At 36.1% G+C, this 72,089-nt stretch overlaps 2 protein-coding genes across 2 annotated transcripts; both read left to right on the top strand.

Moving 5' to 3' along the window:
* The first annotated feature begins 37,177 nt into the window (after positions 1-37,177).
* LOC127159000 (lens fiber major intrinsic protein) lies at positions 37,178-46,734 on the top strand. Its single transcript, XM_051101958.1, is given in 11 exon segments — positions 37,178-37,226; positions 41,452-41,538; positions 41,698-41,737; positions 41,868-41,974; positions 42,078-42,382; positions 42,724-42,804; positions 43,745-43,801; positions 43,804-43,836; positions 43,932-44,093; positions 44,496-44,576; positions 46,147-46,734. Coding segments are annotated over 11 exon segments (1,173 nt in total). The 3' UTR covers positions 46,318-46,734.
* Positions 46,735-47,979: 1,245 nt separating this feature from the next.
* On the top strand, positions 47,980-71,385 carry itga2b (integrin, alpha 2b). The gene is made up of 30 exons (XM_051097745.1): positions 47,980-48,207; positions 49,354-49,484; positions 49,596-49,693; positions 52,797-52,956; positions 53,087-53,136; positions 53,332-53,377; positions 53,584-53,706; positions 53,830-53,874; positions 53,968-54,011; positions 54,129-54,191; positions 55,217-55,269; positions 55,371-55,582; positions 57,238-57,423; positions 59,057-59,102; positions 59,467-59,574; positions 59,897-59,952; positions 62,072-62,223; positions 62,547-62,651; positions 62,738-62,805; positions 62,880-63,027; positions 65,649-65,741; positions 65,841-65,920; positions 66,097-66,177; positions 67,557-67,662; positions 67,752-67,904; positions 68,497-68,601; positions 69,921-70,037; positions 70,137-70,238; positions 70,315-70,437; positions 70,589-71,385. The coding sequence occupies exons 1-30, from the start codon at positions 48,032-48,034 to the stop codon at positions 70,688-70,690; spliced, it is 3,132 nt and encodes a 1,043-aa protein (XP_050953702.1). The 5' UTR covers positions 47,980-48,031; the 3' UTR covers positions 70,691-71,385.
* Positions 71,386-72,089: the final 704 nt, after the last annotated feature.

Raw genomic sequence — 72,089 nt, 5'->3', positions numbered from 1 at the left:
CTGAAACACAGAGCACATACAGTATATTTCATTAATTGAATCGCAATTTAATAATCACAATTTTGGTTTCATTTATTTCAATTAATGTGGTAAAAGCTACTCGTGACCCTACATGCACTGTGGTATAAAGCTTCACAAAGGCAAGCACTTGGAAGCCACCCTGAACATTTTCTTCAGACAGTGTTTAAAATCTAGTTACTCAGTACATCTCTATGTAGAGCAGGGGTAGACACTTATGAACTAATGAATATTAATGCATCAGAGTAGAGGTTTCTCATTAGCATGTAGTCAAGAGAAGGCGCACTCATAAAGGTAATGTAAGGTTATCGAGTTAATTCATCAAGTGCAGTCTTGTACTTCGAGTCGACACTGTCATTTACATTATCCTCATAACAATGGAGAAGACAGAGAGGCTTCAGCTTCCTTTATTTTAGCTTGGGGCTTCCTGCAGGTTGGTCACACAGCTACACAAACTACCTGAACAAAATGAGCTCAAGGCTTACATGGTGGTAATGTTTTACAGTTCTTTACAGCTAAAATTGATCTTGCAGCTTTTTTTTAACCCTCTGATATTCTAATACTAATCTGTTTATATTCTCAAATGCATAGTAGCTCACAGTAGCCATACTAAATACAATTTTTAGCAAGCATTTTGAACCTGTTTGCAAATGTTGGTTTCCAATGTCTGCTGCAAGGATTTCTAATACAGGGCGTTCAGTTACATAGCATTTATGGACATTGAGATAAATTGGAATGCTAACTGATATTTCTCTCCTGGTATTAGACTTCATTAACCCATACTAAGGTCCATTACCCCTCTGAACCCATGTTGAATTTCTTTTAGCGGTTTCTTTTTTACTGTGTACTTTGAAGCAGATTAACCAAAGCCGTGCTCTTTACTAATGGCAAGCACAAGTGGTGTGGGCTATTGAACCTCTGGGCTTGTCATGCAAAATTGATACAAATTACACCTGAAACGCCCAAATAACAAAACTAATGTGCTTCACGCAAAGCTAACCAAATAGTAACCTTCAGGGATGTTTTTAGTTTCTTAAAGGGAGTTATGACATATTAGGGTAATTACAGCAAAGCAGTTACCCATAATGCATTACTGGCATACTTAAATGAGAGTGTGCTGCTTAATATTTACAGCCTAAAATATCAAAATCCTGACATTAGTTATGCAAAACATTACATAATTTAATGCAGAGAATATTATTATATACTAGAATTTCATCATCAATGTGTCCAGTTTACATCTGTTCTGCTATGAGGTTTAAAATTAAAATGAAAATTAAACTGAATTATTTATCAGTTTATCAGTAATGAAAAGCATATTATTTCTCTATAAAATGAAGTGTTTTCTTCTACTGCAACATAATATTGTTCATGTTACAAGTATGCTATTCAACCAAAGGGTCATGGCCCCAAAATGGGCAGCAGGTCTGTTATAATAGGGTCGTGGACAGCAGGGGGAAAACAATGCTAAATGGAGACTGAATTGTTTTGGAGGGCTTTTAAAAGCGTGAAATTTATATTTTTTTCCATGTTTGTTGCCTGTCATGTCACAGCTCAGAACAGGCGCTAGCGAAGGGCTTGGGACTGTGCATGTTCTTATGCAGACATCAGCCTATGAGTGCTGTCAATAAAAAATGAAAAACAAATGTGTCTAGAGCTGAGCTGAGATGCTAAATATGAATTTGTACATTCTGATGGGAAAAATATTATACACTATGATTCAAAAGTTTGGGGTCAGTAACATGCATATACTGTACAACAAAATTATTTTAAATTTTCCCTTTGAATTTTTTTATTCGGTGAATTTTGAAAAAAAAAAAAAATGTATCACAATTTTCACAAAAAAATGGGTAGTACACCCAAAAATGAAAATTACCCCATGATTTACTCTCCCTCAAGCCATCCTAAGTGTATATGACTTTCTTCTTTCAGACAAATGCAATCAGAGTTGAAAAAATGTCCTGGCTCTTCCAAGCTTTATAATGGCAGTGTCACACAGTAGAAAGGACGCTCAAAGTAGAAGATGAACATCCACACAGAAGGTAATCCACAGAAGGTAGGCAGCTAACACACGCAACACAACGCAATGTTAATTTTAACTTTAACACTGGACGACAAGCAAAGGACAGACTACACTTTAAATACTGAAACACATGAAGATAATTAATACGACAAACTTAGACAAAATGATACAATCAACGGAGATAGAAACGTGGTCACAGTGAACACATGGGTAATGAAAACACAACAAACTGTCCTGGGGTGTGACAGTTTCTCCCCTCCTGGAAGTTCGACCTCACGCTGCAGACACAAAGAGTGGGAGGAAGGGGAACTTAGGAGGAGGACAAAAGAGTGAATGTCGGATGGCGACAGGGGACAGCGAAGGGCTTGCAGGAAGGCAGATGGACAACCGAGGTGGAGGTTCAGGCGTATGACAGACTCCTAGGAGGAGGACAACGAACAGAGTGCAGGGTTGCGATAAGGATCCAAGGAGGAAACAGGAGAAGACAGGGTGGATCAGACAGAGGGAGGAGCCAGGGAGAAGACAGGAGGGAGCCAGACGGGACCCAGTCCGCAGCCGTGATGGCGACCTATGGTGGAACTGAAAGAAGGAGGAGCCTGACAGAACATAAGGGATGGAGGGACGAGGTGTAGCCAGAGGAGTGGAGTCCAGGTACAGTGGATGGTTGATGACTGACCTAGGCAGAGCCGGAGGGACAAGGGAGCCCGGTGGAGACGCAGGGTCGACGGGCCGAGGCAGAGTCCAGGAGGCGTAGACAGAGACAAGGAATCCTCCAGCCATGATGCAGATGGAGACTAGTAGACCCGTGGCGATCCCACCGCACAGATGGTGGGCTGAGGATGAGCACAGGGGCTGCCAGGAGACAGCGGTGGTGATCGTGAGGACTGGCACACAGGTGGTGGGAAAGGGAGACTGGGTGGGAGTTCAAGATGGCTTAGGAACTGTGTGTGTTGCCCACACACTACAAGGCTACTCCCAGCATCGGGAGCAGCAGCGATAGTGGAATGACCTCCGTGGTCATTTCAGGACAGGCAGACAGTTCAGGGCAGACAGATAGTTCACAAATGGCCTCCATGGCCGAAACAGGACTGACAGAGAGTTCAGGGCAGACAGACAGTTTAGGGCAGGCAGATGATGACAGGAGAATTGCAGGTAATGCACAGTCCGCTGAGCTTAGCTCACCCTCAGCCATGGTGCAGTAGGCAGAGCCTTCCTCCGCACCCTTGCTGCCCATAGCACTCTTCCCCGTGGCAAGCACTGTAGCCTGGTCTGATGTCACTGGCTCTGGGGAAATCCTCAGCTCTGTTGCTCTGTTAGGCAATAGCTCAGGCTCTTGTTCTGAGCAGCAGGGTGATGGTGGGCTGGTTGCATCCAGATCAGGGTAGGACGCTCTCCAGACCCTGAAATATGGCCTCCCTCCAGTTCATTCCAGTGGTGTCTGGGAGTTCCTGGGGTGCTGGGGTTCTCACATCTTGCCATTATGTATCCACACAATGAGGAGACCATGAAGTCCCTGTTCCAGTTCAGGGCTAATTACAAATTAAACACACGAAGAAGATGAAGATCAAGTCAAATAGTCTTTAATAAATCCACAAGAGGGTAATTGCACAACAGAAGAGCATAAGACACACGCAGCGACGTAGTAGACTGGACAGAGAACAGTGAACTGAACACAACTTAAATACATTGGCAAATAAAGATAATTAACCAGACACACCTATACCAACAGACACAATCAGACAAAGACGGAAACTAGGTCCCACTGAGCACATGGGGAATGAAAACACAAAACAGTTCATGGGTGTGACTGGCAGTGAATGGTGGAATCATAAAAAGTGTTCCACATAACTCCAGGGGGGTTAATAAAGACCTTCTGAAGTCAATCAAAGCGTTTGTGTAAAAAAAAATATCCAGAGTCAAAAAATGTTAAACCATAATCTCTAGCTTCCATTAACTGTAGTATGCACGTATGACGTAAGACGTCTCACAAGAACCAAGTTTTGTTTACATGCATTTGTCACTTTGTTTGCTGTAAACAAATGACGTAGCATATGACATAGGATGTACGCATAGCATAAGCTCCGCTGAGAAGTCCCTGGTGAAAAAAATAGCATATGCTGGTAGGTATGTTTTGATGCTGAGATGCTTGTACAACAGTTATTGGAAACTAGAGATTATAGTTAAAAAAGTTTTAAATATGGATATATATATTTTTTTTTATATACGAACACATAGTTTCACATCAGAAGCACGGTGGATGGATGGAAGCACTTTACTTTGCCTAAAAATCTCGACCACAATTCACTGTATATATATATATATATATATATATATATATATATATATATATATATATATATATAAACTCAGACTGTATTTGTCTGAAAGAAGAAAATCATACACACCTAGGATAGCTTGAGGGTGAGTAATTTTAATATTTGTGTGAAGTATCCCTTTAAGTTATTTTCAACTGTTTTGTGACACTGAAGACTGGAGTAATGATGTTGATAATTCAGCTTTGCATCACAGGAATACATTACATTTACATAAAATATATTCAAATAGAAAACACATATATTGTTTAATATTTTTAAAAACCTCATTGAGGCCAAACTTTTGATAGTATAGAATAGAATAGAATAGAATAGAATAGAATAGAATAGAATAGAATAGAATAGAGACCACTATATGAGAAACACAGCACCATTATGTAAGAAATCTAAAATTGAGATAGCAATTTTGACATATGGAAGCGCCTCTTTTATAAATGAGACTGAAAAATAATGGAGTAAAATTAGTGCTTTTGGTCATTTAGTACCATTTGGCAGGAATACAATCTCTTTTACACTTGAGCATTAAAAGTCAAATTGCTTCAGCTACTTTCTGCTAATTATCAACGACAAACGAGTCTAGATAAGCCTCAGTTATCACGAACCGTCCATTCCACCTCATTTTGTCAACATTATGAAATTTACAAGTCAGCAACATTTATGACATTCTCGGGCCCCAAAATGCAATCTGGCGCAATGAACGACACTAAAAAAGGCTTTAAATGTTGAATCGAGTGAAGATCATGCATCATAACTCTGCTGACAACACAAGGCTTTATTTGGCACAGCTAAGCAAAACAAGTCTGAAGCAGGTGTTTGGACGCAGCAATTGTCGAGAGCTCTCTAATCCCAGCCGAACACACGCAAGCTGCGGAGTAAACAATTATCTCTGTGCAGTTACGCTCCACTTCATGCTGAGGAGCATTTCATGAGACTCAAGCTAAATGTTACGTCTGACACTTCGTCTGACCTGTAGGAAAACAACCACTTAGCGCAGGTTTATCATGATTCAATCTGTGTCAGTCTTTATTTATTGTAAAAGCCTCTATGAACCTTTGTAAGCTGTGTGAATCATAAGTGACTGAGGCATGCAGTGGCATTCAGCTGTAAATAAGTACATGGTGGAATTCAAGAACCAAATGGCCCATCTGCCCTCTGGTGTACTGAGCCACTATTCGAATAACGATCATCAGAATAAGCATTCTAAGTTTAGCCTAGGCTCACTGCTAAACTTTTAGGGATACTGTATGCAAACCTTAGCAGTCATAGCTGATGCTAATACATGTAAATATGTGATGATTATGTGCATGATTATGGTAATTATATAGCTGGCATATACTAACACCCATTTAGCTATAAAAGTAAGAACAGAAAATTCAGAGTAAATTCATGCTAATGACATGTTGGATTTGTAAGTCTAGTCTGCACTGCGTAAGCCATTTAAAAATTCAAAAATATGCCTGGACCTTTTTTGTTTTTTTGTTTTGTGTTGTTTTTTTCCCTGATGGATAGGCTATACATTTAAAGGGTCATGAAACTCACCCATATCACCAGTTTCAACGGGTAAAAAAAAGTATGGGGGACAGCTGCAAAGTGGAGTGATGAGTTTTGAATTAATGGAGTGTACCAAAAGTTTGCCAAAAATGAACCTTTCATGTCTTTACACAATTTTTACGCAATTTACTATATCTCAGTTTGGGGTCTTTTCTTTAACAGAAATTAAATTTATTTAGCAAGCATGCACTAAATTGATCAAAAGTGACAGTAAAGTCATTTATAATGTTACAAAGAGTTCTATTTCAAAGAAATGCTATTCTTCTGAACTTTCTATTCACAAAAGAATTCTGAACAACTCTCTGTTGTATGTAGTAAATCACTGACAAACACAAATAAATTTCAAGCTAGGGGACTGAATGTCTATCATAAGCCATTTTCCCTGTGAAAGTTCTTTTAGAATTATTCAGCCTTTAAGAACAAGCAGGGGACATTGCTGATTCTTTCGGTAGTAAATAGTAAATACGTTTAAGTGAACACAGACAACTTGATTAATGTTCATTAACCCAGCAGCTCATCAGACCCTAATGTGTTTTATATATATATATATATATATATATATATTATTATTATTATTATTATTATTATTATTATAAGTGGAATTAGTAGTGTTTCATAAGGTATTATTTTATTTTAATTAAGCATTTAAAAAAAAAAAATTAAATAAACACTAAATGAACAATGTAAAAAAAAAAGCTGTACGATTTTACTAAGATAAAACCAAATCATATACTATACAGTTTATAGATCATCTGGTAAGTAAACTAAAACAAATTACTAGCCAATGATGATTCTATTTCCAAGGTGTTAAAACAAAATGCATTATTGTTTCCATGAAAATATTTCTGTCATGACAACTCTCAAAGGGTTTAGCATGGTAACATACATGGCAATGTGTTTGGTCTTGACGAAATAGATCTGCAATGCTGCTGCTGCAAGACTTCAACAGAAACACTGCTGTGAACATATAAGAAATACTGCTGCTGCACATTTAACATATATCAAATAACCCCCATATATATAATAAATAAAATCATATCTATGTAGGTGGAGCTGGGGAAGGTGAAGGATTTCTTAAGCGCACTGCAACTGCTACAGCAAGCACTAGCTGAGTATTTGAATGTTAAGGGGCAAACTCGCTGGCTGCCGATACAAAAAGAAACCAGTCAGCTGTACCATGTGAATGATGTCATTGGGCCCTATTTTAGCAATCTAAGCGCATGGTCTAAAGTGCACGGCGCAGGTGCACTTGGGGCGTGTCCAAATCCACTTTTGCTTTTAAAGGAAAGGAAAAAACGGTCTGCGTGCCCGGCGCATGGTCTAAAAGAGTTGTCCCTATTCTCTTAATGAGTTGTGGGTGTATTTTAGGTGTAACCTGCATTAAACCAATCAGAGCCTCATCTCCCATTCCCTTTAAGAGCCAGCTGCACTCGCGCCATGGCGGATTAACTATTTGCACAGTGGAATTTGTGAGAACAAAGGAACTGACTATGCATTATGACATGCAGGCATGTTTATATATATGTACACAATAATAATATTTTACATTTTAATCCTTTCATTTTTAATCTTTGGCATGTTTGTGTCCTGCTGCGCGTCCCTGGGTGTGTAATAAGCAGAGTGTATGTGCCCCTGCCTATAGGCGCATATTACTAACATGCTCTTTAAATAACAAGAAAAATATTGACTTTAGACCAGGTTTTAGTTAGTCAATGGTGCAGTCTGTTTTAGTTGCCTCAAAATAGCAACACGCCAACAGTGTGCCTGAACACACCTTGTTTTCAGAGCAGCACACCCATGGGCGCAGAAATGGGTGCAAATGCATTTGCTATTTAAACAATGTGGCGCAGAATGTGAAAATGATGAAATGAAATGCGTCGGGCTGAAACTAGCAAAAATCAATTGCGTCACGCCTGGTGCCGCATTGTGCCGGGTGTATGATAGGGCCCTTCATGTCAGATTGAGTTAGAATCGGACTGCGCCATCTAGAGTGTCATAATAGAACTTTGGATTAAGCTGCACAAATTTTGAAGACTGCTAATAATAAGAAGAAATATTTCTTGATCAACAAATCAGCATATTAGAATGATTTCTGAAGGATCATGTGACACTGAAGACTGGAGTAATAAAGCTTTTATACAACAAAAATTCAGCTTTGAAACCACAGGAATAAATTACATTGTAAAATATATCCAAAAGGAAAACATTTTTAAATTGTGATACAATTTTACAATATTCATGCAAGTAATGCTTGCTAGTATGTCCACAAACAGTGACTTTTAACATTTGGAACTGATATGTTTAAATGGATTACTATTATCATTGCATTCTTACCGTCAGATAGTAGTCAAACTTCCTGATTATTTTGTTTGAAAGAATCCAGAATACAGTCCAGCAATTATTTGGGTCATGCTGCACAGAATGTACAAGAAAGGTAATAATCTCAGTCATTAAACTGAATATACAGTGTCCCCCGCAAGTTGCAAATTGATAGTCCCTTATTTTATTATTTTATTTGCTGCTAAGCATCAGTGAATTTGCAAACAAATCATGAGTTCTTATTTCCCTGTTAGTTGTAGAAATGTGCCACATAAATGTTGAACAGCCTCAGAGAGGTGACACATCATGCCATCAGTGTACAATGTGCAATGCTGTGCAATGCTGTGTGCAACACATCTAGATATTTCATTAACTGAGAGAATCAGAATTGTAATCCAGGTCATAGTTCATGAAATGATCCAGAATGTTAATTGAGATTGTTTATATGTTGCTATGCTGTTGCTGGACCAAGTCAAAAGAACACCAAATTTCTGTTATTCTGGTCTCAAACTATTAGTTCAAAGACTTTTTGTGAAAAGTGAAAATTACCACACTACTGTGCAACAAGCTGCACACTGGATATTACAATTCAGTTTTGATAAACTGACCAAAATTTAAGTCACCTTGCATTTTAGGGATGCATAGAAATTAAAAATGTGTTATATTTGTGTTATAACGGCAAATTATACACTAAATGTTGTACTATATCAATGTATAATGCAATGTAAAGTTAAAATGTTACTGTTTTAAAACTTTAAATACAAGTGCCTTTTTTGGCAGGGGCAGGGAGGTGCGTTTTGTGATTTTTAGCTAACAGGACAGTGAAAGTTGACAGGAAAGTGTTGGGTGGAGAGGGGAGAGTGGGACTGGCAAAGTGTCTATGACTTCATGCATTACGTAGTACAATATTCCAAGTTGAAAGGAACAAATTACAACATACTGGAAAAATTCCGATGTATAATACAGATAATGCCATATAATACGTCTATAATTCATATAAATAGATAAGTGGGGAGAAACCACATTTGTGGCAAATTGAGTTAAAACTGAAATTCTCTTTGGAGGCTCTTTCTTACACTCCATATCAAATCCAAACCCACTAAGGAAAATATACTCTGAGCTTTACAACACATCACTGGAGCATGACAAAACACAACAGTCTGAGCTACAAATGAGTCCCGTTTCCGTTGCTATGAGCTATTTTAGAAGTCTTTCTGTGAATAATCTTTAGAAAGTCACACAACGTGGATGAAAGGAATGTGACCATTCAGCCTGATAATCATTAGTGTCAGAGAAATGACTGAGGTGCTACCCCTTTTCTTCCACATATACATTATACCAGCCTTTTGTGTTTTCTCTTCCTAAATCACGGCCATGCATTTCCATTAGACACAGAACCACTCAAGGTTTCCCATCTTCCACTAAGACAACAACTCATTCAGCCTTAATCTGGATATGGGCTAGTCAAGTCAGGTTTGCCATTTCCCTATATAGAGCTGTATCTAGGACACACCGTAAAAGCTTTTTATGAATTAGGTTAATGGCTATTCTGTCTCAACACAGAGTGCAGTGTGCATTTTTCTGGTCTATAATTGCTGTAGGTAGTGGTAGCAGCTACAAAGTCTATAATTGTCTACAAGCTTATAATTGCTGTAGGCTGTTAGTGGTAATATAACAAATGACCACTCATATTTAGTGACTACCTCTGTAGGCCAGTCTGCAGTACAAGACTGATAAAGGAAATATGTCTGCTATTCCAATTTAGAGTTGATGGGGAAACAAGTGGGTGAAGTGGAGCAAACATTTTATTTGGAACATTGCTGATATGAAAATGCATACGCATTATTCAACTGTGTCTGAACCAATGTAAATATACATATCAAAAAAAGTTTTTTTTTTTCCTTTATCTGATATTTTGGTTTCAGCTTCAGCAGCATCATATCAGGCAGTCCCTCCCGCTATGAAAGGGCATCTATTATCCCCCTTTTTTATAAGATGTAATATAAATCTCAGGTGTCCCCAGAATGTGTCTGTGAAGTTCTCTTTCATGTCTTATTGCACTTAAACTGTCAAAAATACAAGTTACAAAAACATGGTCGGTTATGTCTGTGAAGATAAACAGCTGGGAGAGAAATATGCAGTACCTACTACTGTCTACACAATTAATATGACCCAAACAACTAAAAAAAAAAAAATAGAGACTGAATAACATCTATAGCTAATGCGGCAGTGTTCATCAACAGTCTTTGGGGCGGGGCTTGTAAAATGTGACATCACATTTTACAGATTCTGTGGACGGCTTGTCCAGAGACACGGCTTATGATTTATGGGGATTAAAAGAGGAGCGGGTGGATTTTTATAATTTTAAGGAGGTTGTGTACATACATTGCCAACACACATTTATGTTCAAACAACATGTAAAAGTAAATTTCTGAATAATAGGTGCCCTTAAAGTTTCAAAATTCAAAAATTGTGCCAAGAATATCCTTGTATTAAATATCAAATATTGTGAATAACTAGCAAAAATGTTCACTTGGAAGAAGGAACTTGATTAGGGCATCTGTTAACTTTGTTACAGCTTCCAATTTTGTTGTTGTTGTTTGTTGTTATTAGTGTCTAGGGATGTAGGGAGTCAACACAAAGAAAAAATTAATAAAGAAAAAATAAATATGCTATTAGAATCGGGGGAGTCGTTTGTTACTAATGAAATGAGGTGTGTGGAGTGATGCATCAATCAGGAACTGGAAATGAGTATCGGCAAATTTTTAATAAAGACTATTTGTCAACCAAAACAAAACACTCAATGGCCCTTTAAATTTACAGTGACAATCAAAGCTTCAAAACCTAAAGAAGACAACATTTACAAATTATATCCAAACATTGATATTAAACTCTGTCTGAGACATGAGCGGAGCAAAAAACAAAGAAAACAAAAACAATTATTCGGCATAAAATTCCAACACTGTAAAAAATAACCATGATTTTAATCGTAAAAGACTGTAAAAGTTCTGTAAGTGAAAAAGAATGTATAATTCCGCGTGGTATGTTACATCTAATGTTATTTAAATAATGTGCATTGCATTTATTGCATGTGACTTTGTCATCACCACCTGCTTTTGGTAGTTATCAGTGTACTACAAAGGTACTAAACAGATTTCAGTACTTCAATAGGTTGGAATATTAACATTATATCAGTTAATAAAATCATGGTATTTAAATATAAATTTAAGTTAAATCTGTAAAACCTAAATTGTTGCTACCCTTTTTTTTACGGTAAAATTCTGGCAACCACAACTGCAAGTGTATTTACCATAATTTTTACTTTTTTTACGGTGAGCTAACAAAACATAAATACAAATATTCCTAAACTGGTGTTTTTATACAAGCTTTAATCTACATGTTGCTTTGTGTAGGTCACGCGATATACTAACCTTGTCTCAGCACTATGAGTCAAGAGATAAATCCAGCAATCAACTCCTGAAGAGAGAGTGGGAATCAAATCAAAGCACAGTCAGACAAATAGCCGAAATTAAATCACAGTACAATCAGGCAAAACAACACGAAGAGAAAATGGAGCAATTGGAAATAACTCAATTAACAAACTATTAACTCATAATTGCTACAGAAACTCGAGGACAGCGTAACGAACAAACGAGAGCTTCTGTCTTGCGTCATTTCCGAGTCCTTATAGTAGGGTTGTGGCTAGAAGGGAAACAGCTGCTGACAGAAACTAACAATAAATTCAGTTTTCTATCTATTAGATTGTGTTTTATTAAGGTGCCTGATTGGTTCCGAAAGGGGAATTGCCATCATGGTGACAGGGAAGATCGCCCAGGCTTATGTCCAATCACCGGCCCTAATGTCAAAATTATCCACATGCTGTCCAAAGCAAAAAAAAATCAGCTGAAGTAGATTCTGGAAATAGTTTGGAAATCTAAATGAGTTGTTTGACTCCAAAATAACTGACCTTTAACACCTGACCTTGCCTTCAAGAACAAGAGCTGATGCTTAAGTAATTTCATACGATTTACAGATTACTAAAAAATCTTTGGCAAGTGATAATTTAGGGTTTATAATGAGACATTATGCACTTGAGTACAGCACAAACGAAACCTGACAGCAAACAAAATGTCACCTCGTATGAGTCACTTTCTCTAGGATTTACTTTGTTCAGGGCACACGGTGCGTATTTTACTGCTATGAGACATGAAATGCTCTGCCATTAACTATAATGAGACTAATATCCTAGAGGGCAAAGTGACCCCTCACACATCATACTTTCTAATTGCCTGTAATTCTACGCCCTAATAATGTCTGTACATTATCAGCCTATAATTTTCAGCCAGGACATTTCCTGCTCGAAAAGGTCGCTTGAAGACTACCAGTCCTGGCATATATGCAGCTCATAATCAGAGGACAAATGTATATGCGGCCTGGAAAAGTTTCTTTTTTATTTTAACAAAGATGCAATGCATTAAACGCAAAGCTATTTAGATGAAGTGATATGAATTAACCAACATCCTCGCACAGAAAATCATAGAAGCAGCAAATTGACCACATTTTACAATTACCCAGATCTAGCTAATTAGCTACACCAGCTCTCAGTCAGGCACTAAACTCAACTTTATTAAAATTCTTTATATTGATACGGCTGCGCAAATTAATCATCATTCCTGGTGATTATTCTAGTTAAGCATAATGCCACAGCTTGATAAAAATCACAATTAACTGAAGCTAATTATATTCACTTTATATTTGTTCACATCCCATGCCTGATTTAGACTGCTATAGAGAGAACTGTTAGTTTGAGGCTTAACGCCCTGCCATCTGAAATAGGAAAATTTAAAGAAGTAATGGTTGCTGGCAAATTCAGCTTTGCCATCAGAGAGATAAATTACTTAAAAAAAATACAGAACAGTTAAATAAACAATTGTAATAATATTTCAATTTTTAATTTTTCAATACTATTGTTTTTACTGGATTTTTGATCAAATAAATGGGTGCCCAGACCAGATGTCTTTCAGAAATATTTTAGAAACCTTACAGACTCCTAACAATACATTTTACATTCTTTGTCTGTCTTACATTTACTGAATCCTTCTTGTCTTTTACTAAAAATATAAAATGTAAGACTTTTTTGAGGTCAGTGTAAGTCTCTCCTTCACACTAGGTCTGTTTTTTTTCAGTCAGCCAGTGAACTTGAATGCCACTCAAATTGTGGTTAGTGTACCACTGGTGGTCTGTGAATGATTTTAAGGACCACTGCTTTATAACAAATCAAACCTCTCACTCACTGATTTAATCTCCCCTGTTCCCTGTAACACATACACATTACACAATCACTTTCATTCTGTCTGTTTCTCTGTTATTTATCCTTCCGCTCCCTCTTGCACTTCTTGCTCGCAAGCGTGAGCGCTCTCCTGCTTGTTCCTCTCTTGAGAAAGGCATATTTTTGGAGTAATCCAAAAGTTTCACTTTCACAGCTGAATACTTTAGCCTCAGAAAGAACAAAAGTTTGACTGTGCTTTTAAATTGAGATGTTCTGTGTTGAAACTATATATATGGTGTGCAGTGGTGTTCTCAAATGAGGAGGCAAAGTCCTCACTTTTTTTAATTAAATGTAAATTCATATAAAAATATATATTGTATTATAATAGTTGTATTTTTACATTAACAATGTAATTAATAGACTTTAATAAAACCAAGTATAAATGTAATCTGTTTAGTGTTTTTAAGCATGTTTTATTTATGATATATGTATGTACAGTCATGGCCAAAATTATCGGCACCCTTGTAATTCTGTCAGAAAATGCAACACTTCTCTTAGAAAATTGTTGCAGTTGCAAAAGTTTTGGTACTCACATGTTTATTTGTTTATTTATTTATTTATTTATTGCATTGGAACAACAACAACAACAAAAACTGAGAAGAAAAGTAAAATCTGATACAATTCCACACAGAACCCAAAAAATGCACTGGACAAAATTATTGGCAACCTTAACTTAATATTTGGTAGCACCCCCTTTGGAAAAACATAACTGAAATCAATCACTTGTCTACTGGGATTTTGGATCACTCTTCTTTTGCAGACTGCTCCAGGTCATTCAGATTTGAAGGATGCTGTTTTGAGATCTCTCCACAGGTGTTCTATGGGATTCTGATCTGGACTCATTGCTGGCCATTTCAGGACTCTCCAGAGCTTGGTTTGTAACCAATTATGAGTGCTTTTTGAAGTGTGTTTCGGGTCATTGTCCTGCTGGAAGACCCATGACCTCTGGTGGAGACGCAGCTTTCTGACACTGGCCACTATGTTGCGCCCCAAAATTCTTTGGTAATCATCAGATTTCATGATACTGTTCACACAGTCAAGGCATCCAGTGCCAGAAGCAGCAAAGCAACCCCAAAACATCTTTGAACCTCCACCATGTTTGACTGTAGGGACTGTCCCTGGTGAAAAAAAACAGCATATGCTGGTAAGTATGTTTTGATGCTGGTTTAAGCTGGTCCTTTGCTGGTTTATGCTGGTCCTTGACAACATGCAACAGCAACATGACTAGCATAAACCAGCAAAGGACCAGCATAAACCAGCATAGACCAGCTAAGGACCATCTTAAACCAGCATCAAAACATACCTAACCAGCATCCCAGCATCAAAACATACCTACCAGCATATGCTGTTTTTTTCACCAGGGGTGTACTTTTCTTTGAAGGCCTCATTGCTTTTTCTGTAAACAGTGCCATGAGGTCCTTTACCAAAAAAGCTCTACTTTTGTCTTATCTGTCCACAGTACGTTCTCCCACAAGGACTGTGGGCAAAGTTTTGGCAAACTCTAGTCTTGCTTTTTTATGCCTTTGTGTCAGCAGTGGTGTCCTCTGCTATCCACCATTTGAACAATCCTTCGTTGTAATTTTATTCCGTCCATGTCCAGGGAGGTTAGCTACAGTGCCATGGGCTGTAAACCTCTTGATGATAATGCGCACAGTGGACACAGGAACATTAAGGAGATGGACTTGTAGTCTTGAGAATGTCCATGTTTTTCCACACTTTTTTTCTCTCAAATCCACAGACAACACTTCTTTCTTTTCTCCATGCTCAGTGTGACACACAACACAAAAGTTCAGTCAACTTTTCTCCATTTTAACTGGCTGCGAGTATGATTACTATATTTCCCACACCTGCTACATGCCACAGGTGTGTCTAAATACAAATTACAGGAGCATCACATGCTTGAAAAGCAATTATTTCTTACAATTTTGACAAGGTGCTAATAATTTAGAATGTTTGAGTTCTGTGTGAAATGTTATCAAGTTTGACTTGTCTTCTCTATTTTTTTCAGTGCAAACAAAAACAATAAGAACGTGAACACCAAAACATTTGTTGCTTTTTCTGACAGAATTGCAATGGTGTCAATATTTTTGGCCATGATATATATATATATATATATGTGTGTGTATAAATATATATATATGTGTGTGTGTGTGTGTGTGTGTGTGTGCACCTGGTATTTATCACGTTATGGGGACCAAATGTCCCCACAAGGATAGTAGTACCAGTACATTTTGACCTTGTGGGGACATTTGTGAGGTCCCCATGAGGAAACAGGCTTATAAATCATGCAGAATGAGTTTTTTTGAGAAAATAAAAGTGTGCATAGTCTCCTGTGAGGGCTAGGTTTAGGTGTAGGGCAATAGAAAATAGGGTTTGTACAGTATAAAAACCATTACGCCTATGGAATGTCCCCATAAAACATGTAAACACAACATGTGTGCGTGTGTGTGTGTGTGTGTGTGTGTGTGAGTTGTTTACTTCATTTTTTTTAATTGTTCTTCATCCAATTTTTTTGAGGAGAAACAAAACAAAACGTGGTTGCTTTACCTGTCAGTCATATGGGCCTTTGGGCAGTCCATTCAAAGCGGCCAAGATTCCCAGGCCTTCTACCGTCAGTCTGGAGGACTGGCTACGCAAGACTAGCTTTGGGCTTTTTGCACATTTTGCGATACTTTCAAAATTACATGTTCAGGCTCAAAAGCTCTTTCTTTTTTTGGCAACATTTTTAATTGGTTAGTTGCTGTATGTACTGCTCAAAATGAATTGTCTGGTGAGTGGCCCTAATGAGTTAATGCTCTATTGCTTTTAAAATAAATAATGCACCTCCTGTTACAAACAGGGGATAAAAATGTAGGTAGAGGCACTTTTTTTCCAATGAGCCTATGTTGTAATGTAAAAAAAAAAATATATATATATATATATATATATATATATATATATATATAATAAAAAAAATTGCTTCCTAGAAAAGAATCAATGCAGATTAAGAATACAACACATCAAAGGAGCAAACCTCCTGAGGACAAAATGCAGATCACAACAAGGCTGCCCAAAAAAAGAAAGTAGGCCACTAAATAATACCTTGAGCCTCACATAGGGTGTATGTGTGAATAGTATCAGTCAAAGAATGGTGCTAAACCCCTTCAATTGTAGCAGAGTATTTGCTTATCCATGAACAATAAAATAACCCTCTCCGAACATGAATGTTTGAGGACAGACTTTACCACAAATGACTGATGGATTCAGGTTGCAGGCCTGGCACTTGCTGGCCACAGTATACTGACCTGTCAACAAGACCTCCATCTATAGCTTTAGAATGAACTATTGCTAGAGGAATTCTGAATGAATGTTCCAGGGTCCTCACTGCCAGCCTACAGGCTATTTCAGTGGTGTGTCATGTCCCAAAAATTAGCCACATTAGTCTGTTCTGAGAAACAAAACAATGCAGAATGCAAATAATAAAATGCAACTAACTGTATAATCATGCATAGTTATAACAGCAAAATAAAAGGGCTTAAAATAAAGGAGAAAAACCCTTCCCGAATCTTCTGTTATTGACATCAAATGCCAATCAAACTCTACAGAATTTTGTGTAAATTCATCAAATTCTTCACTTGCTTGAAGACAAATTATTGCTGCGTCTAAGCAGTTCATGGTAATATTCTATGGAAGCCTGTTTCTGCCAATTTTTAAAAAGATAATCACAACTGTTTATCTGACTTTCTTCTTGCAATTGTAAGTTTACATCATGCAAGTTTGTCTGTTTTCTCAGAATTGTGTGATACAAACTTGCAAATCTGAGAAATGAAGTCAGAATTTCGTGATATAAACTTGCAAATCTTTTATTTTTTGTTTTTCTCAGAATTGCATGATATACATATATATACATATACATATATACAGATATACAAAGTTATAAAGTCTAAAAGTTTATATATTATATATATATATTTATACATTCACAATTATGAGAAAAAAGTTAGAGTTGTGTGAAAAAGTCAGAATTGCAAGATAGAAACTTTATAACTTGAAATCTTTAGGTTTATATATTACAATTCTGAGAAAAATATCTGAATTGCAAGTTTGTATCACACAATTCTGAGAGAAAAAGTCAGATTTGTGAGTTTATATCTCGCAATTCTGAGAAAAAAGTCAGAAGTGTTAGAAACTCACATTTCCGAGAACAAAGTCAGAATTGTGAGCTTATATCACTCAATTCTGAGAGAACTGCAAGTTTGTATCATACAATTTTGAGGAAAAGAAAGTCAGAATTGTGAGATAAAAAGTTGCAATAATTTTTTTCTCTCATACAGTGGTGGAAATGGGCTTCCATATATTCACATTAATAAATGTAAAGAATTTTCACAATCCTTGAATATTTGTAACTAAATAAATTAATTACAGTACATAGACTAAAGCTTTAATGAATACTATACTATTGAAGGCAATGGCTACCATCAAATGTTTGGTTACCCGCATTCTTCAAAATATCTTCTTTTTGCTCAACTCAAAAACAAAACTTATACAGGTTAGAAATAAGTAAATGACAGAATTTTCATTTTTGGGTGAACTGTTTCATGTAAAGAAACAAGCAGTGAGAATTAAACCATTTCTACTCCAGAAGTCAGACAACCATTTAGTATATAACCAAATTAAATGAATGGACTTACAGAAAAAAGTATGAATAAAATCTATATTCCAAACATTTGAACAAAAAAATCCTGCAGCACTGACTAGAATGCTTTGTGCGATACCAGAGGTAGGCTGATCACATCAGCATTTGTCTCGCAACCGCTCTGAATTCATATTTAGCAGCGCTAAACTGAAGGTCCCTAGTAACCCTGGCAGCCTGCTGACTGAGATGCTTTGTACGACTCGCATTGAGCTTTCATAAGAAGCTATAATCTGTCATGAAAAAGACAGAGCGGAGGTGGAAGAGAACGTGCGTAAGCAAGTGAGCAGATGAGGACCTTAAAAAATGATTTTGCTTTTAAGTTATGCAGCGTGCGAATGTAGACTGTGTAGGTGTGTGACAGTGAATGAGACACAGAGAAGTGCTATACTGTAGTAAAGCAGTGTTGCTGGCTCTCAAAAGAGCTGTTACATTTGCTTTTTATAAGAGCACGAGTCGGAAAAGAAGCAGCATTCAGCTGCAGCAAAAACCACACAAAGATAGTTTTTGAAGCAAGAGCAAAAGCACCAGGGAATATGTATTACCCTAAACTTTAGTTCAACTTTAGTATCCTTTTCACAAAAACCTAAACTTGGTTTTAAATCTTGCTTGGTTGAGGCGATTTTTACTGACACAACTTTTCATCTACCAGACACAACACAATATAAAACCACACTGCTGTATCTGAATTAGCATACTTATACTAGAAAGTACTTATTTACTCATAAAGTCAAAGCAAATACTTATGCTCTGAAAATATGCCAGAATTATGGAAGCCACAATTCCGCCAATTAACAATTTTTTTGAGGTGTTATCCTGACTTTTAATCTCACAATTTTGTCATTATTTCCTAGGATTGTTAGATACAATCTCACAGTTGCGAATTATAAAGTCAGAATTGCAAGATAAAAACTCACAATTCAGACTTTTTTTTAAAATCAGAATTGCGTGATATAAACTCACAATTGCGATAAATAAAGTCAGTAACCACGCTAAAAGACGCACTAAGCATGAGGCTCTTGACACAGACTAGTCCAATTCTGAGGGAAAAAAAGACTGATAAAAATTGCAAACTAAAAACGAAAAATAAAACTAAAAACAAATCAGATTTTAAATGCTACAAGTGAATTTATGCATCACGGCATTATAATGTGGAGTTTGACAAATTAATATTTATTGAGAGATTTACTAAAGATTAGACTGGCAAATCTCTACATTTCCGTTATTAAATAATGTTTAAAAATTAACTACTGCATAAGTGAGTATTATCCCAGTGGGAACCAATTAACATCAAATATTAAACAAGACCTGATCAAGATGTAACATCATTTTAAATTCAGTATGGACTGTAATTTCTTCCAGTGGTAATTGTGTGAAAACAGGAAATTTAATGTATATGTATGTGTTTGACGTTCAATTACATCAAATCAACGTCATGTCAAGTTTTTGACATTAGTATGATTTGCATATTTGACCTGTTTTTTGACGTCAAACTGATGTCTTTTCAACATCACTTTCCCACTGGCTGGCAAATGTAATGTATATGTAAACATAGAGGAAATAAGCATCAGCAAACACAAATAATTTAAAAAAGAAATTGTAATTTTGCCTGATATTGTACTGATATGCACATCCCTACTGACAAAACTGTAGGGCCAATATGGAAGTCAGTTTGAGACGATCATCTTAATTCCATTTGGTGGCGCCAGAGAGTATAAATTACGCAATTCAACTTTAACATCTTTAATCAGCTGAGCATGCTGTCCAACATCCTATATTTTTTTAAATTAATAAAAATTTGATTTAGGATGGTACAAGGGCTCATGCATTTCTGATATTTTATAATGTCAGATTGTTGTTCTATTTAATCCATCTTCCACAGAGGATGCCAACATTGCATCATAGGGTAATATTACATCAAGGCACTAAAACGGCTTCCTTCCATGTTGTTTATCTTCTGTAATAAATTACACAGTTCCAAACCAAGTTCAAGGCCTGTAAACAAATAAAACCGTATGCATGCGATGTACTGCTCCCTGGGTTACTCTCTGTAAATCAACAGGAGTTTTGAATATGTCCCAAAATGTAGTAGTATAGCAATGCATCACGTTATCCCGAACGAATGCTTCTGTTTTCCTTTATTGCTAAAGAAAGTTACACAGTATAAATCTTGCACGCTGTTTTTCTGTCTCTCAGATTGTTTTACCTCAGCAGTTAAACTGTTTTTCTAACATGTGTAAAAGTCAATGTTTTTGACTTCTTGAAGTGCATTAAAAACCAGAGACTCCTTTTTTCGGGAATGAAATGCAAACACCAGACGCGAGCACAGCGCATGCCTTCCACCTTAAACAGGGCTCTACTTCCAAATGCAATAATGGTTTAGAAACAAGATTCTTTCCCAGTCTGAAGCAACAGTTTTTCTCCTTGTGCCTACGGCTCTCCAGGAAGTAATGAAAGTATTTCAAAAGGATTTCGGTTTAACTTCGAGGTATGCAGACTTGTGAACCAACTCAGACATATGCTTTCAGGACGAGACTTTCCATATTAATATGCACAATGTTCCATCAGCAAAACATTTAATTTTATAGACCCCCAGTAAGTCTGAACAAAAAAAAAAAAATGCATTTTAAAAAAAATGCTTTTAACCAAAAGGCTATGCTTAAATGCTTTATAGACAAATATAAATAAAATATCAAATTTGATTTATTTGACTTGTTGAACATAACCCAAACCCTAACTTCTGATATCAAAATATCTGGAATGTTAGTATTATTTACAGTGTATATCGTATTAGCATTTCATATTTACACAATATCTCTCCAAAACACATGATATTCCCATTGTTTGATATAGTAAAATCTGGCCTAGTGTCTTCCATTCTATGAGCCTTCTGCCCTTCTGCTCTGCCTTTACACTGTCAATATATCATTATCTCCTTTGATTACAGGGGGATTACGGACTAATTTAATGTGGTATTTATTGAATTGTCCCACAATAGCTACTAACAGAAGCAGAGGGGCTTCGAATATCCTGAAATAAGAGCGATTACATATTTCTACAGTGAAATTCTATAATAAATAAATGAGATCAGGAAAGAAAAAAACTAGTTCTGTCATGACAACTCTCTGAAGATTTTAGCATGGTAATGGATATGACAATGTTAATGTATTTGGTCTTGGTGGAATAATAATCTGCTACACTGCTGAACTGCAGCTGTTGGTTATTGCTGTTGGTGTAGATTATTGCTGCTGAAAAACAAGTACAGGAACTTGTTACTGCCAGTGTATACGTCGATATGGTGCTGTGAGTATTTAAGACCAAAATAGCATATATAATAACCCTTAGCAGATCTATACAGGTGGAGCTGGGGAGGTGGAAGGTAACAGAGAAACTCTGAAAGTGTGCTGCGAAAGGCTCTAGCGAATGCTAACCAGCTGTTTAAATGTAAAGCAGTAAGCTAAGTGGATGCGTATGCAACATGAACCAATCAGCTTGAGGCAAGCAGTTTAACGCTGTGAATACCATCAATATCAACTGACCCTGTTCAAAAGTTTACATACGCTTGATTCTTAATACTGTGTTGTTACCTGAATGATCCACAGCTGTGGGTTTTTGTTAGTGATAGTTGTTCATGAGTCACTTGTTTGTCTTGAACAGTTAAACTGCCTTCTATTCTTCAGAAAAATCCTTCAGATCCCACAAATTCTTTGGTTTTTAGCATTTTTGTGTATTTGAACCCTTGACTGTATGATTTTGAGATCTATCTTTTTAGACTGAGGACAACTGAGGGACTCATACGTAACTATTACTGAAGGTTCAAACACTCACTGATGCTTCAGAAGGAAACACAATGCATAAAGAGCCAGGGGTGTAAACTTTTGAACACAATGAAGATGTGTACATTTTTCTTATTTTGCCTAAAGGTATATGATAAACGTTTCCCAGAAGACAAAAGTTAAATTTACCCAGATCTTCAAAAAGTTTGAGTTGCATGTGAGTCTCTCAGTGTCCGCAGTGAACAACATCACAAAAAAAAAAAAAAACAACACCTGTGGGTCATTCAGGTGACACAGTATTGAGAATCTAGTGCTTTTTAACGGGGTTTTTATAAATTCAAGTATTATTTTCTCTTGTGGACTACATGTAAACATCTTTTATGTAAAATATCTTATTCAGCTTAGTGCTTAATTAAAAAATAACCTGCATTTTCTATGATCCCTCTTATTTTGGTAAAATACTTAACATTTTGCAGATTCTGCAAGGTGTATGTAAACTTTTGACCTCAGCTGTATTATTTAAAGATGGAATAATGTCCAATGTTAGGTTTATCTATTACTCTCTACAGTTATCTTCATAAAAGCAATCCAATGAAACTGAAAAATGTCACTAAGCTTCACTAAAATTCTGTCATTGTTTACTCACCCTCAAGTCATGAAGCTTTCATGCTTCAAAAACACCATACAAGTTATAATTATATATATTAAAAAATGTCCATACTAGCTTTTGGGCATATGGCCAAAAATGCTATATGACATGGATATGTATCACAATATTAATTAGCAAGGAATGCGCAAGGAAATGCATTCCACATGTTTGTTGAATCTTGAGAATAAATGTAAACATAACTTGCTTGTTGTGTTTAAAAGTTATGGAAAGCATTTCCTGGCTTATTATTGGTAAATAAATATCATGATAAATATCACCATGATACGATGACGAAAAAATACTGTGATAATATTTTTGGCCATATCGCCCAAGCCTGACTCATTGTAATTTAGTGTAAAATCATGTATTAGAGGCTGCAATATTTACCATCTCTTGCATATTTATCTTTAAAATAACTCATTTAAAAATGCTAACTTGATAATATTTTACAGTTAACAAAGAACAAATAAATATCCTTTCTGATCAGGTCTATGAATAAAAAGAATGAATACAAAACTTTCCTTTATAGTTTTATTATTTAGGAAGCCATTTCACTAGAGAAGCCAGAGACATCACTGGGTTGGATTGTTACGGATTATGGCAGATCATTTGTCTAGTCAGGCTTAAGGCCGGATTTACTAAGAGAAAGGGCAATGCATGATGGGCAGTCTGATTGTAGAAGAGATTACAGGAAATGAGACTTTTCTGTTTACATATTTAAAATGACAATCAGGTCATGGCAAAAATTTAGTGGATTATCTGAACTCTCCAAAGCATCCCAAAATGGTACACAGCTTTTCATGTGATTTCAAGAGATTACAGGAAACACTTTTGAGACAGCTTGGGGAAAACGCAGAGTACTCTAATACAAATGAGTTTTCACAATGGAATGACATGGCATGCTTTGGCTCCACATCGCTGCATTATAAATGGAGTGTCAGACCGTATGATTATTACTTAAAAAATCTAATGCTTCAGCAGAGTTTGGTGCTGAATATTAAACTGAGATGAAATCCCAATAGATTTCTGCTGAAGACGTGAACCAGTACAGCTAACAAACCTGCTGACTCCTCAGGCAGGACAGGAGTGAATCGTGCGAAAGCAGGTTAATAATAAAAGAAGCATCTTTGTTGCAATTATCTTCAGTTCCAGAAAAGGTTAACTGTACGTGTTAACTCGTGTTCTACTCTAATTCCATTAGAGCTCACCTCAATCAAAAGCTGAGAGGTTAAATTGAGGACAACCATACTGAAGAAAGAGGTTTTGGACTTGTTTTGAATTCCAGCTCGTATCCACATGGACAGCGATCAAAACTGACAAGCCACTAAAACGCTGTACGTATTGGCCAGAGCCATTTCTGGAATTCCTATTAAATATCCAACACCCTGTACATCATCGCACGAGAGCCTGTGAAAGCGCATGTGACATAAAACTGTTAAGAGGCCTGCCTCATGAGTGCTGTTTGTTTTATATAGCTTAACTTGGAGCACAAAGCCATTCCATTATGTCAGTGGGCAATGAAGCGTCTGTTTGCGGTTGCTGCTGAGCCTTCAGTAATGAAATGCAATGGGATCTGCTTGACTAAGGAGACAGCATCCCATGTCACAAGCCTTATTAATGAGCATGTGGAGAGAAAAAATGTACGCATGCCCAGCACCAAGTCTGAGACTAAACCAAAATAGGACTGCAGAGTTTCAGCTAGCAGTAATTGGAAACCTTTTGGTTTTGTCTCTCATCATATCCCAACATGCCAAACTCAAGGAACCTGCCTGTCAATTTAGCAGATACTAAGTCTGTCTTGTAGAATGAGCACTGCTTGAAGGAATACAATAAGGATAAATAAAAGCATATTGTCTGTTTTTGTTTTTTGTTGCTATACATACAGTGGGGAATGTCTGAGAGCATGCCTAGAATGCGAAATCTAAATATATTTAATGCTGATGTTAACAAGCAAAATACAGACATACCAAATACTAAGAAATGCAGTTTTTCACTTAAATTATGCTGATAATATACTGCTGTTCAAAGGTTTTGGTTCAGTAAGATTTTATGTCTTTGAAAGAAGTATTTAATGCTCACCAAGGGTGCATTTATTTGATTAAAAAAAAATGTAAAACTTTAAAAATAACTTTTTTCTATATTAATATATGTTAAAATGTAATTTATTCCTGCAGCCTCCATGTTAAATAATCCTTTAGATTGTAATTGCTGATCTGGTGCTGTAGAAACATTTTTATCACTGTTGAAAACTATGGAAGCATTTCCGCCATTAAATAAAACCTAAACCTTCTTCTTCTTTTCTTTTCTTTTTTTTTCACAATTGCGAGTTTACATCTCGCAATTCTGACTTTTTTTCTCAGAACTATGAGACATAAACTCATAATTGTGAGTTATGAAGTCAGAATTGTGAGACATGAACCAGCAATTCTGAGAAATGAAGTTGCAATTCTGAGAAATAGTCAGAATTGTGTCACATCACAATTTTGATTTTTTTGAGAATTGCGAGTTCATATCTCACAATTGTAATTTTTTTCCTCAGAATTTCAAGTTTATATTTCACAATTCTGACTTAATAACTCGTAATTGTGTGTTTAAAAGTTGAAATTGTGATTTATCTTACAGTTTTGACTTTATTTCTCAGAATTAAAACTTTATTTTAAGTTTATATCTCACATTTTGAGTATTTCGAGTTTCTATATTATTGCAAATGTATATCTCACAATTCTGACTTTATAACACGCAATTGAGAGTTATTAAGTCAGAATTGTGAGATATAAACTCGCAATTCGGAGAACATATTGCTCTTTTTCCCCTCTTAAAATTGGACTTAAATAAAAAAGCCAGATTTGCCAAAAAATAGTCAGAAGATTTTTGATCTCAGCATTTTTTAATGTATTTTTCTGTAACATTATAAATGTCTTTACTGTCACTTTTGATCAATTTAATGAATCCTTGCTGATTAAAAGTAATTTAAAAATATTTTGAACGGTCGTGTTATTTATAATGAAAATGCAAACACAAGCATTATTGGTTTTTTACTTTTGGACCCCATGGTGTAGTAAGACTAACTAAATTTGAGGTTTAAAATGAATCTGTTCTAAAAGATCTTAAATAAACCCATAGCATTGCCTTTTTCATTGTGGGGGGCTTCAAACCTGAATCCAAATATCTTTAAAGATCTGTACCATCTGGTTATGATGGATCAAGTTGTTCTCTGAAGGAAAACTCTAAGCTTTCATTTGATGCATCATAGAGTTTTCATGTGTATTAGATTATGGATAACTAACTCAATATGTACTTAAAACTGTTCTGTGTTCTCCAAAAAATTCCAATAAAGCCATTTCAGTCTTTTGGAAACAAAAATCTAAGCGCTGAAGACACCCTTAGATAAAGTTTGTTTTAGATAAATCCATGGATACTGTATGTTTCCCATCAGACTGAAATCATAATGTTTATTTATTTAAAATTACATTCATTAAAAAACAGTAGCAGCTTCTTTTTTAAATGTCAAAGCACATTGTTGCACACATTTAGAATTGCCAACTTAGGTGCTAAGGTATATTTAGGTCTTTTAAAGTAAATATTTAAACTTCAGACTCACATATACAGAACGAATGTCAAACTAACTAATATAAAAGCTTATAATAGCTATGGTTGTAAGAGTGGAAAGCTGGTGCTTGATCAGTTGAACTGTTACCCAAAGTCTGACTCTGATTCACTTTTCCGCTCAGTTTTCTATTTCCCACAGTGCCTCACTTATTCCCGGTGCCTTTTGGGATTGCATGAAAAACACTGAAGGACCTCCTGTGTGACAGATCTGGAGAGACAGATCTCCTGGGATGAACTTCCAAGATAAACTCACTAGCAGTACACTGCACACAAAAACAACAATTCAGTCTCCAGGATCAACACGGACCCCTTCCTTCTGCGGGACTGAAGATTCTGCAGAATTTTCTGCTGGTTTGATAACCAAAAATATGTGGTTTACTAATATAAATGCACATAAATTTGTATGAAAGAGCATACCATGGCTTCTTGACACATAGCTCACATAACTTAAAAAAAATTCTGTGTGTGTTTTCTGGCCTCTTTAAAGCACAGAATGCATACATACTAAAGCTGTCTATTCGATGGGATTTAACAAGAATTTCTTTTTCAATAAAATGCCAATTAATGTTATGCCACTGGACTAAAACATACTGACTTTGCTCATATAAACTTCCTTAAAAACTGGATAATTGTGCTGTTTAAAAGAGAAGTTCACTTCCAGAACAAAAATTTACAGATAATTTATTCACTCCCTTGTTGATGTCTTTCTTCAGTCATAAAGAAATTATGTTTTTTTGAGGAAAACATTTCAGGATTTTTCTCCAGATAGTGGACTTCAATGGTGCCCCCAAGTTTGAACGTCCAAAATGCAGTTTAAATGCAGCTTCGAAGGGCTCTAAACAATCCCAGCCGAGGAATAAGAGTCTTATCTAATGAAACCATCAGTTATTTTTTAAAAAAAAAAAAAAAAAACTGACAATTTATATACTTTTTAAACTCAAATGCTCATCCTGTCTAGCTCTGTGTGAACTCTGTGTATTCCGGTTCAATACAGCTAGAGTACGTGGAAAAACTCCCATCTCATTTTCTCCTCCAATTTCAAAATCATCCTAAATCGCTGCAGTACCAACCCAGTGTTTATGAAGTGAACGCGCAAGCAGCGTCAAACACCCTTTACAAAAAAGGTAAAACAGTGATGTAGGGCAATTTTGAAGTTGGAGGAGAAAATGAAAAGGGAGTTTTTCAACATACCCTATGAACCGGAATGCACAAAAAGTTTACGCAGAGCTAGACAAGATGAGCATTCGAGGTTAAAAAGTATATAAATTGTATTCGTTTTGCTAGATAAGACATTTCTTCCTCAGCTGGGATTGTTTAGAGCCCTCTGAAGCTGCGTTTAAACTGAATTTTGGAAGTTCAAACTCGCAGGCAACATTGAAGTCCACTATATGGAGATAATTCCTGAACTTTTTTCCTCAAAAAACATTATTTATGACTGGAGAAAGTAAGACATGAAGATCTTGGATGATAAGGGGGTGAGTACATTATCTGTAAACTTTTGTTCTGGAAGTGAACTTCTCTTCTAAAGATTGTTTTTCCACCTTGTTACTCAAAAAATTGCTATTTTATTACCAAAAATTGGATTTCATCTTCTATCGACCTGTTTTCTTTCAGTTAGCACAGGTTTTTGTATTTCTTTTTGGAGATGATTGATCATAGGCCTCACTGATCGAAGCTTATGCTTAGTTTTTGAGTAAACATTGCCAAATTATGCCCAAATAATGTTTTTTTCACTCAAAAAAAGTTTAGATCAATGAGGTCTACAATCATTCAGTTCTAAAAAAGAAATACAAAACCTGAGCTAACTGAAAGAAAGTTGGCAGAAAGATTGAATCCAAGACTTGATGATAAAATACCATAAGATAATAAGAGAATTACAAGCAATTTTTAAAAGGCCAGTCATTTTTGAACAGGGAAAACTAATTTGGTAAAGGATTTTCAGCACAGCACAAGCAGCATTAGAGCAATTCAACTTAGTACCATCGAACTTCAAAGCCATTGCTGGGTAAAATGTACCATATTAGCAACTTTTAATACATAAGTCAGTATGATTCACATGACCTTTTAATGGAAGTCATTCAGAAACAGACTTCAGAATTACAGGCTGGAATTGCTTCAGTCTCAAATTATGCTCATGCGTTTTTGTTAGTGAAGACAAATATATGTAGCACGCTGCAATGCATTCATGCATTCATGAAACCACCCAAGTCATTTAACTTTATTATTATTATTGTAAGTCATTCTTAATATGACACAGACATATTAATCTAACAACCAGAGTTGTAAATCCACAGCTTTGTTGACTTGCTTTCGTTCTTTGGAAACGCAGACTAAAAGAGTGAGAGTTCATTGACTTTTTATTTATTTATTTTGACTGAAATTGTCTACAGTGATGTCACACAGCATATGGACTACAACAGAAGGCGAGACAGTACCGGCGCTATTCTACAGATGTCCCGTCGTCTGTGTGTGGCTTTTTTGTTTAGCTATTCCATCGAAAGGTTGATGAACCCTGTGTTCATATAAGCCAGCAATTTTGGAGCTCTCAGCTAAAACTCTCAGCTTGTGTTTAGGGTTGCCAAGTCCAGAATCCAACAGAAGGAAACGAGAGACAAACTTAGTATCTTTTTGGGGAAAATAAAAGATACTCTGAATTCTTTTATGCCACATATGCCATATCAGATCTATGCAAATTGTCAGATTTGACCACACTGTAACTGAAAAAATACTTAATTATATCCGCTCATTCAGCCAAGACCACTTACGTCAAATTAACAGAATTGCTTTAGATTGTCAATTATGATAAGAACTGTGGTTCTGTTCTAGGCAAAAACGTCCTACCCATCCATGCAGCCATGCCTGGACAAAACTGCAAAACAATATCAATGCCAAACACCCTCTAACCAACTGAAGCTGACCACTTATGCATCACTACAACAGCCAGCTGAAAAATGATGGTGCAGTCTGATAAGTCTAGCTCAGTCTGACCTGACAACATCGTCACATGGCAGCTGATTAGTTCTCTCCCGTATTGGTAGCCAATGAGCTTACTGCTCAATATTCATATACCTGGCTTTTGTTTGCTGTAGCAGTTTGCAGCGCACTTCAGAAACCCTCCACCTTCCCCAGCTCCACCTGTATAGATCTGCTACGGGGTGATTCATGTATGCTATATGGAGGTTATTCATATTTGTTATATGTGGAGCACCAGTATTTCTTACATGTTTACCGCAGCATTTTGTGGATGCACTGGCAGTAGCAAGTCTTAGTACTTGCTCTGTTGCAGCAGCAGCATAGCAGATCTATTCTGCCAAGACCAAACACATGAACATTGTCATGTACATTATCATGCCAATCCCTCCAAGAGTTGTCATGACAGAACTAGTACTACTACAGCTACTACTAAAAAAAAAACCTCGCAATTGCGAGAAATTAAGTCAGAAATGTAGACTTTATTCTCAGAATTGTGAGGTATAAACTTAGAATTCTGACTTTATTTCTAGCAAACGCAAATTTATATCTCGCAATTCTGACTTCTTTTCTCGCAATTGCAAGTTTATATCATGCAATTCTGAGAAAAAAAGTCACAACTGACCCTTCTCAAAAACCCACCCGCCGTTGCTGTTGCTATGTCCAACAAACAACACTGCTCACGATGCTCATAATGTTCTCACACAGTGAAAAAAAACACCGCGAAGCAAAGAGGAAACTGACAACACGCCAACAGACAAGACAGAGCAGGTTACTTCTGGTATGCAATAAGGTCTCAGCTTTAAAATGTTGTCATTTTTTAAGAAATTCAAACATTAAATACTGTTTTGTGGCTCTTTAATGTGTCGTAACAGATTGCCTTATTAGATCAATTAGACGTGAACCGATCGTCTTTTCTTTTTTACTTAGAGCGCAAAAAAACATGAATGAACATCAGAATGTATTTTATTTCAACTGTGAAAAGATGTCAAAACACACAACAAAGTCCACCGAAGTTAATCTAACTCTCCTGTCAGATTTTGTCACACAAATGGCGGAGTCAACGTTATGATTGGTCAGATCACCTGCCAATCAAGCTGCAAGATATAAACTTGCAGTTCGGAGGAAAAAAAGTCAGAAATGTGAGATTTAATCTCGCAATTGCTAGGAAAAAAGTCGCAAATACCTTTTTAACTTAGTGGCAGAAATGGGCTTCCACAGGTATCTTAACTCAAATCCGTTTGCAAAATCTATGTGAGAAAATTTGTTATCGCTTGGATTTCTATTAAAATGACTGGAACATTGGAATAAAAATTTAAATAATCAGGATAACTGCCAAAATTTTGCTAAAAAGATTTATGAAACCAATCACTTCATCAGACAGGAATGCCGACAGGACGTAAGTGGCGTGATAGTTTGCCGCCTGGGAAAGAACTACATCATGGATGATTAGGGTGAGTAGTATGACATGGAAATAAGATTTCCATATAAGATTTTCCTTGCAGTAGCAAAGGATGATTTAAATAAAACTGCCCTTGGGTGCGTTTCCCGAAAGCAACTACTTGCAAGTTCTGTCGTTACAAGTAGAGTTCAAAGGGACTTACGACCATAGTTAGCTGACAATGTTTTTGGGAAACGCACCCCAGATTCGTAAATAATGTATTGGATGACATCATAAATCAGTTGATTTATGCTTGACCTACTTGAACTACTGATTATAGTCAAGCAGATATGCTCTTGTTTGAGTGTTTATTGAATTTGGTATGCTTTTGTGTCACATTTGTTCGTTCAGCCTTTTCTTTTTGTTGTATTTCCATCTTAATGTGCTGTTTAATACAGTAGCTGACTAAATGGATAAGACAGTTGAGGTTCCCAGGAAAAAATCTCATGACTTTATTCAAATAAACTGCAAGAGAAAGAGGCCATGGGGATATTTACTTGATGTGCCTATCAACATTGCAATATTTGGCCTTGTCTAATTACAAATAAACATGCACTTCAATCCAGAAAATACTAAATTAAAAGCCTAATGAAGACAAATAAGCATTGATAACTGTGAATACAGACAAAATTTTGTTTATATAAACCTGTCCAGCAAGTATGCATAATCTCACAATTGTAATTTCTAAACTCCTAAAAGTAGGAACTACCCGGGACTTGAATACAGCATGAAGTGATACTTGATAGAAATAACATGGAATGCTACAGCATGTCATTATTTGAAAGTGTTTATTTTAAGGAATCACCATGAAATTGTCACAAAAACTGTGGAAAATACTGGGCATAAGGTTTTGTTTTGTCAGCCAGGGTCATTTTAGTTCTGTTTTGGCATGTGTCTGCTTGGCCACTGGAAAACACTTGACTTGAAAGAAGAGATATGTGTGCTAAACCTTTGCTGATTAGCCATTGTATGACGTTTGTGCTGACCTGTACTTTTTAAACAAATGTACGAACAGATTTTTTCAACCACATAGCTGTGACCTATAATTTGTAGGTTTGAAAAACAGTGATTACATGATATTTGATAATAGAGTTTTGTCAGGTTAATGTGCAACCCAGTTCCATTTGTCTTTCAATGTAATGTTTAATTTTTTGATGGTAAAATACTTTCTCCTGTGCCAGCGTAACCCTCACACACCCACTGTGGACACTTGTTTAAGGCAATTGTTCTAAATAATACCTATTCCACAAAATATGAGCTACACCATTTTGAAATGTATCATAGCAACAGGTTTGGCAGAAAAATATTAAAAATTTGAACTTCCCAGCATGCCAAAGTCACACAGCATGCCCATTGCCTATTGACACCATTGCTGACAAATTTATCAATTTTATAAGAATTTGACCTGTAATATGTTTCATTTCACAGTCTGTTTAGTGACAGAAAAATGTCAATGCTCCCAATTAAATGGTGAGTATGAAATGGAAATAAGTTTTTTTGTGTGTGTGTGTGTGTGTGTGTCAGTGGTGTGCAGTGGTGTTCTGAAATGAGAAGGCAAAATTTTATTTATTTATTTATTTTTTTTTAATCTAATGAAAATTCATGCCCCCAGTCACATTTTATTGGTTAAATAAACAATACTTACACTATCAGGAAAAGAAAAACCCTTTTTTATATATTTTTACATTACTAATGTATTCAATATTCTGCTTATCAATGCCATGTATGAATCTAATCAATTTAGTGGTTTTAAGCATTTTACATTTATTAAAATAATAACACAAGGAAGTAACATTTTAAACTCCAAAAGGAGTTGAAGTTACAAAACTTGGTGTAATATAATTACTTTAAGTCTTTATCATGTAATTTAGAGAGCAATTTAATGGTGTGTGATTGTTTTTAATGTGTTACTTTTTGTTTTTGTAATGTTTGTTGTAACTGTGTTTTATGTAAAATTGTCTGCCTATCTTGGCCAGGACACTCCTGGAAAAGAGATTTTAATCTCAGTGAGTTTATTTCCTTGTTAAATAAAGGTAAAAAAAAAAAAAAAAAAAAAAAGAGTTGTTTACTTTTTTTTAATTCGTCTTCTCATAATCGGCATTATATTGTTTATTCAGACTAATTCGTGAACGCACACAAACACAAGAGGCTGGATTTATCGCATGAAGCAATCACAGCTGAACATAACCAGTAATATCCAAACATATAGACCAATCTGGAGCAGACGTTACAGTTACGTCACTTCCAGTTGCGCGTGCATAGTGGTGGCAGAAAAACATCGGTAACAATTGGAGGGAAATGGGTAAAATCCATGGAATAAGAGAAAAAAAATTGTGCCTTTTGATGCCAGAATTCGGAGCGCAAATCATTTTTAAAGAATATTGTCATCAAAGACGCCATTTGAAGTTAAACGCAGACATTTAAACAGAACTTTGATGAATGAAAACTGCTATGATTACTCTACTTTTAAAGCATAAATTTGATTTAAACAATAGGTTTACATAATATTCACATTTGTAGGGGACGTATTATATTAGCAGTCATACTACAGTTACAGCATGGCATAATATTATTTATCCCACAGTTCTGACTTTTTTCTCACAAATGCAAGTTTATATCTCTTGGTTTAGACTTTCTAATTTGATTTAACTCAACAATAGTGAGTTTGTCAATTCTCAGGGGAAAAAGGCCAGAGCTGAGGGGAAAAGAGAGAATGGCAAATTTTTATTCTTATCAGAACTGTTAGATTTAATCTCGGAATTGCAAGAATAAAGTCAGAATTTTGAAATATAAACTCAAAATGACCTTTTTTATTATTTTATTCCATAGACTGCTTGAAAAGATCCTTATGTGCAACCAGATAAGCTCCACCCACAAAAACATCATCACTGTTTGCAAACACTGAATTGGTCTATTGCACACTTAGGCGAGAGAGACTCGGACTCCCGCTGTAATTTTATCTGGTGTCTCTACTGGACAGTTTTTCTGTTAAAAAACAAGTGATTTATAAGCTTTTTTCTTATTCAATATTTTTTTTAGGAGACACTGTCTCTCTTGCCTTTGGAGGGAACGCCCCCTATAGCCTATAAGTATACGTAGAAAATTCCTTTCTGAGTCTTTGACAGTATTACTGCAGGAGGATTTGAGAAACCTGTTTAATAAATCATTATTTTGCAGTTTTGTTTGGTGACGCTAGTGCTGCAGAAATTACTCTTTAATTTGTTTTGTTTGTTTGTAATAAGATTTTGAAGCTTTAATTCTGAAGACTTTTATCTCATGGTCAGAAGTGTAAAATAGTTATGCCTATGGGTTTACAGCTGTCTGAGAGCAGAGCTGGCAGTACTCCCAGACCTTAGTCCTTTCAAGCGGTTATCACCCAGTAAACATCAGGGCTTGCTGAACGTCAAGAGCACAGAACTTGAATTTTATTCGCAGGGTGCTGTGAATCTGCCCGTATGAAACCAATTGAATCTCTCACTATGTCAGACCAAATGCCTTTTGTTTTGGTGTTTACTTCCTTGCACTGCCTTTCGTGTAAGTTACAAAGAAATACATAAATGAGTTAGCACGTAATGAACCCTGATAAGAGATGCTAGCAAATATTTTGTATCTCCCTGGTATATCAGATTAGTGTCACGCTGATTTTCATTAGGCTCAACACAAAATGACATAAATGTTGCCATGGTATTTGAAATATCAGCTTTCCTGCTACATGGAAATGTGCTCTTTCGAGTGTGCTGGCGGAGGAGGAGCACTCTAAACCTCGGTGTGCTATATCGTTCACAGCCAAAACAGATAAATGAGAGTGTGTAAAATAACTGACAAGTGTCGCAGAATGGCCTGCCCACATTACTCCTCTACCCTGCCATTAATATCATGTTCGTGCAATTCATGAATTATATCGCTGGAGGGTTAAAATATTTTTAATACATCTGACATGCTAGCATTACTGGGTAAATGAGGGATTTGGAACTGCTGTCTAATTGCAGTAGAGAGCAAGTAATGTTATATAGTGATGTTGCCATCTAGTGAGAGAATGCTAAAAAGGCATAGAGGTGCTGAACATGGTTTCAATGAAAAGAAGCTGAAGTGTTCAGATACCAGAATGCTTTGTGGTTTTTGAAGTTTGCATTTCACAGTAAAACTTCCAATCAATAACTTTAATCTTTTGTCTTTTCTACCACATGAAAAGTAATTTTCAGTGTGCCCTTGAGTCTTACTTTGTGTGGCTGTCATTTTATGATTGAAAACATCTTACACTTTGCCAATCTCTACAGTTCTGCATAGTGGCTATCAAGGACAAATGACAGCAAAGCGCCTTCAGAAGAACTAAACAAATCTCAATATATCTCAGGTGTTCAACGCTATTTAGGTTTTTGCTCTGAAATGGCTTAAAATCTTTTTACATGTAAGTATGTGTATGTGTACAGTGTGTACGTATGTACAGGGTACATCGGTAAGATTTAATTTAAAAAATAATAATAATTTGGAAAGTCTCTTATATTCACCAAGGCTTTAAAACAACTGGTTTTTATTTTAAAGGGGTCATCGGATGCAAAAGTCATGTTTACATGTTGTTAGAACATAAATGTATGTTGACAGTGTGTGTACACAACCACCCTATTATGATACATATCCACCCAGTGATATTTTTTAAATCTTTATAAGTAATATTCCCCTTTTTCAAATCAGGCCATTCTTAGTTTCCAACCAAGGCCGCTCCCACATTAGTTGATTGACATGACCGTCTTACATTAGACCCGCCCTAAATGAGTTTAGTAAGTCAAGTGAGCTGTAAACAGTCTGGCTGCCGTCGTGTTGACTCTGGTGCAGGGGAAGACAAGAATGTCTCTGACTGAGCGATTGAGGTGTTTTGTTGTTGGATGTAATAATGAACACAGCCGTCGTCATTTATTTCTGACATCTGAGCTGTGAAGATGCAGAGGATTAATGTTACTTTACGGTGATCTAAAAATGCGTCTATATTCAAGCTAATCAGTCGTTATGTGGCTAAAGTAAACATTGCGGCTCATCACCCCTACAGAAGAGAGGAGTGGGTGAGCAGAGCTCATTTAGCATTTAAAGGCAAATGCAACAAAACGGCTCGCTCTAAAAAGAACTGTTTTTGACGAGGTAAAAAGTGTGTTTTTTACACTACCACTGAGAAATTTTAACCAAAGTATGTTATAGACTTTTCATTAAGATCCTAAAGAATCATATCAACTTGTGGAAAACAGACATCCGATGACCCCTTTAACATATTTCAAAAATATATTTTATTCCTTTAATGACAGTCAGTAACAGATGACAGAGTAAGTGCACAGATCCAATACGAAAAAAAAGGCCTGATTGATTTATCAGCTTGATTTTAGATATCATTCTAATATGCCGATTTGGTGCTCATGAATTTTTTATCATCAAAGTTGAAAGCTTAACATTTTTTTAGAAACAGTGATACATTTGTTTCTTTGGTGAATGGGTTGTTGCATTTAACTGAAATATAAACAACATGCCTGTACTGTCACTTTTGATCAAATTAATGCATCCTTGATGAATAAAGTCTTAATTTCTTTAAAACAAAAATCTTACTGACCCTTTAATGATATTAGGGCTGGGCAATTTTTCTGATTGTATTGATTAATTCAAATTTGATTTTATTTTTTAGAAATCGAGGAATCACAATTTTGAATAGAAATATTACCAAACGTTTTTACATAACATTTATAGTTAATAATAGTCTACTGGTGTTGTACCTTCAGTCATTTTGAATTTGAATTACCTTGACGTTTGAGATTTTTTTAAAGCATTTATTATTTCTGAACATATAATATGTATAAGGCAAGTTTGTACAATATGTAGTTGTAGTTCATGCATCTTTTCTGCAAAGATACTTAAGCGATTTGTGAACATTAACTTCATGTTGATAATGTGTGGTGCACTTGGAATAGAATTTTCTTTAACTAGAGGGTTAATACAGAAGAAGGTTACTTGAATCATGTTGTAGTTACATTTTCAAGTCGACTAGATAAAAATTGTAAAACAAATTGAAAATCTGAGATATATATATCGAGATTTTAATTTGTGCCATATCGCCCAGCCCTAAATGGTATTGTTTATACATATACATTTTTAATTGATTCACTTAACTGTATTAACATACAAACTTTGACAATCTGGTAACATTTTAATTAAAGGACCAATTCTCATTATCAACTAGTTGCTTATTAGCATACCTTACTAACTATTAATGAGCAGTAAATTAGTTTATTGAGGGAAAACTCTTAGTTAACAGTGAATATGTGTTCCATATTCTAATGTGTTACCAACAATCTTTAGGAAATGTAATGACTGGCCCAAAAGTCCAAAAATATAACTGTTATATATATATAGTATCTCAGCCAGGCCTAATTTAAAGTTTGGTTGCCAGTGTTACAATGACTCAAGGTCAGCTAGCAGTCAGCAGACCACAGTTATCAGCTGGATGATCATGACACACAGCTTCACCCTCACTGGTGAGATGCAGGCTGGAAGACAGGGCGTGAAAATGAATGTGTCATCGCCTTCGATTATAGGGAGTTAGAGATGTGTGCGGGGAGACGCTTTGCCCGGTGTAACCTGACCTCTGTGGGGTCCTCAATGTACAGATGATGAATGAAACTCTTGAGTGAAGGACAGGTCTATAGGCTAAGTGTGTGTATGAGTGTGTGCTTGTTAGTGTGTTATGTGATGCAGGTGGTCCAGCTTGAGCTGTATTTTTTTATTGTTTTTTTGGAGTTAACTGATTTAAAGAGATGGTCAGTTCTTATTTCTTTTTAGACACTGTTATTAAAAATTCTAAAAAAAAAAAAAAAAAAAAAAAAAAAAAACATTATTCAGTTAATCATATTCGATCTTTTACCACAACATATTCGATTTTACTACAACACAACTCGTAAAATAAAATAATGATACGATGACCACAGCTACTTAAAGAGCTTACAGGTGGCAATGGATATAAGTGTAGGCTTAAACCAAAGGTCGTACCATCATTTTCCCCCGGCAAAGAGTCTAAACACCTCAGATATTGTGTGAAATCTGTGCTGAGAAACTCTTTCAGTGGCCACAGTTTCAAGACAAGTGTCGGCATGTTTACATCCTGCCAGAATGGCATCTAGCATCTCTTGTCTCTGCCGTTTGTAAGCTCTCTCAGTAGCTGTGGTCTACTAAAAGCCTCAAAGGCATCAGGGCTAAAGTGGAGAGAACAAAGATGTGGGTCTTTAGGAAGTTTTATTCGTCCAAAGGGATCTTACCATTTTCTCCTCTTCTTATCACAAGGAAAGATTTACATCGCTTCTCTTGTTGCCCATCGACTGAAATTTAACAGTCGGCATCGGATCAGTATTTTATTTTCCGAGTTGTGTTGTGGTTAAAATAGCAACAGGATGTGCCAGTAGCCCAACGAGTGCAACCATTTTACATCATAGAAGTAATGGCGCCCCCCCCCATAGTCCAAAATATGTATATAACGATGTGGATTTTTGAAATAATGTAAATCTTTCATGGATTTTCTACTACATGTTTCAGAAAAAGACATCATTTACATTATATTAAACCGTAAGTCTAAATACCTGGGGTTCCCTTAAAGAAATTTGGTCTAATAATCAAATATGATTAAATGCTGAATAATGTTTGTTTTAAAAAATATTAGGCTATAAAAGTTTTTTTTTTTTTTTTTGCCACAATTGTAACTGAACAATAATGACTGTTTTCATACAGGTTTCCCACTAACATCCAACAATATTTTCACTTTCCTATGAATAAAAGTGTCTAAAATGAAATAAGAACTGACCATCAAATGACTGCGCCAACTTCATTCATTAAAAATGAGTATTGAGTCAGAAAACTATGTGAAACACATTCCTCCTTTAGGGCTTAAATCACCTACGTTTTCACCTTATCAAAAATCTGACAGTTTTAGTCTTATTAGATTTTTATCATTAATAATACATAAAGACCGCTGAAGTAGCAGGCAATTATAGCGGATGTCATTTGAAGACAGACCTGGCTGGAGGTTCTGTATTTATCTTCCAGTGGACAAAACTGCCTCAAAACTTTTTTATTCATTCACTAAATTCTTCTGATTTATTCACAAAAGTGATGGTTAAGGGCCTTTAGCAAAGTGAGTCACAATTTCTTTCTTTTTAATATTTGATTTGCTTTTTGGTATGAATTGCACCGCAGCTGCTGACATGATGTGCAAGTCAGCTGAAAAACGCAGAGGAGTTTGACTTCTTCTGCCGGAGAAATTTCACTAAAAGAACAGTCACTGATGTTAAACCCCTAAGGCCTGAGTGTATTCCAAGAATCCTCCAGTGGAATCCAATCTGAGACGATACCCTTGTGCACTTCTTAGATGACAAAGCCCATGTGCTGGTGGGGTGACCAAATGTAATCTTCAAATGCAGGAGGGGTGGCTTGATTAGATTTAGTACCTGGTTCTGTGGCTCTGCAGAAGCTCAGAAAATGATTTACAGATAGCCACAGGTTGAGGATGGACAATGAATATAAACCCAACCCTGTCCAGAAGAGAGACTGAACAAAATGAACATAAATCTGGGAGCCGGCTAAAACCGCAGACTTGGCTTGTAAGATAAGACACCATCAACTGACTGAGACAAGAATATTGAACTGGAATCTTAATACCGCTTTGACCTTAGCAAGACCTAGACAGCCTCTTTTCTTTTTTTTTGGACATCTAAAAATATTTTGAGCCATTGGTCTCATTTGTGTATGTTATTTCTCTTTCCAATGTCAGATATTTGCTTGAATTTCACGGAAAGGGCGGGTTTCTGTAATATCTATGATATATCCTGGAACACAGTGTATAAGTCAAGGGTTTCAGAATGTCCACAAATAATTTGAGAGATCAAACATGGTTCAAACGTAAAGTTGACCAAAATAATGGCATGGAGATCTTGAAAATGTATAGCTGGCTTTACATTTTAATAAAGGATCTACCACACAAAGATCATCATATTTCAGTCCTAGGCATCAAACAGTTTGAAAGCCCCTGGTTTAGGTCACCCTGGAACAAAGTCTACACTGATAGATTTTATCTTACTTCTTGTTTTCCAAATATTAGCCAAGAGTTTCACGTTTCTGGACCCTTCACAGAAGTGGGTCAACCATTCTAACCTACTTGTAAAGTACAAATCAAAGGGCATCTTCCCTGCTTCAGAAGTTTTGTGGTATGCTTTCATCTCATTCCCACAGAATCTCATATAGCGTCTGTACAAACATAAACAATGTCATTTTGTAATGTCTGTATTAGGGCTGTCACTAATGATTATTTTGTTAATCGAGTAATCGGTTGATTATTCTGATGATGACTTGAGTAATCGGATAATTTTTTGTGGTAATAAAAATATACCTAAGTGAACAATAGACTTCAAAATTACATAATACATATATAATAGCAATGAATTGTTTCAATTAAAATATCAACAGCAAGTAATTATATGGTTTTATTGAACAAAACTGTTAAAATATGTAATAAAAGAACAAACACAACTTATGTAGGTTACATTACAAAATATTAGGCTGTATCGAATGCCTGCATAGGGCGCCAACGGCCTGACAATTGTTTTTACACTTTACAGCACGATCTAATCCTTGTATAATACTGACTAAGTAACATTAAATTAAATGTTCACCTAATCTTTAATGTTTGGGTAATTCTTTGTCATAGTAATGCTACAGCCGCTGTAATATCTTGAACAAGAACACTGACATCAAAACATGCAAACTCAGAGTGACGGTTTAAACTTTTATTTTGAAGTCGCAGAAAATAGTAGCGTATTTAGAAAAATAATGAATAAATCGCAGCCTTTGTGCATTCACAATGCTTTAATATGAGTTTTAAATAGTTTTAATATTCATGCAGCCACAGAAAACTGTCTAAAAATGCTTTGCATGGATTTTCATCTATGGAATACGCCACATCCGGCCAGTTAATAGACAGAGGCAAAATTATTCAGTATGCAAATTTAATGGAGGAATCCTGACAGCCCTAGTCTGTATTAAGAATTGATAACAAGGAAATAGTTTATCTGTTATTAGTATTAGTTCATGACAGATCATTTATCTCATTTCAAACTCACACACTACACAAACTAACCTTTTTCATCTTTTTCACGCAGGAAGGCTTTATGAAATGATCCGGTTGCTTCCTCTTTCCATACATCGTCCTCCAAATGTCCTTCTGTCAAAATCCTTGTCATATACAGAAGGCTTAGCTATTTTCCCCTAAAAAGGTAACCTTATAGTTCCTATTTGTGCTTCACTCACATCAACCTTATCCTGATTAGACCTACATTCATACTATGACCTCTATAGAATGTCACAGAGGCTCAGTCTCAAACTGTGCAGCCATTGTTGGGGTCGTCCATGTTATCGCTAGAGTTTTCTTTTCCACTCTTTCTTCTCAGTCACTTTGAGTGAGCTTGCCGAAAGGCGTGAGCACGTATAGAAATGGACCACGTTTTAGAACAGCAATCATAGTTATTTGAAATTGTGCGATTTGAAATTGAGTTTTATGTATATTTGGGTTTGTCCAGCTCTGGATGAAAGCACAAAAGTCTGCTTTCTTTGCTGTATCTTCACAATATGCCTTGGCTCCTCTCTGATTTTTATCGCCTACTAAGATCTAATCTGTCTTCGTCTTAACACTTGCTGGGTACTTAGTGAAACGTTGGATATTTGACACGTCTTAATCCCTTTCAGTTGTGACTACCTCAGAGGAATACATGAGAGCCGTTTTGATAAAGAGACTGAATCAAGTCAGACCCTTAAGCTTAGCCCCTCTGGCAGGTGAAACCCCAGAGGGAAGACTGCTGGTTTTTGATAAGGTAATCCAATCGGTGCTGTAAAGGAGACGTTTAGCATACAGAGAGAGTCTGAATGTAGTGCCTGGTTCTTTTTGATTCTTCGCTTAACACCTGATGAAACTGCAAGCCTTTTCTATAACAGTGTTCAGGAAAGATCAGGCCAGTGGACAAAAGAAGGTAGGGTGAAAGCTGAGCTTGTTACATTCGAAGACGTCACAGGGTCCCATGCTGATGGCCAAATATAAGAATGCCGTAGCTTGATTTGGAGCAGCCACTCTCATGCTGTTGATTTCTCTCCAAGATATGCTTTAGAATCTAGACTGCTAATTCAAAATTATTTGCGAACTGAGTTGTAGAAGACAAGCTGAAGAAGAAGCACCATGAAACCCTCGTCCACATTCAGTTTGATCCTGAGGGACGTATGGTCAGGCTTGTTTTTACGTGGCATGTTCTGTGAGTTCTTGGGAACTCTTCTTTTCCTCTTCATCAGCCTCTCTTCTGTCTTGCTGTGGCCACACGCAGAGCCTTTGTCATGGGATTCCATCGCAGATGAACCCCTCCCGACGTTGGACTCTACTTTTGCATGTTCCCCCGATCCGCTGCACGTTTCTTTAGCCTTCGGAGTATCGCTAACCCTGGCCTGTGTCTGCCTGGGTGAGGTGCACCTCAACCCGGTGGTTACCCTGACATTGGTTGCAGGCTTGAGGATAAGCCCCTGGCGGGCTGTCCTCTTGGTGGGGGCCCAGCTGCTTGGTGCCCTCAGTGCATGTGCTCTCCTATTAGGCATTACGCCGACTGCTCTAAAGAGCAACCTGGGGGTTAATGAGGTGAGATTTTTCAGATCCTTTCTCTTAGGTTAATCTGGCTATAGCAGGGGTTCTCAACTTTAGCCCACAAGGTACAATTTCCTGCCGAGTTTAACTTCAAGTAATCCTGAAAATGTTGATTAGCTTGTTCAAGAGTGGTTGATGAGGGTTGAAGTAATCTCTGCAGGAATGTGGACCTCAAGGGCCAGAGCTGGGAATCCCTGGTCTATAAGGTTCCCTAAAATCTATGCTTTGTATATTCTGATGTCTGTCTTCTCGATCTTCTGATCTCTGCACTCTTGATCATCTGATTTCTGTGCTCTGCATCTTCTGATCTCTTCTGATTACTCTTCTGTTCTTAGAGGCACCCAATCACTACACATTTTCAAAGTCTTCCTAATCAACCACACCTGGATCAGAGTTTCCAAGACCTGAATGGATGGGTCAGACAAAGCAGACATCTGTTGGGATGCCTCTGTGTTCTGGATCATCTGATTTCCATACCTTCTGATGTCTTTGTTCTGGATTTCATATATCTGTGCTCTTGATTTTCTGTTTTGTAAATCCTCTGATTTCTGTGCTCTGGATCCTCTCATTTGCATTCGGTTATCTGTGTGGGCAACTTTGTCAGGAACAGGATTAAATGTAGTTTAATGTGTTGAATGTAGTTTAATGACCATTTGATTTCTCTTGAGACCTGTGAAAATCGTATTTAAAAGAGACCATTTAAATTTATCTAAAACATTTCTGTGTCTGTAGTTAACGTGAATGTGCTTGCTCAATAAAATCAAGGCTTTTATTCACCATTATTATGTTAACGCCAGGTAATTACCAAACGATAAAACCATTCTCATTTATTCCACAATGTAATTTAATGATGTCTTGCAAATTATTCCTAATTTCATCGTGACATGCAAAGTGTTTTTCTTTTAATTCTCTAATTAGCCAATTCTGCTTGTTTAATTTTGATTTACTGTTGATGGTTGATAGTTAACCAAATGCATAATGTGGAAATTGGATAGTAAGGGTAGAAATGTAAGAAACCATATTATATTCTGTATTATTCCTGCTCAGCATGAAATGACATCTCAGTGCACCTGTCAAAAGTGGAACACTGCATTTTATTCTGTATTCTCCTTATTATGTTCTTTTTGGTACAATACAGATCTGCCAAAGGTTTGTAATAGTAAACAGAAATACAGAGCCATTGTGGTAGAAAGATTGAACGTTCAAAAACAGCTAATCTTTGAAAAATCAGAACGAGAAACAAGTCTAGGGAAGGAGCAGGTAGAGGAGAAGGAAACAGTAGGAGAGTGTCAAAATAAGAATGAGCAAGAGAAATATAAAGTTTGATGGCAAATGTGTTCTCTGTGTGTGTGCTAGAAAAAGTGGGGAAACAGCAAGATGAGCATTGATGGATGGAGGGAGATATAGAGTAAGAGAGAGAGAGAAAGGACGAGAAAATAGCTTGCCAGGTAATTGGAGTGAATGAGGAAAGAAGATAGAGGCGGTCGGAAAAGAAAGATAGTGTCCAACAATAACAGATAACACTCCACTTACCCTCCTTCAGGTGGCCCCGGGGGTATATCTGTATCAGGCTCTGTTAGTGGAGATGGCTGTTACGTTCCAGCTAGTGCTGTGTGTCCAGGCTGTCACTCATTCCAAATCAGCATTTTCCTCCGTGGCCCCTGCCGTCATCGGTCTGTCTGTCATGCTTGGTCATCTTGTGGCGGTAAGGACGGCTGATGAGATTTCTATGAGTTTTGAATAAAATTGTTCATAATACAAACATTTAAGTAAACTGAATGCTCATGGATTTTGTAAGGGTTAAGTGGTGGTAATTTTGACATTTGTTTTGTTTTGTCATAATTTTTGTCTTTTGATCAAAGTGTTTTTTTTTTTTTTTTAATTTAGTCAATATTCTGTTCTGTTACATTAATTAATTTAAGTAATTTTTTCTCTGACTCAAATGGCATGTAATTCAAGTCCATGAAGAGCTGAAAACTTCTGCTGCATCTTCTTTTCTGAAACATAAATTAACTGCTTGTTTGCCACAAATAAACAGGGGGAGATTTGGCAAGAAGTTTGAATTTGGCAGGAGACTCATAGTTGCCCTGTGGTGTTTGGTCTGCAGATTGGCTTCACAGGCTGTGGAATGAATCCTGCCAGGTCATTTGGTCCAGCTGTGCTAACTATGAACTACCACAATCATTGGGTGAGTAAACAAACCTCATGTGGTAGATATATATATATATATATATATATATATATATATAATTCAAATATATATATATATATATATATATATATATATATATATATATTTAAAGTGATAGTTCACCCAAAAAAATGAAAATTCTGTCGATAATTACTCACCCTCATATTTTTCCAAACCTGTAAGACCTTTATTCATCTCCAGAACACAAATGAAGATATTTTTTATGAAATCTGAGAGCTTTCTGACCCTGCATAGACAGCAATGCAACTACCATGTGTAAGGCCCAGAAAGGTAAGGGCACTGATAAAACAGTCCATGTGACATAAAAAAAAATTCACTTCTTTTTCTCTTCTCTTTGTGTTCCAAAGATGAACGAAGGTCTTACAGGTTTGGAACGACATGAGGTTGAGTACTTAATGACAGAATGTTCTTTCTTTTCTTTTCTTGTTTTTTTTTTTTTTTTTTTTTGGTATATATACACACACACACACACACACACACATACATAGATTAAAGTATTTCACTTCCAGAACAAAAATGTACAGATAATGTACTCACCCCATTGTCATCCAAGATGTCAATGTTTTTTTTACTTCAGTTGTAAAGAAATTATGTTTTTTGAGGGAAACATTTCAGGAATTATCTCCAATGGACTTCTTCGGTGCCCGCGAGTTTGAACTTCCAAAATGTAGTTTAAATACAGCTTCAAAGAGCTTTAAACGATCCCAGCCGAGGAATAAGGGTTTTATCTAGCAAAACGATTGGTCATTCTATTAAAAACTAAGAAAAATGTATACACGTTTAACCTCAAATGTTTGTCTTGTCTTGCTCTGCGTGTACTCCATGTGTTCCGGTTCAATACAGTTAGGGTATGTCAAAAATCATCCTACATCACTGCAGAAGTACCGGCCCAGTGTTTACAAAGTGAATGTGCAAAGAAGGTCAAACGCACGAACAAAAAGAAAAGGTAAAACAGCGATGTAGGACTATTTTGAAGTTGGAGGAGAAAATGAGATGGGAATCTTCCGACATACCCTAACTGTCGCATGGCAGAGCTAGACATAACAAGCATTTGAGGTTAAAAAGTTTTTAGCAAATGACCGATCGTTTCACTGGATAATATCCTTATTCCTAGGCTGGGATCGTTTAGAGCCCTTTGAAGCTGCATTTAAACTGCATTTTGGAAGTTCAAACTCACAGGGACCTTAGAAGTCTGGAGACCTTAGATATCTGGAGATATTTCCTGAAATGTTTTCCTCAAAAAAAACATTATTTATTTACAGCCGAAGAAAGAAAGACATGAACATCTTGGATGATGACAGAGTGAGTGCAGTATCTGTACATTTTTGTTCTGGAAGTGAACTTCTCCTTTAAAATATAACAAAATTTATATTAATTATGAAATAATAAAACATATTAACTAAATTAACGTTCTATAAATTACTGTAATGTATTCATTTTGCAAGAACAAACTTGCTTGCAAAATGACTTGTACGCTGTGCGTAACTTTATGTAACAATTTTATGAAAATGAAGGATTATGCTGATGTTTCACCTGCCTCTTACAGGTGTATTGGGTGGGGCCTTGTGCTGGCTCTCTCCTTGCCTGGCTACTGCATGACCTGGTGCTCCATCCTCGTTGGAGCTGCTTTGGTGACTGGATGACAGAATGTAAAGAGACGCTCCTGAAAAATCTTTCCAAGCAGTCCAGAGGTCCTGAAAACCATATGGAGGCATAATCATTCAAATACACCTTGCATCTCCATGCATTATTGTTTAAGGCATCATTGTTTGATCGTCCAATTTGTTTAAGTCTTTACTATCAAAAGCAAGTTACATATGTAGACCATCTATTACTTACAGAGTTTGGTGGATTGCAGGTATGTCATTCTGAGCTCATATCCTTATGAAACCATGTACTCAGGACCCAAACAGCACCTGATCCAGCATGTAATCTCTCGCTCCACTGGCGCGACACATGGACCTATAGCCAAGCAATCTGTGTGTGTTTTTGCATCAGTGTGCTCAGCTAAAATAAGCTTGCTTTTTTATTAGTTTAGTTGCTATTCTGTGCTGCTCTGTTTTTTGTTTTTTTCTGTTTCCTATCTTCCCCTTGGGTTTTTTATCTTTGTCAAATAAATTCAGTGCAGCACAGAATTTACCAGTGTCAGAAAATGAGATAAAATTCACTCTGGGCTTATAACTGTTTAACACATCATTTTGTTGTAAACAGATTGTTTTGGGTTTTGGGACTTAATAGAGATGTATATAACTCTAAACAAACAATAAAAGAATTATGCTTATTGCGTATTCATGCACTCCTTTGAAATTAATGACTTTTCATGTCAAGTCACCTTTATTTCTATAGTCAAAAGCATCTCTAAAAGACAACAGTGTCATTATTTAGCTCAAGTCAGTTCATTGTTTAGTTCAGATCAATAACAGTGTGAAGTTCATCAGTCTGAAATGAGTTCAATTCAGCAGTTTTACAATAAGCAGTGTTATTATTCAACTCAAGTAATTTCAATGTTAATTTAATTCAGTTCAATACAAGTGTTGATGTTGAAAGATGTGATTGAGCTGATTTTTTAGATATAGTTAATTATTCTTGTTTGTCAAAATAAAACTAATGTAGTTAATAAAATATATATATATATATATATACATACATACATATATATATATATTTTTTTTTTTTTCATTTGACCTGAAAGGCACAGAAATAAAGTTGCATTTGCAAAATACCCAAACATACTATATGTGCATGTCCCCTAGGGGTAAAATGCAATAAACAGAGATTCGCCAGACCTACATAGATAAACAACTAATACATTTACTGGAAGGCATGTTCAACAGCAGGTCAATTTTTCATACTTAAAAAGCTGAATTGCTTCAGGGTGCACCCAGACCCAAATCTGCAACAAATCTAAAAAGGAAACTAAAAAAATGTAATAAAGTTTTTGTGATTAGATGAGTAGCTATAAGTGCGTAATCTCTTAGGGTGAGACTTCCTGAGCTTGGCCTCTGTTACACAATTCTGTCACTTTTGAGCTAAACTCTGCCACCCTTTTTGTCTATTTTGAGCCGTTCAGCTCTTGTTACTTTTCGAAAATAGTAATATTAGTATTTTTGCTTTCTCTACTATAATATGAATGTATTGGTGTAGTTGGGTGTTCATATTCTGGCTTCTAATAACACAAAATTAATTGAAGTTAATTTAAACACAGCAAATTTCTAATAATAAATGCCACAATATGCTCATTGAACGTCAAGGAAATCCATGACATGTCTATCTGAAGGAAGCACATCGGAAAGAGACACCCACAAGTGTCAACTTCAGTAACCACAGAGTAGTACAACAAGTGGCCTCTCCCAAAGGAACAAAAGAACATAACGTTCTTACTAGTGGCAGAGAGGATTCTTTGGGTGCCTATAACAAGCGTCTCAGAGAAAATGGAGAAGAGGCTGAAAGTCAGTCTGACGTTTTTTATTGTGTTTTTGTCCATGCTCATTTATTCCAGTCACATCAATGGCTTTAACCTGGATCTCACCAACTACACAGTCTTCTCTGGCCCCGAGGACAGCTACTTTGGTTTCTCATTAGACTTTTATCAGTCAGGCAGCAAAAGGTGAGTGGTGGCATCCACAGCATAAGCTCTGCATATGGATTAGCTGGGTGACTGCCTCAAAACCTGTTAAAACCTTCACTACAATTGCCCACACTAATTATTAACTATTACACAGTACCATTTAAAAGTTTAGGGGTTGTAAGATTTTTCAATGTTTTTAAAAGAAATTTCGAATGCTCTACCTTGCATAATCTGCAAAATGTTAAATATTTTACCAAAATAAAAGGGATCATTCAAAATGCATGTTATTTTTTATTTAGTACTGACCTGAAGATATTTCACATGAAAGATGCTTACATCTAGTCATCAAGAGAAAATTGTATTTGAATTTATAAAAAATGGCCCTGTTCAGAAGTTTAGATACGCTTGATTCTTAATGCTGTGTTGTTACCTGTTTCTTATTGTTTTGGGGCTTTTTAGTGATAGTGATGAGTCCCTTGTTTGTCCTGAACAGTTAAATTGCCTGCTGAAATATCCTTCAGGTCCCTTTGGTTTTTCAGCATTTTTTTTGTGTATTTGAACCCTTTCCAACAATGATTGTGTGATTTTGAGATCCATCTTTTGACACTGAGGACAAATGAGGAACTCATATGCAACTATTACAGAAGGTTTGAACTCTCACTGATGCTCCAGAAGGAAACATGGTGCATTAAGAGCGGGTTGGGTGAAAACTTGAATTTGAATTTGAAAATTCAGGGTAAATTTAACTTATTTTGTCTTCTGGGAAACATGTAAGTACCTTCTGTAGCTTCTGAAGGGCAGTACTAAATAAATTTAAAAATGTATGCATGTTCATTCTGTTTAAAAGTTTTCACCCCTGGCTCTTAATGCTTCATTTTTCCTTCTGGAGCATCAGTGAGCGTTTGAACCTTCTGTAATAGTTGCATATGAGTAGAAAGCTTAAAATAACAGCATTTTTTTGTAAAAAGAAATCTTGTAACATTATAAATGTTGTTACTGTCTATTTTTATCAGTTTAATTAATCCTTGTTAAATAAAAACGTATTGATTTTTTTATAAATCAACCTTTGAGCTATAGTGTGTGCTTGTGAATATGCTGTAAAAATTATGAATGTGCATTACTCATGTAGATTCTTTTGTCAATCTAAAATAGTCAATTCTAACCTGTATATTACACTGTATGCAGTATAAGTGTGGTAGTTGGAGCACCCAGAGCAAACACCAGCCAGCCTGGGGTCTCTCGTGGTGGCTCTGTCTTCATGTGTCCTTGGAAATCAAAAGGAGAATCGTGTCAAGCTTTAAACTTTGACCAAAAAGGTGAGTAGCATCCTGCAGTATATAAAAATGCAGTATGTAATATTTGATATCACAGAGAAAAAATGCCATAAAGGTAAATGCTACAATGTTTTTCCTCTCTGTGTTTCAAAGGTGATGAAACCATCACATTTGGTCAAATGCTCCTAATGGCTCACAAGTCAAACCAGTGGTTGGGCGCTTCGGTTCGAACCTACAAAAACTACATCTTGGTGAGTTACTGCAGTTCCCAAACAACTCTCACAAAAGAGTTAATACAACTGTTTTAAACATGTTGTTTCTGCAGATGCAAAGATGCAAATTTTTTCAGCGATGGTTTATAGGAATTTGTGTCAGTAGTTTTAGGTTTGTAGTATTTTTCTGCCTTAAACACATTCAACTTCAGGTTGTTTTAAACAACACAATAGTAAATCTAGTGGGGAATAATTCAAGTATTTACATTTTTTTTTTACTGTCAACGTACTGTCCCATAACAAATGGTTGCGAATGGTTGCAGTGGCAATGTCCTCACTCTAACATTTGCAAATGTTCATTAAAATAATATATTTAATATTTGTAACCCTGGACCGCAAAACCAGTCAAAAAGTCATTTTTTTTAAATTGAGATTTATACATCATCTGAAAGCTGATAAATAAGCTTTCCATTGATGTACAGTTTGTTAGGATAGGACAATGTTTGGCCGAGATACAAATCTGGAATTTGAGGGTGCAAAAAAAAGAGAAATATTAAGAAAATCGCCTTTCTTAGCAATGCATATTACTAAACAAAAATTAAGTTTTGATATATTTATGGTACCAAATTTACAAAATATCTTCATGGAATGTGATCTTTATTTAATATCCTAATGATTTTTGGCATAAAAGAAAAATCAATAATTTTGACCCACACAATGTATTGTTGGCTTTTGCTACAAATATACCTGTGCTACTTATGACTTATGTTTTTTTTTCTCAGATTTTTCCTAAACTGCCAAGTAGATGCGTTAAAGGGATAGTTCACCTATAAATGAAAATTAGTCCATGATTTACTCACCCTAAAGCCATCCTAGGTGTATATGACTTCTTTCAGACGAATACAATCGGAGTTATATTAAAAAAAATGTCCTGGCTCTTCCAAGCTTTATAATGAGGGTTAAGATATTGAAGCCAAAAAAAGTGCTTCCATTCATCATAAAAAGCACTCCACACGGCAGTGGAGTGCTCGATGCATTTGTGTAAGAAAAATATTCATATCTAAAACTTTATGAGCCATACTCTCTAGCTTCCGCTGTTGTACGCATGTTTATGATAGTGCCGTTCCAGTGGATGACGTAGGATGACGTCTCCACTTAGCTTCTATCGAAATCCACTTTCTTTACAAATCCTTGTTCCCCTTCGGGAACTCGAGCTGCGTCGAAACGCTAAAAGCTTTGAAAGCACATGCAGTGAGCACAGCCGGCAGCTTCTGTCTTTCAGTCGCGCTCTATGTGTGTCTTGTGGTTACGCTGTTTTTCAGTGCCAGTTTGCACTACTTTTATTTGAGTGTGACCATGTCTTCTTCTTCTGCTCAAGACAAAGAGAAGAATCAGTTCAAGGGTGTAAGCAAGCAATGTTTTAGGATGTGTGCTTCTCCCTGCCCTCGTTACATCACGGGTGGGGATACACACAACCTATGCGCTGTTTGCTTGGGAGCGGCAGCAAGGCAGCAAGTTCCAGAGGTTTCTTCCTCACCGCTCTCGCACATCTGTCTCTTGCTCGGATCGAGTCGATCCTCACTTCGGTCAAGAGAGTCAAAGTAGGCCAATCACTCACTGTGAAACAGTTCCAGAAACTGTTGGGTCTTATGGCATCTCTGTCCAACGTAATACCTTTTGGCCTGCTGTACATGAGACCCCTGCAGTGGTGCCTCAGGACCAAGGGGTTCTCCCCGAGGGGTGGAGTTCATCTGGACGCAGTTTGGTCAAGCTCAAGTGGATCTGTTTGCGACATAGGAGACTTTGCAATGTCCCCTTTGGTTCTCTCTGACTCATCCAGCTCCACTGGGACTGGATGCCATGGTACAGTAGCCCTGTTCTGGCCAGGCCAAGTATGGTTCTCGGAACTGATTTCTCCCCTCGTCCAGCCTCGAGCTGCCCTGTGGAGGAAGACGGACAAATTGTTTGTGTGTTTTGGTCCCTCTAACAAGGGTCGTCCTGCCTCTAAGCAGATCCTAAGTCGATGGATCACGGATGATATCTTTCTCGCCTACGAGTCCTCTGGTCTCCCCTCGCCTTTGAGAGTCAAGGCTCATTCGACCTGTGGTATAGTGGCCTCCAAGGCCTTCTTTTCAGGTGTTTCCTTGCAGAACATCTGCAACGCTGCGGGCTGGTCCACGCCTCTTACCTTTGTAAGGTTCTACGGGTTAGACCTCCCTGCCACTCCAGACTCCGGGCTCCTCTGCCCTCTCCTCTTGACCTGCACACACAGTAGGGCTTTGAAATCCTGGCGGCATGGGCATATCGTTCCCCTAGCGTTTCGATGCAGCTCAAGTTCTGCTGTGTCTCTGAGCCATACTTTTGGCATCCCTGCACCACTCCTAGTGGCAGAAGCTGCAGGCTGCATTCACAGCACATGCTTTTAAAACTTCCTGGCTCTCTACGTCACCTGGCCCGTGCCGTCTCACTTCACTATTGGACTGATTGCACACGTGTTCAGAGCACGGTTACGCTGGAAGGCGTTCCCCTAGCATTTTGACGCAGTGTCTCGTTCCCTCAAGGAACTAGGGTTACATACATAACCCGGGATGTTTTGTACTTCTAATTCATGACCGGTGTTTCGTTTTGTTCTCTCCTCTGCACTTCCGTGTTTGTCACTTCTCACCAGAGCTTATGCTATGCCTACACTACGTCATACCCTTTAACACCACTCTCTTGTGAATGTGCATGCAACAGTTAGCTTTTTTTGGATTTCTAATGGATTATTGAATATCAACAGCCATTCACTGCCATTATAAAACTTGGAAGAGCCAGGACATTTTTTTATATAACTCAGATTATGTTCGTCTGAAAGAAAAAAGTCATATACGCCTAGGATGGCTTGAGGGTGAGTAAATCATGGGGTAATTTGTTAATTTAATGTTTTCAGTTTTTTCTCCATTTCTTTCTCAGTTACTTACTGTAGCAGACAGAAGTCATACAATTCAGCTACCGTTCAAATAGAGCTAGGCTTAAACCCTGGGAATTATCATTTTCAAGCCTCTGTAAAACTTCCAATGGGTTTTAGATAAGTAATGAGTAATAGTTTTTAATTTATAAAATGTCCCTGGTTGGTACATACTATGCATTTCCTGTTCGGCAGGCCTGTGCTCCCATGTTCCACTGGAACGTGCTCATGGGAAAGGAGGAAGCTATGAATACACCTGTTGGGAACTGCCAGCTTTTGAACATGCAAACAGGAGAGGTGGCAAACTACGCCCCCTGCAGGGAACTTTATGTAGAGTCGATTTACACCAGAGGCTGTAAGATGCTTCATTTACATTTATAACCTCTATGATTACAGTTCAGCTTATAAATATGGAATACAAATACACTGTGGTTACTCTTCAGTGTCTAACTTTTCAAGCACTTTGACCAAATCCCTATGTGCAGATCCTGACAGGCGTTACTGTGAAGCTGGATTTACCACAGACATCACAGAGGTTCCTTGCTTCTCTTATAATAGCAGTGGAGTAATTTGCATATTTTAATGAATTTGCATATTCATATTCACCTATATAAAGTCAGAGTCCTTAAATGAATTCATTACCAATATTATTATATACAGTAGGTACAACATCATACAAATATTCATTAAATGGTTTCATTCCTGTATGTAAAAACGCTGGTTGTGACAGAATGGCAGAGCGGTCCTTGGTGCACCAGGAGGCTATTATTTTCAAGGTAAAGTATGTTAGCAAAGCTACAGTATGTATCTTCCAAAGAATATCACCACTAGAGCAAGGCTGTTTTCACTTCTGTGATTCAAACATTTGAAAAGGTGTTATTGTTTTAAATGTGAATAGACAGAGTTCAGGGGGTTTATATGAGTTTGTGAAGTGTGCTTTGAATACAGCGGCACTGTCACGCAGCTCTTCTCTTGACTTCAGGTCAGATCATCACTGCGTCTCTTGCAAGCATCATGAGCAGTGGCAGTGCATTCTCTCCCATGCACTCTGTGAGTGGTGAGACCAAAACACAACAAAGAAGTGACTACTATGACCTGTATCTGGGTAAGATGTGACGTCTGACATTAGAGACAAATATAAGTGTTTTTTTTTGTTTGTTTTTTTAATATTAAAATAATAAATATGATGATAAACATATTCATGTTTTGTCATTGTTCTGCATTACAGGATACTCTGTTGCTGCTGGGCATTTTAATGAAGACAACATCCCAGGTGATAACCATAAGTGACAAGCCATCTTAATTTCCTATGCATTCAGTTTAAACAGCAGCCTTCACATCTTTCTTTATTTGACAATGATTGCAGATTATGTTGTTGGCATCCCAAACGATTTACACACTGCAGGCTCTGTAAGCACTCTTACACTGATACATGGATGATTACGCACTTCAATTATCCTCTTGTACAGTTACACAATTGATTACGGGCTTAATCTGGGTTTGTTGTTGTACTGTGCTTGTTTTTAGGTCAAAATAATAAATGGAGCAACTGTGCCCCTGCAAATCATGAAGACGATTGGTGGCATCCAGGTTATTTGATTTGCTTTGTAATACAGGATATGAACTAGTAAAATTTTGTTTAATTCGTTCTCAGTAGTTTATTATTTTTAAGCTATTACAGTACTGTTCAAAGGCTTGGGGTCAGTAATTTTTAAAAAAAATAATTTTCTTCAGCTAGTTCACATTAGATTGCTCAAAAGTGACAGCAAAGACATTTTAAATGTTATAAAAGATTTCTAATTCAAATAAATGTATGATAGAATCCTGAAAAAATTACATGTATTACGGTTTCCAAAAGCAGCACAATTGTTGATGTTAATAAGAAACGTTTTTTGAGCATCAAATCATCATATTAGAATGATTTTTGAAGGATCGTGTCACACTGAAGACTGGAGTAACGATGCTGAAAATTCAGCTTTGCCATCAAAGGAATAAGTTACATTTTTGAATATATTCTAATAGAAAACAGTTACTTTAAATAGTAATACTTTTTCACAATTTTACTATTTTTGCTGTGTTTTTGATAAAATAATTGCAGATTTAGTGAGCATAAGAGACTTCAAAAACATAAAAACATTTTAAAAAGTCCTAGCGTTCCCAAATATTTTAATAGTAGTGTATACTGTCTACTAACCATTTGTGACCCTGGACCACATAAGGGTCATTTTTTTTAAATTGAGATTTATACATCATTTGAAAGCTGAATAAATAAGCTTTCCACTGATGTATGGTTTGTAAGGACAGGGCAATACTGGCCAAGATACAACTATTTGAAAATCTGGAATCTGAGGGTGCAAAAAAATCTAAATACTGAGAAAATCACCTTTAAAGTTGTCCAAATGAAGTTCTTAGCAATGCATATTACTAATCAAAAAATATTCTTATATTTGTTTAGAGTAGGAAATTTACAAAATATCTTCATGGAACATGATCTTTATTTAATATCCTAATAATTTTTAGTATAAAAGTAAAGTCAATAATTTTGACCCATGCAACATTTATTTTAAATGCAGTAATTATTTTAAATTAAGTATTTTTTGTCTGGTCTTGTGTAGATATCATCTTATTTTGGACATTCTGTGGCAGTAACAGACATTAACAGAGATGGGTAAATGATCCCTGCAAAGCAGAAGTTTCTCTTTCTGTTATTTCATGAGAACTGATAAAATGTTTTTATGAGATGAATTATATCCTCTCTGTGGTCATCAGGTATGACGACATCCTGATTGGAGCACCTCTTTTTATGGAGCAGCTGTCCACTCAGAAATTTCGAGAAGTGGGACAAGTCTATGTTTACCTGCAAAGAAAGGGCTTCTCCTTCTCCTCCAGACCCAACAAGATCCTGACAGGGATACATGCGTATGGACGTTTCGGTAGTGCTATAGCCCCTTTGGGAGACATTGACCATGATGGCTTTAACGGTAAGGACTACTCTGACATTACAGAGCAGGATTTTCAGTGAAAATAAGATGTAGTTTAATATTTTCATGAATAATTCTGAGCACAGCCCATCTGAGTGTAAGTACAAGAACAAAATGAACAGCCAAAAAGTTTTAATTAAGACACAAGACAAATCTAAAGGAAAATCAGAGAGTAGGCCCAAGCATTGATCTTTACAAGTCTTTTAAATTAGGCAGTGTGATTGCTGTTACACAAAATTACATTCACCCCAGAATCTATTTTTTTTTTTTTTTTTTTTCTAGATACAAGCTACTGAATCTTGTCACTTAATAACAGCAGGAGCTCAAGCAATCTCATTTTTCTCAGTTATGAAGCAACAACTGAAAGTGATTTGACCTAAATGGGTCAGGTGTTCTTTGGCTGTCACAGTATAATTCAGATTCATGTTGAGTTCTAGCGCTTATCTTAAAGGGATAAAAGGAAAATTCTGTCATTAATTACTTACCCTCATGTCGTAAGAGCTTCGTTCATCTTCGCAACACAAATTAAGATATTTTTGATGAAATCTGAGTGTTTTCTGACCATGCATAGACAGCAACGCAACTACCACATTGAAGGCTCAAAAAGGTAGTAAGGATATTGTTAAAATAGACCATGTGGCATTAGTGGTTCAACTGTAATGTTATGAAGCTACGAAAATACTTTAGGGTCTTACAGGTTTGAAACGACATGAGGGTGAGTAATTAATGACAGAATTTTCATTTTTGGGTGAACTATTCCTTTAAGGAAAGCATTGCTGTAAGATTAAAATGTTAAAAAAAAAAAAAAACAACTCCCATTAGTTACCATAACAGTGTAATGGTAATGTTTCAAATATCATGGGATGGAAAATTAAGCATACGTTTTTAGATACTGTCAACATATAATCTTATAATTACTATATACTGTTCAAATGTTGTGGTTTTCTTAAAAATTCATATCTTATGCTTACCATGTCTGCATTTGATTAAAAATAAATCAAAAACAGTAATGTGAAGTATTATTACATTTTAATTAACTATTTTATATTTTATTATATTTTAAAATGTAATTTAATCCTGTGATGGCAAAGCTGAATTTTTAGCACTGTTACTTCAGTCACATGATCCTTCAGAAATCATTCTAATATGCTGATTTGCTGCTCAACAAACATTTCTTATTATTAACAGTGACGAAAACAGTTGTGCTGCTTAAAGTGTTGTGGAAACACACAAACACTGTGATGAATAGAAAGTTAAAAAGAACAGAATATATATTTTTTTATTATTTTAAAACTGTAAAGACATAATTCATTTTTATAACATTTTGCTGAAAAAGAAAATGTGAAGTTCATTTGCAACTTTTTTTTAAATAAAAAAATCCAAGTAATATCAATCAAACTGCAGTTAGTTGTTTTAATTAAATAATAATTTAATAATTAATAATAATAACCAAAAAAAAAAAAAAAAAAAAAAAAAAACAACTAACACAATAAAAACACGATAACACAAAATGGAGTTATCTGTTTTTGCAAATGAACTCCTCATGTATTGTCTTGCTAAAAACAGACTTTCACTGTTAATTACAGGGTAATTTATACGCTTTACTGTCAGAAAAATAAGCTTAAAAATGTGATTTATTTTTCCTTTATCCTCAGATGTGGCTGTTGGAGCACCTGGCTCTGGTGAAGGAGGTCAAGTGTTTATTTACCTGGGTCAGAGTGACGGCTTGACCAACCAGTATGTTCAGGTCATTGAGAGCCCGTTTAAGACCCTCAAAGATCCTCCAATGTTTGGCTTCAGCATGAGAGGTGGAACAGATATTGATGATAATGGATATCCAGGTATGAGATATGTTACTTGAAATAACTGGAAAAGCAATCATGCTTTATTTCTTCTCTGGAAGAGAAAAGAGGAAAATTACCAATAAAATGAGATGCATAAAACACCATAGAAGTATGGTGAAACTTTCACTTTATGGATTTTGTGTTCAGAAAAGAAAGTACTACAGGTACTTCATCCCTTTAAATTCAAAACTTGCATGTACTTTACATGTTTTAATTTTGCTTCCAACCACTCTCGGCAATGCTAGCTCTTTTCACCAGAACCCTTCAATCACTGTGCACCTCCTATTACGTTCCATTAAAAACTGACCAGTGAACCTCAGCTGTGTCACTGCACTACAACACCATAACCTTCCCAACAACCCTATGGAGCCACCTATGAGTCACACTTAGAGTACAAAACCCACAAATAAACATATGGTAGAGCCAGCCTAAGCTTCAGAGATTGTCCTCAAAGTTTAAAGGCTGTTGTGAACAATCTCCACTAAGAGCCTTTTCCCACAATCCCTTGGGAAGAGCAAATAGCTGTCTGGGTGGCACAAGAGAGTCATCATGCGACAAGAATGCTGTTGTCAGTGGCACAGTCCTCTTAGTACAGATATAAATGGAAAAGGGTTCTCACACTGGGGTCCAGTGTGGACATGGCAATGCTTTTTGACACAAAGCACCTCAAGCTCTGGAGAGGGACTCTTGGCACTCTTTATCTCAATCTCTGCATGTGGTGGTTGATCTCTTAGGTCACGTCTAACAGACAAAGTAATCCCAACACTTTTTTTCTCCAGTTAAACATGACTGTCATGTACCTCAATCACTCTTTTACTCACTTTGTGGTGTTTGCTGATAGAAAGATCCTAGATTTAAAGATATATAAAATGTAAGGAATAAATGACGACGTGCCCTTTTATTCTTAGAAAATAATTACACCTCGGGTGTGTATTATTTTCGAAGAATTCAGCAGACTCTCAAAGATCTCATCCAATGCCTCCATTGCTAATTCCAAAACTAGTTCATTTTAGACCTAGTAACGACGCTTCAGCCGTTGGTAGTCTAATGCAGTTAATAATGAAGTTGAGAAACAAGTAGGTAGGGAGAGAGAGAGAGAGAGAGAGAGAGAGAGAGAGAGAGAGATTGTGAATTGTGAATTACCTCTCTGAGTCTGTCTGTCTCTCAAAAGTGATCGGCAGCAGTGTCTCTACTAATAGTGAAACTTTAAGTTCATTTTTTTCAAGAAGAGTGCTGTTGCTAACAAGCTTGTGAGAAATGTCACGTAGTTTTTAAGTTGTTAATCATCAGAGCAGCGCTAACAACATTAGCACATATGCTAAGGTGTGTGCAAACTGTGTGTGCCTCTGTAGGGGAGAGTGGGAGAAATAGAGTATGTGCTTTCCGTACATAATAAAACGTAATTTTGTGGCAAAACCATGGAAATAATCTGTCGTTTTTATCCTGTTGTTTACTGTATTTATTTATTTGACCAGTGGGTTTTGGTTCATTTGCTGTTTTAGGCTGTATGGACCTCTGAAATATCTGAAATCATGAGGCCAAGTGATATAGACACGTAATGCGGTCACTGGAACTACATTCGCTGTGCGTTTCCCTGAAAGCTTTTTTTTTTTTTTCTTCTTTCCATTAGATCTCATTATTGGCGCTTGGGGTGCAAGCAAAGTGGCAACCTACAGGTACCAGTTTAAAATAATCTGAATTACTGCAAAATCTCCTAAATGCTTTCCTTATTTCACTTCATCATTTTCAGTATATTGGTCTAAACCAGAGGTTCTCAACTAGTTTTGTTTCAAGTATGGATTTTGCAAATGACCCAACACAGTACCAAAATGCCAAATTCTACAATGCTCCATTAGTCAAAAATGCCATAGAGTTTGACTGTAAGCACAGCCTTTGATAATAACAGATATCTACCTTTTAAAAATGGAATTATTTGCATTCAGTAATTTTCCCTGCTATGGGTCAAGACCCACCAGTTGAGAACCACTGATCTGAATTATGATTCTGCATGTTGGATCAATAATGTGTTTGACTTTTTAGGGCACAGGCTGTAGTGAGGACACAGGCACGACTCTCATTCTTCCCTGATCTTTTGAACCCCGATGACAAATTCTGTCAACTGCAACAGAGCAGCACCTTCATTACTTGGTATTGCTTCTGAACTTAGTACAAGAGATAGCTTCACTATGTCATCATGATTCAAGTGGCTGGCATTCAAAATGCTTGATTAGTCAGCTAAGAAAAGCTCCTCAAGGATTAGCAAGAGTTTGAGTCAGGAATGGTACAGTGAGCTATTGATTACACCCGCATCCATTTTAGGACTAATGCACGATCACAATGCATCAAGATCCTTCAATGATCAGTGGTGTAATCCATATTTTCTGCATGCTTTAAATTCCAACCCACATTGTAGTGGTACTTCTATAGAACATTTATATGTATAATCAATACTTGTATTCTCTTTCCATAGCTTTATAATTATGGCATGCATCAGTGTTTCTGGCCACAGGATTCCTGAGGAGATTGGTATGTAATCCATATGAAATTATTAATAAGCACAAAGTGGTTATAAATATCCCTAAGAAACATTGTCAAACTCTCCATAAGAATGCAATTGCTTACCTTAGTATTAAAGGGATAGTACACCCACAAATTAGTCACTCTCATGTCGTTTCAAACCCAAAAGACCTTTGTCATCTTTGGAATACAAATTAAGATATTTTTGATGAAATCCGAGAGCTGTCTGACCCTGAATAGACACTACCACATTCGAAGGCCCAGAAAGGTAGTAAGGACATCGCTAAAATAGTCCATGTGACATCAGTGGTTCAACCTTAATTTTCTAAAGTTACGAGAATACTTTTTGTGTGCAAAGAAAACAAAAATAACAACTTTATTCAACAATTTTAGTACTGTACAGTACTGTAACACATGCCTGTGCATGTGTTTGCTTGTAAACAAGGTGCAGCGTATCCGGGTTCTACATCAGAAATCTGTCTCCTTTTGTTTACTGTACATATTTTTGTAGTGTCATAAAATTATGGTTGAACCATTGATGTCACATGAGCTCCTTTCACACTGCACGTTGATTCTGGAAAATTGCCTGAGTGCCTTCTGTGTGATCCCGGGTTGGGGACCTAGTAACATTGTTAAATAGCGCTGTGTGAACAAAAGCCAGAACCACTGCCGAAAAGGCTGTGTTGTAGTGATGATACACATTATCGTGCAACTCTTTTAGCGGGAGATTTGAAGGCAAATCAACGTTAGGGACAAACACATACATGTAAACAGGAATGACACAGAAATAAGGGAGCTCCTCACTATCACTATCCATGCTGAAGCGGAGATATAGCTAGCTTAACGGTACGCAACGCATTACACGTCGCATCCAAATGTCACGTGTCTTTACGGGATCTTTACAGGTTGTGTGTGAACGCATGCACAGATTATGGAAAATCACTGGCAGTGTGAATGAACCAAAATCAAATGATTCTGGGACAAATCACGGATTACCCGTGTATTTTCCGGAATCACTGTGTGAAAGAGGCTACTGACTATTTTAACGATATTCTTACTACTTTTCTAGGCTGTGAATGTGTCAGTTGCTTTACTGTCTATTAGGGATGTGCCTGAATAATGAATCCGAAAAGCACTGAAAACAAATAACGCATTCTACGAAACAATTAAAGGGATGGTGAGCCGCTTGCTAGCAGTAGCATGTTACATCACAGACAGTACATACAATTTCACTTACCACGTAAGTCAGGGTTCGTACAAGGTGCTGAAGGTGCTTCACAAATCTTTTTTTTTTTTTTTTGTCTTAAACAGTAGAAAACATCAAACCACTAATGCAGTATAGTTATAAAAAAAGAAAGACAAAAGAAAGTATACACAAATACAAATCCCTTAAGAAAAGTCGTTTTACTAGAGTAGGCTAAGTGCATTTGCAAATCTCGAAAGTGAAAGTAAAAAACGAGCGCGCATTCAAAACTGATTTCAGTGCCCCTTATATTAATAGCGGCTCCCTGATACCGCAATTTATATACAGTATAATTACCCAACAATATAATTGCTAGAGAAAGCATTGAAAAATATTTTTCCTCCCATCTCGTATTTATTCCATTTAGGAGTTCCATAGTACGCCTTATTTCCTTTCCAAACACGGATTTAGGCATATCCCTTCTGTCTATGCAAGGTCAGAAAGCTCTCAGATTTCATCAAAAATATCTTAATTTGTGTTCCAGCAATGAACAAAGGTCTTAAGGTCTTTTGGAGCAACATGAGGTTGAGTAATTAATAACAGAATTTTCATTTTTGGGTAAACTATCCCTTTAAGTTCCAAAGGACAGAATGCAAGTGTCCTGAAGCAAGTTGAACTGCTTTTACCTTATAAAAGAGCACTAATGAGTCAAAACAAAACAAAAAAAGGCTAGATGTGTTGTAATAGTTGAAGATGTCTAGATCGCACGCATTTAAATAAACAAACAATTAAAAACTAATGCAATGGAATTAGAGATTGTGTCATGTGTGAAGAAATTCAGCTTACGGTAAATATAAAGGGTCTTAGAAAAATATTTAGGGTGCATTAAAGGTGTTGTCAAAGATTTGCAGGTTTTTCAGGTGTTTGCAACATATTTTCTTCTAGTGCTAAACACAGAGCTTCAGCTGGACCGGATGAAGCAGAGCATGGCCAGACGAACTCTCCTACTGGAATCCAACCAGCCGTACACTTACTTCCAGCTTTCAGTGGAGAGAAATTCGGCAGATGTCTGCAGGAACTTCACTGCCTACCTACTGGTGTGTTTCATCCTCTTCAGCTATTTTTCAAAATGTCAATGTGCAGGAACTGCAGTCCCGTGACCTTCAGAACACTGAGTGCTTTTGAGAGTACAAAGACTATATACACTCAGAAATTAGATTTAGTTAGTGCTAAGTACCAATAAAAATGGAAACAGAAATGCTTCTGTGCTCCCAGCTGCACAACAGGTCATTCATGTGATTTTCATGCAGTAATCAAATTGTCTCAATTATCCCTTTTTTTCGGTCATTTAAAATGCAAGATGTTAACGTTGCAGTTTTTTCAATGAGTTATCTTTCATCTTATTCTATTCTTTTTTTAGCCAGAGTTTAAGGACAAGCTGAGTCCAATATTTATCTCAGTAAACTATAGTCTGGCTGACTCCCAAGATGCAGTGCTGCATGGACAAAGTGTCGCCGTTGGACAGGTGATGGCTGGAATATATTGTTTTTGTCATTACAGTGACATATACTCATTTATTTGAAACCTGTTGAAACATTTTGTTGTATCTAGACACGGATCATACTCAACTGTGGTCCTGATAACATCTGCATACCAGACCTGAAGTTAAAAGCAGTAGCGTAAGTTCTTTTGAAATCTTGTTACAGTTATAGTGATAAAACAATTAAAGACTGGTAAATATTTATGAAAACAGGTCAACACAACCAATCCTGATTGGAGATGAGAATCCAGCGCTGTTGATTATCGAAGCTGAGAATCAAGGAGAAGGAGCTTATGAGACTGAGCTGTATATCAGCCCACCGGCACACACGCATTATCAGGGTGTTGTGAGCAACCAGGAGGTGAGGGTTTAGTCACTTCCTGTTTGTTGCAGACAGGATCACAAGTTACAGAACATCAATTCCAGTCATGCTGTTGTGTGAACAGACCAAAACTGTTGTACTCTGAAAAGTTTTTATCAGTTTTTTTTTTTTTTTTTTTTAATTTAAAGTTTTGGAAGTTATATTAACAAACTCAAATGCAAATGCAAAAAGAAAACCACATTAACCAACATAGGACAACAAAATATACATATTTACACCCACAGACAGACAGACAAAAAAAAAACAAAAAAAAAACACAAAAACCTGGATTGCCTCAATTAACAAATATATACAATATAATTGTTAAAGAAAGGTGTGTGAAGGGGAGGTTTACAGAATAAAGAAGCTAAATTTCCAAGAGTCTCAAGATAGGTCCCCATGTGGCTTCAAATCTTTTCTGTGAAGAAAGCTCACCAAAACGTACTTGTTCCATTTGGATAATGTATAGCATCTCATTCAACCATCTCTGAAAACAAGGGGCTTGTGGAGATTTCCAATTGAGTAGTATCACTTTTTTGGCTGCAATCATGCCAACCATTAGAGCCTGCTGATGAGTATGGGGGAGAGCATCCGAATAACCAAAAATAGCCAGACTGTGGTCAGGTTGAATATTAATTTTGTAAGCACTAGAAAACAATTTGAAAACATACAAAATAGGACAAAACCAAAATAAATGTGCCAGTGTCCCCTCTGCCCTGTTGCATCTGTCACATTGAGAAGATATAGAGGGAAATATTTTATTTAATCTAGTTTTGGAATAATGAAGGCGATGTATAACTTTAAACTGGATTAATTTATATCTTGAATTTACTGAACAACTCTTTTTTCTCAACAAGGCTTCTTCCCAAGTCTCATCAGCCACTTCGTTGTTCAATTCAGTAGACCAGACTGCTTTGAGGTGCTTAGTACATACCGATGTTGCAAAAGCACGAATAAAGCAAGATACCAAGTGTCTGGTTTCAGGATTAGATGATAAGAGATTGTGAATTATATGATTTTTAGGTTTGTTTGTAAACAGTGGAATATTTTTCTTCACGTAATTTCTAATTTGCAAATAGCGGAAAAAGTGAGACTGTGGAAGTGTAAACTTACTTTTAAGTTGTGAAAAAGATGCATTTATCAGTTTGCTTACAAAAAAGCAAGGTTTAGTGGTTTGCCTTAAGGTGTTGTCACATGAAATTTCTGAAAAAATATTAAAAAAAAACAACAACCTTAAATTTCGGCATAATTTTGTGGGCAGAAAAGTCCATTGTCACGTGTAGCAATACATAAAGCACATTACTTTCAAACCAAGCAGCTTTCTGTTGTCAAATTTGCACGCCCAACTTGAACCAAGTGCAAATCTGCATGGGGAAATCTTTCGCTTTCGAGGAAAATTCCCATTTGCATAGATTCCTGTTGAAATTGTTGGATTTCACAAAAATTCACTGAACAATGCTAAATGTGATAACACCTTATATATATATACACACACACACATGTATAAATTGTTGAAGTTTTATCATCTTAAATGTATCTTTTATTATATAAATAGACCGTTCAAGAGTTTGGGATCAGTAAGATTTTTTATGTTTTTTAAAGAAGTCTTTGCTGCCCATCAAGGCTGCATTAATTTAATTAAAAATACAGAAAAAAACAGTAATATTGTTAAATATTATTGCAGTTTAAAATAGTGGTTTTCTGTTTTAATATACTTTGAAATATAATTTATTCCTGAAAAATATAATTTATTCTTGAATTTTCAGCATCATTACTCCAGTCTTAAGTGTCACATGATCTTTCAGAAATCATTTAAATGTGCTGATTTATTATTTATTAATGTATCTGTGTATTTTTTTTTAGACCTGTGAAACATTTTTCAGGATTTTTTGATAAATAAAACTTTAAAACGAACAGCATTTATTTAAAATAGAAATATTTTGTAATAATTTAAGCTACCACTCAAAATTTGGTGTCAATAAATTTCTTTCTTTCTTTGAAGGAAATTGATACTTTTATTCTGCCAGGATTTGTTGAATTGTAAAAAGTGATATTAAAGACTTATAGTGTTAGAAAATATTTCTATTTTGAATAAATGCTGTTCTTTTTAACTTTTTATCCATCAAAGAATCCTGAAAAAAGTATCACAGGTTTCAAAAAAATATTAGCACAACTGTTTTCAACATTGATAATAAAACAGCATATCAGAATGATTTCTGAAGGATCATGACACTGAAGACTGGAGTAATGATGCTGAAAATTCAGCTTTGCATCACAGAAATAAATTATATTTTAAAATATATTAAAATAGAAAACTGTTATTTAAAATTACAAAAATATTCGATAATATTACTTATTTCATTTAAGTCACGGATTTTTAATAGTTTTACTAGTTTACTACATTTTTTTTTAGTTAACAATAACAACACTTTTTTCAGACAACATCTGTCTGAACTCAAAGTTTACAGTTTGAAGTTTCCATGGGCCAGACAACTAGCTCAAGCCTAACAAATGATACCTGACTGCCCCCTTTCTGTCATCACACTTCTTTTATGTTCATGTGAATAGTAGCATTATTGCTGCTTTGTGTCATATTAAGATATATAATATGTGTTGCGCAGGACTTCAGTCACTTGGTGTGCATTCAGAAAAAGGAGAACAGCTCAGTCATTGTGGTTTGTGATCTGGGAAACCCAATGGAGGCTGGACATCAGGTCAGGGTGACATGATCAACATAATAACCCACCTTGGGTGCCCATTCAAGTTCAGCCTGTTGTAGAACATTTTGCTCTCGGTTGTTTTCTCTCATTCAGCTGAAAGCAGGTCTTTACTTCAGCATGGGTGGCCTGGAACAGGTGGAGAACCACATCACATTCCAAATGCAAATACGAAGGTGTGAACATTCATATACACAAACCATCTGTGCTGTTAGAAAAACAAAACAGAACAAAATGATGTCTGTATTTTGCTAGCTTGCCTGCTCCATAATAAACGCTAACCTGTTTTGTACATTTTGCACATGATGACAACAATAATTATCTTCTGCTTGATCTCTTCTGTCGTTTTCAGTAAGAACAGCCAGAACCCAGACAGTAACCTGGTCCAATTGCAAGTTCAAGTTAATGCTGTAGCTTCCCTAGAGATGCGTGGGTTAGTGCTACTACCATTTTCTCATTTTGTTTCCCTCCATTACAAAAAGCACTCAAACTGAAACTGAACGCAGATAATGATTTGTCGGCTAAAAAGTAGAATGCATGCACAAACAAGCAAGGAAGCATATATATATATGGCGCAGACGCTTGGTTTGGTTTATACACACTTACTGAAGCGCATAACGCTCTGCCGCCTCAATATATGAGTAGATGAACACATGAACATAAACTCTAGAACTGCTCTGAGAGTCACTTCATGAGCATTTTACAGTTTCTTTTGATAAAAAAAACTGCCTTGTAAAGGTCTTTATAGCAACCCTTCAAAATAAAAGTTTGGTTTAACTTGAGTAAATTGTGACAGAAATATATTACTTCATGTAATGATACTACTACTACTACTACTACTACTAATACAATTTTTATTAAAAGATTATTTTTAAGAAATATTTTCCATAAAAACTTACCAGAATTTAAAGAAAGAAAGAAAGAAAGAAAGAAAGAAAGAAGGAAAGAAAGAAAAAGAAGGAAAGAAAGGATTCATACAATTCATAAAATTGGTTAATTAAAGGTGGGTTTTAATGTTAAAACTTAATGAAACCATTCAAATGGAATCAAGAAAAGTAATAGAAAACACAGAATTTTGTAAATAATAATAATAACAATAATAATAAGAAGAAAACTAAATTTGAGAAAAAAAAATGTACTTCATAAGGCCTTACAAATGTAATTTTTGTTAAACCTTTAATAAATTGCTGTTCCATTGTGTAAGTTTCATGATTTATATTAATTAGACATGCTTTTTGATTAATATATTTTTTAATAAAACCATTAAAACAGGGTCTTTAAAAAATATAACCGAAAAATAAATCTGAAAAATTAAATGTAAAAAAACAAAAACAAAAAAAAAAACAGAATTTGGAAAAAAATAAAATGGAATGGGGAGGGGGGGGATTAAACTGTGACAAAAAGTACAAAACAAAATTGCTATAACTTTATCATTAAAATTAAAAACAGAAAATGAAAACTAAATATTTTAAAAACATTTTAATTACTTGAAATAAAATAAACAATCTGAAAATAAACAAACTGCTTATTTTCTTTCAGCTAGTTAGCTGTCAAAGCATCATTTCTCTTTTTTTTAATTTTATGCTGAAGTACTAAAATAGGAAAACTAAAATTAAAACTCAAAACTTAAAAAATATATGGACATGTTAAAAAAAATAAAACTAATAAAAATGTCAAAACCTACACAAAACTACAAGAACTACGCAACAAAATAAGTAATACTTTAAAATTAAAATGAAAACAGAAAATATAAAATATAAAAATCACAATCTCTAACAGTATATCAATGTCACTAAAATAACACTGTTACAGAGTCTCTTCTCCGGTTGACTGTGTCCTGCCTATTGCTAAATGGGAGCCGAAGGATTACCCAGAAGACTTGGATGAAGTAGGCCCACTCGTAGAGCATGTATATGAGGTAATATGCTCAGTTTAGGATTACTGTTAAAACCTTAACTTAAGCTGTTTTGCGATGCTTATGCACATGTTTCTATTCTCCTGTTTTAGCTAAGGAACATGGGCCCCAGTCCAGTCAACGCAAAGCTGACACTGGAGTTTCCTGTTTCACAAAATGAGTCCTATCTGCTGTATGTGTTTGCTAATGCCTCCGAAGAGCTCATCTCCTGTCAGACAGATTATTCCAACATCGACCCACGTGGAGTGAGAGTGCCCCCTACTGACCATCATTTCTAAATTAAACTCTGAACAAGTCACTTGTCTGCAAATATAATCTTAACACACTTTATCTGTATCAATATATGTAGACACGTGATACCATGGTACAGTGTAGTCATTTATTTCAATACATACTATATGTGACCCTGGACCACAAAACCAGTCATAAGGGTCATTTTTTTGTTTCTGAATAAATAAGCTTTTCATTGTAGTATGGTTTGTTAGGATAGGACAATATTTGGCTGAGATACAACTACTTGAAAATCTGAAATCTGAGGGTGCAAAAAAATCTAAATATTAAGAAAATCACTTGATACATTTACAGTAGGAAATGTACAAAATATCTCCTTGGAACATGATCTTTACTTAATATCTTAATGATTTTTGGCAGGGTCACATATAATAATTGATTATACTGAATGATTACCATAATCATAATTAGTGGTATTTACATGTCATTCCAAGATACTGTGGTTTAACTATGGTGCCATGTGCAAAAAATCATTGTATATTTTTGCAAGCATAATGTAGTTTATTCAATGGCAATAACCCCTTACCTGTCAATCTTGGTCCACAGTTAGTGAAGCTGGAATCCTCCGATGTCCATTTTCATCATATCAACAAACGTGATCTGCCACAAAAAACTGAATATGAGCAGCAGTGGCAAAATACGGTCCATGTGGTATGGTTTGGAATAATTACGATTTTTTTAAAATGTTTTTAAAAGAAGTCTTTCATGCTCGCCAAGGCTGGATTTATTTGAAAACACAGCAAAAAAAAAAAAAAAAAAAAAACAGTAACATTATGAAATATTATTGCAATTTGAAATAACTGTTCTCTATTTTGATATATTTAAAATGTAATTTATTCCAGTGATGGCAAAGCTGAATTTTCAGCATCATTACTTCAGTCTTCAGTGTCACAGGATCCTTCAGAAATCAATTTTATTTTCTTATTTTTTACTTTTTTTTACAGTAATGTTGTGATTCTTCTTTACCAGTAGAGGGTGATATCACAGACTTGTCTCTTTTGTTAAAGGATTAAATCACTTCCAGAATGAAACTTTCCTGATAATTTACTAACCCCCATGTCATCCAAGATGTTAATTTTTGAGGAAAACATTTCAGGATTTTTCTCCATATCGTGGACTTCAACGGGGATCAACAGGCTGAAGGTCCAAATTGCAGTTTCAGTGCAGTTTCAAAGTGCTCTACACGATCTCAGCTGAGGAAAAAACGATTGTTCATTTTCTTAAAAAAAAAAAAAAAAACAAAAAAAAAACAAATTTAAATATTTTTTAACCACAAATGCTCGTCTTGCACTAGCTTGACCTCAAGCATTATGTATTCACATACATGTGATGTAGGTAGAAGTACCGACCCAATGTTTACAAAGCGAATGTGCAAAGAATGTCAAACACCCTTTACAAAACGATGTCAAACGATTTGGAAGTTGGAGGAGAAAATGAGATGTAGTTTTTCACCCTACTCTACCTTTTTAATCTAAGTACACAAAGCACCACGCATGACATTTCCAGCATGATGAACTTGTGAAGATGCACATGTGCAATGCAGATCTAGTGCAAGACAAGCATTTGTGGTTAAAGTATATAAATTTTAATTTTTAAAAGAAAATGACTGATCGTTTCACTAGATAAGACCCTTATTTCTCGGTTGGGATCATTTAGAGCCCTTTGAAGCTTCACTGAAACTGCAGTTTGGACCTCCAACCTGTTGATCCCCATTGAAGTCCACTATATAGAGAAAAATCCTGGAATGTTTTCCTCAAAAAAAACATTATTTCTTTGCGACTGAAGAAACAAAGACTTGAACGTCTGGGATGACATGGGAGTGAGTACATTATCAGGAAATTTTCATTCAGGAAGTGAACTTGGAAGTGACACTTCTACATTTTTAAGCACATATAGTTTGTACGAATACCTCTATCTTTCAGGCTTCATTAAACTATATTTCAGTGAATTTACTGTTACATACTGTGCAGAACTGCTCTAGTGGTGACCAGTGTCTTCGGTTTGAGTGTGAGGCTGCGGGACTGCAGAGAGATGAGAGGGCCATAGTAAGAGTGATGAGCAGACTGTGGGTACAAACCTTCTTAAAGGTGGGCAAAGGTTTCAATATCAAACCCTAGACCCGTAAATGAAGTCATCTGATATTCATAGCCTTTTTTTCTCTGTTTGAATCTCCATTCACTGCTCAGAGACCATATGTAAATTTCGTTCTTCACTCCACGGCTCACTATGTAGTGACAGATGTGCCCTCAAAAATCAAGCCAGATGTGCTGCCCAGTGGAAAAGCAGAGGTGGGATATCAGTTCTTTGGTTTGTATCATGAAATGTATGCAAGTCCTTTTTAAAACTCCTTGTAAATCTATTTAGACACATACAAATATAGTATGGAGACGCCCAGATGGACAAGAGGAGGTACCCGTGTGGTGGATAATAGTGTCAGTCATTGCTGGACTGCTTCTACTGGCTGCACTGAGCACCATCTTCTGGAAGGTACTTGTGTTTGTTGAACAGCAGAGGGTGCTTTGTCCCATACAGGTTTCCTGGCTAACAATAAACAAAGCATATTACTGTAAAACAGATATATGTATGCTTACCACATAAATCTCCATCTGTTTTAACAAACAACACTGTATGTTTTAAGGTGGGGTTTTTTAAGCGTAACCGTCCTCCATGTGACGATGACGACGATGACATGCAGCAACTGAGTGGAGACCAGAACGAGACATCAGACTGCAAATCTTGAGATGTATGATGTTTTAAGAATTTTTTTTTTTTTTTTTTTCCCTTATTGCTTGTTTACTAAATGTATTCAATTCTTTCTGTAACTGTATAGAGTTTTAGGCATTAAGTCTTTCATGCTTACCCAGCCTATATTTGTTTGAACAAAAATACTGTAAAACAGTAATATTGTGGGAAATGAATAAAAAGAATGCTTTTGTATTTTAATATACTTTAAAATTTAATTTACTCCTGTGATGGTAAAGCTGAATTTTCACCATCATTACTCCAGTCTTCAGTGTCACATGATCCTTCAGAAATCATTCTAATATGCTTTATTTTCAGGCCAAAACAGAAGACACTAATACTCATGGCTTGCATTTCAATTCATGTTAAAGAAATGTAGATAAATATGTAGATAAATGGGTGTTGTCTTCAAGCCACTGCTTGTCAGAATTTGTACTATTTCAAATGGGTGATGATCCATTTTCATTATCAGCCATAATGAGATCATTGTTACGTAAATTGTCACATTCATTTCACCCCATTTCTGAACAATTTGTACCAAAATTCATTATGCAGATGCTTCACTCATTGTAAGTCATTTAATTTCTGCAGTTTTTTTGTTGTTGTTGTTTAATTTTTTAGCAATTAAAATGTGTTGTCTGCACTGATGTGTGTAATCACAGTGCTTTTAAATTAAACTTGTTTGTAAGCACAGTTGAAGTATTTTCATGGCTAGTGAGGCAAAAAGTAAACCGTGTATGGATAAGAATCACATAACTTAAAATTGTTATCATAAAACTATGGTATGTGGCTCTTAGAAGTGCACTCAGTAGTGTACATTTAGTTGAAGTCTTACTTGTCTACAATCTTTGCCTAGTGCCAAGTCGCAGAACCTGATTTTACCAAGTACAACTGTTCCTGAATCAACATCTTTGTTGACCCTGGAACAACATTGTGATTAACCAATCAGATTTGAAAAAAAACAGTTTATAGTTTTTGTCAAGTTTAGGCTTACAATCACTGTTTGGTGCTTGTACATCAGTGTCATTCATCTATCATTTCCTCTGATTTTAGGGGTTACTCATGGGTAAAGTTAGGTTTAGGCATAGGGATGTGGTCAAGATTAAATTTTTGGATTAAAATGTTGTTCCAGGGTCAACAAAATATGTTGACCCAGGAACACATCTAACTCAACAAAATCAGGACGTGCAATGTGGGTCATTTGAATTGTATTTCTCAAACGTGCTCATTTATTTGTGTAAAGCTTCATGAATTAAGAAATTTTTTAAAAAAAATATATATAGACTTAAAGTAATAGTTATAACTAAAAAATGAAAGTCTGAAAAATTCTACTCACCCTCAGGCCATAGATGTAGATGAGTTTGTTTCTTCATCAGAACAGATTTGGAAAAAATTAG

The sequence above is a fragment of the Labeo rohita genome, chromosome 3 (assembly GCF_022985175.1).
Source record: "Labeo rohita strain BAU-BD-2019 chromosome 3, IGBB_LRoh.1.0, whole genome shotgun sequence".
Taxonomy (NCBI): Eukaryota; Metazoa; Chordata; class Actinopteri; order Cypriniformes; family Cyprinidae; genus Labeo; species Labeo rohita.
This window is presented reverse-complemented; position numbering and strand designations above follow the sequence as displayed.

Bases quoted from the DNA above. Each gene is read 5' to 3' on its own strand.
- itga2b (XM_051097745.1), top strand. From the start codon at position 48,032: ATGGAGAAGAGGCTGAAAGTCAGTCTGACGTTTTTTATTGTGTTTTTG. The intron at 49,694-52,796 runs GTGAGTTACTGC...CCTGTTCGGCAG, and splicing joins CCTACAAAAACTACATCTTG to GCCTGTGCTCCCATGTTCCA. The intron at 62,806-62,879 runs GTAAGTTCTTTT...TTATGAAAACAG, and splicing joins CTGAAGTTAAAAGCAGTAGC to GTCAACACAACCAATCCTGA.